Here is a 72,089-nt window from a genome sequence, read left to right as displayed (position 1 = left end):
GTGAACAGCACTATTAGGAACAAGCTGAGCTAAGTGATGGCTGAAACTGGATTGTTGTGGCCAGAAGCTTTGCCCCTAGTATTGTACAGCATCAGAACCACTCCCAGGTCCCCCCTTAACCTATCACCCTTGAGATTCTTTTTGGCCGACAACCCCATGTAATGATAGGCCCCCAGGATGATTTGAAATGCAATAATGAAGTGACTGTGAAATATTTGGTTGGGATGAGCCAGCAGCTGAGAAATCAAAATAGAAATCTAAAGCTGGTGATTCCTGACCTACCGAACAGTAATTGTCATGACATTGAACCTGGGGATTATGTAATGATTCAAAATTTTCTACGCTCAGGTTGCCTCATTGACAGGTGGGAAGGAACGTAATAAGTCTTACTAACCAGCACGACAGCATTAAAGGTTGCCGAAAGAGAGACTTGGGTCCATTTGTCCCACTGTAAAAAGGTCGCTGACCCGGAGAGAATCCGTGACAAAGAGCAGAGTGTAGAGAACATCGTATCACTGGAGTGTCTGTTCCGGGAAGGTTGAGACGGCACCTGAGCGCAGAGGACAAGACCAGAGGCGGTTGTCGCACCAGTTTCCCTTTTTCCATCTCCCACTACCCTCCTTCTCTTCTTCTCTCCCCCCCCCCCCTTCTTGTCTCCCTTCTCTTCCCTTAACAAGATGGACTTATCCCAAGAGACTGCGTTCCAGGTTTTCCTGTTAATCCTGTTGTTGACCAGGACAGTCTGTTTCGGTGAGAGTCCCAGAGAGGTCGAGAAGGGATCTGGAATGGGTTCTGATGGCGAGGATGGATTGGTAGAATCTCAAGAGCAACACCTCACCCGAGCAAAGGCGAGTATCAGAAAGCGCTCTCGTATTCAAAGACCTCGGAGGCACTGTGAAGGGTTATTGTCTGAGGAAAATTACATTTGTAAGATTTGTGAGAACATAGTCGAGGATGGGTGCATCCAGAGATGTCAGTCCAGCCTTAATATCGACATGGACCGTCATCCGTTGAGTGATTACCACTCACTAGTGGGTAAGGTCTTAAACCAGACAGAATGCTGGGTTTTCTCACAAGTACCTCAAGGACAGAGTAAGACAGGATTAGTACCATACCCTTTAGCAATAGATGAGGTACTCGAATTACGGGGTGGGAGACCGGTGGTCAAGAAATTCAATATTTCTAGGCCCCCTAGTTTAAAGCTCCACCAGTATCACGTAGACAGATCCTTAGTGTGTTTCAACATTTCCAATTAACGAAAACCGGGAAATTGGGAAGTGACCTGGAATAACCAGACAATGACCTTTTCACACAGAGCTGATAGGATACCCATAGACTCTGAGCTTGTACGCCAAATAGCCAACAGTGGAAGGTATTTCCGGTATACGTATACTCGAGGAAGCAAGACCATGTGGGTTGGAAAAATATCACCAGGGTACTGTGCTCATATCATCCAGCCAGATACTTGTACAGAGCAGATGGGAGAACTAGGGATTGGGTTTTTCACTTGGAAAGTTTGCAATATTTTAATGTCATATTCTGTCCCATGTTCTCCCCGATGATGCCTATTTCATATGTGGGAGGAAAGCATACAAGTGGCTTGCCCCGAGCTCAAAAGGATAGTGTTATATTGGTAGAGTGTTGCCAGAGGTCATGACCATAACCCATGATAAGATGAAAGATGTTCACCACAGTGCTCAGGCTCCTTATACTCACACTCATTATGAACACATCGTCAAGAGACACATCATAGATAGGACAGAGCACGTAGCCTCTGATTTGATCTACGAATCCACCGGGATTCAATTCCTTCTCGCATTAGACATCACCCGTACTGCCAGAGGAATTATAAATTATAGGTATATCCATGCGCTGGCGAACTTGATAGATAATATCACTGAGATGTATGATGACACCTTCAGGTATACAGGAAGGGAGTTACAAGCATACAAGAAGGAATTGATTAAGCACAGGATGGTCCTTAATTATGTCACAGCCGTGACGGGTGGGTACTGTGTCACTTTGGCAACTCAATACGGCGTGAAGTGCTGTACGTATATCACGAACAGCACTGACGACCCAACGGAGATTATCGATCAAAAGATGGATGATATTTTACAGTTAAAGTGGGAGTTGCGAAGGAGACACAATTCTTACCCTGACAGCTGTGGGTAATGAATTGACTGGCTGGGTCTCATGGTTGAACCCACGAAATTGGTTCTCAGGATTAGGAGAGTGGGCTCAAAATGTTATTATGAGTGTAGGGAAGTTTCTCCTTTGTATCCTGCGAGTCGTCATAATTATTGGCTTGATATTCAGGTGTGTTCGAATTCTAACGTGGCGCAAGCACGGCACAAATTGATGAGTTTAAGGACCGGGGGCTCTGTTACAGCCGCAGATTTAATTTACGACCCATCCATAGACAGTGTTGTGATAAGGATTGCAAATGAATTCCATGGCCTGTTTCTTTCACCCGTTTTTCCTTTGTCTCCCCCTCTGCCCAGATCCACCCATCTGGAAAAGACATCGACCCTACCCAAGAATGTTTATGAAAATGTTACGTGAATGTATTTTAGATGTGTCTTATCTTCATCTCTACAGCCTTCAGTTAATGGCACACATAGTCGACAGGTGATATCCACATATACTAGCACTCACATATGTTCCCCCTCCATGTATAATCAACTAAATGTGCACCCCATTTGTTGGAACAAGAAGCCGAAAAAAGCTCGGTAGTGTTTGTTGGCCCACTTACAGACCCTTAATACGGGATAAGAAGGATTTAATGTATACTTCACAATACCTCGAAGCTTATTTAGAACATATACGGCACAATGATACATGCCCCTCAGACATGGATTCATACATACATACTTTTTACTATCCCACTAGGTCATATCTTTCCTACCTACCACTCTCCCCAGATCATCAACTTCTGAAAATATTGCATTGATATTTTTTTGTTTAGTAATTAGATAGTGGCAGTTATTGGTGACTGCAAAAGGGTGGACTGTCAAAGTCGAAAAATATTTCAGCACACACATCAAGTACAAACCACAAACACATGCCCACTGCTCGTGCACTTGTTCTGCCGTGCGTGCACATATCCGCAATTTGGATATGGTCGCTCCCGCGGTCCTGCGCATGGTGTGGGTATTTACGGCAGAGTTTGTGTACGCATGGAGGGCTATCAAAACATTACATATTTAATCCAAATAGTGCACATTGTACACATAGTCCCCCTGCATCACATCAGAAAGTAACAGCTGTTTAAATGACTCCAGAACAAGGGGATTCACCTTTACAGAATAGGAGGGGACAGAGCAAGGTCATAAGGTGGTGTTTGGTATCCAGCTGTAGGGTATTTTAAGGGTAACATTCCGGAGTTGGTTTGCGGAAGATCGCATGTTCCAGTGGATAGTTAGGTGCAGAAGCAGAATATATGTTTAAACTGTATTTACTGTATATTATGTATGCGGCAGGAATCCAGAGGAGACCACCCACAAGAGCAGTTGGGAAAGACATCACCCACCTTTTCAAATCGACCTATGACCTCTCCTGTACTGTAAAAGTGCATTCCTGTGTCCAATGGACAAAGGGATTACAGTATCCATTGTATTGCTTTTGGAAGAATTGTATAAATAAAGCCTGCTGCAGCCTGGCCAGACACAAGACTCTCAACGCTATCTACCTGATTGCGGAGGACCGGGCCGGGTTGCGCAAGCGAATCTACTCACGTATGTACATTGACTGTAGCCATTTTACTCTGTTGTATTGTAGTGCATAATTTGTATTGTGAACCCCCTTTCAGAAATAATCCACTGTGGTGTCGGAACCCAGCGGTAAAATCACAATTGGTGTTGTGTCCTCATTTCCCTGCTAAGGTTTAAAGTGTATTCATTATCGCATTGCTTAGCTGTATAAGGTTTGTGTATTAATTGGGTGTGTACGCGCTGTGAGTACTTTGTATCGTCAGCGCGTCGTGTGTACGCAGAGTCCGTACATTGTACGGGACTCCTTACGCAAATAGCGTAAGAGGTACATAGAGTGCGTATTAAGTTTAGCGGCCGCAGCGGCTCATATGGTAAAGTGTGTTTAAGGTATAGATTTGTGTTTTAAGATAAAATCGACATTATCAGTTTCACATTGTCTTTATCTCTTCTTGACTTTATATGTTTTTTACCAATATTTCGCATAAATGTTGTTTTGTCTAGTGTGATATACCATCCACTTTTAAGGATATCAATAAACATTATATTTTAAATTCAAAGTGCACCCTAAACAGATCACTTTTTCTTTCCTTTTGTGCTTGTATCATACTTGATCTGTGGTCGCACCCCCATCATTGAATTTATCAATTGTATACCAATAAATATTTGGGATTCTCAAATACCACCCTTTCAGGTAAGGTATATATTATTCCAATTCCTGTGCAACAAAATTCCTTTCCCCGTACTTCCCAACTTTTGCTTACTTGGAGGATCTCAAGGAACATTTCAGTGAAAACCCCTTCCAAATCAGTTCAGTTCTGTAGTTCTTGAGTTTATTGTAAACATACATACAAACAAACAATGTTATATTTATAGAAGCTCTGCACCCCCAGATTACACGAGGAGCTGCTGCTGGCAGAAGCCCAGTAAGTTATCTCTGTAATGGCTTCCTGATGAGGAAAAAGGATTGATGTTTGTGTATGTGCATTTATATATGTGTGTTTATTAGAGGTGAGCGGGTTCAGTTCTCTGAGAACCGAACTCTGCCGAACTTCACGTCCCAAGCCCAGATATGAGTTCTGCTAGGGACTTCCTGCCAGACTCGGAAATCAGAATGAGGCAAAATGTCATCATCCCGCTATTGGATTCTCGCGGGGTTTGGATTCCATATAAGGAGCTGCACGTCAACACCATTTTCACTCCAGTCCTTGAGAGTGTAGTGAGAGGATGTGTCTCCTCAGTGTCTGTGCGGGTGTGGCGAATGGGGTGGCGACCTGCTCTTATGTGTCATTCCAGTGCTGTCTTGTGCTGCATCAGTCCAGTGGTGGTGTCTTGTGCTGCATCAGTCCAGTCACAGTGGTGGTGTACTTTGCTGCCATAAGTCCAGTGCTGCTGTATGAGTCCAGTGCAGTGGTGCTGTGTTATGCTGCATCAATCCAGTGGTGGTGTCCTGTACTGCCATAAGTCCAGTGTTGCTGCAGTAATTGTCCAGGGTTACTGGCATATAAGTTCAGCGGTATTGATTTGCTATATAAGTTCAGGGGTACTGCTGTATAAGTCCAGTCCAGTGGTGCTGCCATATAAGTTTAGGGGTACTGCCATATAAGTTCAGAGGTACTGCCGTATAAGTCCAGTGGTACTGCCATATAAGTTCAGGGCTACTGCCATATAAGTCCAGTCCAGTAGTACTGTCATATAAGTCCAGTGGTACTGCTATATAAGTCCAGATGTACTGCCGTATAAGTTCAGTGGTACTGCCGCATAAGTTCAGTGGTACTGCCATATAAATCCAGGAGTACTGCCGTATAAGTCCAGTCCAGTGGTGCAGCCATATAAGTTCAGGGGTACTGCTGTATAAGTCCAGGGGTACTTCCGTATAAGTCCAGTGCTACTGCCGTATAAGTCCCATCCAGTGGTACTGCCATATAAGTCCAGATGTACTGCCGTATATGTCCAGTGGTAATGCCGTATAAGTCCAGTGGTACTGCCATATAAGTCCAGTCCAGTGGTACTGCGTATAAGTCCAGTGGTACTGCCGTATAAGTCCAATGATACTGCCATATTAGTCCAGAGATACTGCTGTATGAGTCCAGTGGTACTGCCGTATAAGTCCAGAGATACTGCGTATAAGTCCAGTGGTACTGCCGTATAAATCCAGTGGTACTGCCATATAAATCCAGAGATAATGCCGTAAAAGTCCAGTTGTCCTGCCATTTAAGTCCAGTGGTACTGCCGTATAAGTACAGTCGTACTGCCGTATAAGTCCAGTCCAGTGGTACTCCCGTATAAGTCCATAGGTACTGCCGTATAAGTCCAGAGGTACTGCTGTATAAGTCCAGCGGTACTGCCGTATAAGTCCAGTGGTACTGCTCTATAAGTCCAGAGGTACTGCCGTGTAAGTCCAGTGGTACTGCCGTATAAGTCCAGTGGTGCTGTCCTGTGATATATATTATTTACTCCAAATAAAGGGGTTATTAATATTTAATCAAATTTTTTTTACAGGGTTTGCCCTGTGTAGGGGTACGCGCTCCTGTGCTGCATATTGTTGTATAACTCCAGAAAAATAATGGAGAACAAAAATTTAGAGGATAAAATAGGGAAACATCAAGAACCACTTCCTCCTAGTGCTGAAGCTGCTGCCACCAGTCATGACATAGATGATGAAATGCCATCAATGCCGTCTGTCAAGGTCGATGCCCAATATCATAGTAGAGTGCATGCAAAATCCAAAAAGTCAAAGTTCAGTAAAATTACCCAAAAAAAGAAATGTAAATCATCTGAGGAAAAACATAAACTTGCCAATATGCCATTTACGACACGGAGTGGAAAGGAACGGCTAAGGTCCTGGCCTATGTTCATGACTAGTAGTTCAGCTTCACATGGCGATGGAAGCCCTCATCCTCCCGCTAGAAAAATGAAAAGAGTTAAGCTGGCAAAAGAACAACAAATAACTGTGAATTCTGAGATGGTATCACAAATCCCCAAGGAGAGTCCAAGTGTGTCAGCGGTTACAATGCCTGACCTTACCAACACTGGACAGAAAGAGGTGGCTCCTTCCACCATTTGCACGCTCTCTGCAAGTGCTGGAAGGAGAACCCACAGTCCAGTTTCTGATATTCAAATTGAAGATGTTACTGTTGAAATACACCAGGATGTGGATATGGGTGTTGCTGGCGCTGAGGAGGATGTTGATGAGGAGGATTCTGATGGTTATATGGTTTGTTTAAACCAGGCCCCGGGGGAGACAGCTGTTGTCCGTGGGATGAATAAGCCCATTGTCATGCCTGGGCAAAATACCAAAAAAGCCACCTATTCAGTGTGGAATTATTTCGCAACAAATACAGACAACAGGTTTCAAGCCGTGTGTTGCCTATGTCAATCCTTAATAAGTAAGGGTAAGGACATTAACCACCTAGGAACATCCTCCCTTATACAGTATGTCACCTGCAGCGCATTCATCAGAAGTCATTGACAAGTTCAGAATCTTTGGGTAAGAGCGTAAGCAGTACACTGACACCTAAATCCCTTCTTCCTATTGTACCCAAGCTCCTGCAAGCCACACCACCAACTCCCTCAATGCCAATTTCCTCCTCAGTCAGGTAGGTCAGTAGTCCTGCAAGCCATGTCACTGGCATGACTGAAGAGTCCTCTCCTAACCGGGTTTCCTCCAGAGGATCCTTGAGTAGTATGCCTACTGCTGTTGCTGCTGTTGCTGCTGGGAGTCGATCATCATCCCAGAGGGGAAGTCGAATGACCACTTGTACTACTTCAACTAAGCAATTGACTGTCCAACAGTCCTTTGCAAGGTAGATGAAATATGACAGCAGTCATCCTGTTGCAAAGTGGATAGCTGAGGCCTTGACAACTATGTTGGTGTTAGACTTGCATCCGGTATACGCAATTGGTGTAGTGGAATTTAGACAATTGATGGAGGTAGTTTGTCCCTGTTACCAAATCCCATCTAGATTCCACTTCACTAGGAAAGTGATTACCGGACTGTACAGTGACATTAAGAAAAGTGTTCTCAGTGTCCTGAAAAATGCAGCTGTACCCACTGTCCACTTAACCACGGACATGTGGACAAGTGGAGGAGGGCAAACTAAGGACTACATGACTGTGACAGCCCACTGGGTAGATGTATTGCCTCCCGCAGCAATAACAGCAGTGGCACCAGTAGCAGCATCTCACAAATGCCAGCTTGTTCCTAAGCAGGCTACACAGTTTATCATCGTGTTCCATAAGAGGCACACAACTGACAACCTCTTATGGAAACTGAGGGACATCATCGCACTATGGCTTACCACACTTAGATTCTCCTGGGGATTTGTGATATCGGACAACACCACCAATATTGTGCGTGCATTACCTCTGGGAAAATTCCAGCACGTCCCATGTTTTGCACATACAATTAATTTGGTTGTGCATAATTTTTTGAAAAATGACAGGGGTGTGCAGGAGATGCTGTCGGTGGCTCAAAAAATTGCAGGCCACTTTCGACATTCAGACACTGCATGTCGAAGATTGGAGCTCCAGCAAACACTTCTGAACCTGCTCTGCCATCACCTGAAGCAAGAGGTGGTAAAGAGGTAGAATTCAACACACATGCTTCAGAGGATGGAGGAGCAACAAAAGGCCATTCAAGACTATACATCTACCTACGATATAGGTAAAGGAGGGGGAATGCACCTGACCCAAGTGCAGTGGAGAATGATTTCCATCTTGTGCAACTGGGGCTACGAGGAAAAGGATAAAATTTTCGAGCCCATCCGCTGGCTTTGATGCAGGGCAGTCAGGATCAAGTGTTGACATCTGGTCCGGACTGAAGGACCTGCCAACGATTACTGACATGTCTACTGTCACTGCATATGATGGGCATGTCAGACAGTCCGTATATATACTGGCTGGAAAAAGATGCAATTTGGAGGTCCTTGCACAAACTGGCTTTATTTTACCTAAGTTGCACCACCCCCCCCCCTCATGAGTGTACTCCAAAAGAGTGTTCAGTGCAGCCAGTAACCTTGTCAGCGATCGGCGTAGGAGGTTACTTCCACAAAATGTGGAGAAGATGATGTTCAACAAAATTAATTATAAATTCCTCCGGGAAGACCTTTTCCAGCAATTGCCTCCAGAAAGTACACAGGGACCTGTGATGGTGGATTCCAGTGGGGACAAATTAATACTCTGTGAGGAGGATGTACACATTGAAAGGGTTGAGGAAATGAAGGATGAGGACGACATCTTGCCTCTGTAGAGCCAGTTTGTGAAAAGAGAGATGAATTACTTCTTTTTTGGTGGGGTGGATTAATTGCTTCTTATTTTGTGTGGGTCCAAACAAACCAACCATTTCAGCTACAGTTACGTGGCATACGCTGTTGCTGAAAAAATTGGTTTGTTAAAGTGTGCATGTCCTGTTTATACAACGTAAGGGTGAGTGGTAGGGCCGATGGACAATTCCATCTTGCACCTCTTTTTATCCTTTGCATTACTGTATGTGCTCTTTGGGGCCTAGTTTTTTTAAACTGCCATCCTCTCTGACACTGCACTCCTAAATGGGCCAGGTATTTGTGCCGCACACTTGTGTAGCTTAGCAAAGTCATCCAGCTACCTTGGAGCAAACTTTTGCCCAAAAACAATATTGTGAGGTATGAGGTGTTCAGAATAGACTGGAAATGAGTGGAAATGAATGTTACTGAGGTTAGTAATACCGTAGGATCAAAACTACCCCCAAATTCTGTGATTATAGCTATTTTTGTGTTTTTAAAAAAAATCATCCAGATCCAAAACCAAAACCTGAAAGGGTGGTTTTGGCAAAACCAATCCAGATCCAAAACACGAGTGAGGATCCAGATCCAAAACCAAAACACAAAACATGAAAAGTGCCCGACGCACATCTCTAGCGTTTATGTGTAGTGTGTGTGTATGTGTATTAATGGATGTATATGTTTAGGCTTACCATACTATCCATTTAAACCAGAACATTCATGAATTACACAGGTTCTATGGCTAATTTAAACCAGGTGAAATGCAGACTTGAAGTCAGCCAGCCACATCACTTGTATAATTCATTAGTGTCCCAGTTTAAAGAGATATTATGGTAAGCCTATATACAGTATGGGTGGTGTGTGTATGTGTTTAGCCAATTAACATGATAGCAAGATGATTCATAGCCTATATTACTCAGAGTATCTCATTGAACATTTCAGTGAAAATCTGATCCAAATCATTACAGTAGTTCTCAAGTTTAACTCTTGCAGTGAAATTGGGTCCCTTGATGTGGGCTGCAAGCATAAATGCATTGTACAATTCATGAACTAATACCCCATTATCTATCCAGTTCTGTATTAAAGTATTAAGGTGATTTAAATTACTAAGTAGAGTGCTGGGTTCTCGGTATATATATATATATATATACATATATACATGTATATATATATATATATATATATATTAGAAATGAGCGAGTTCGGTTCGGAACTAGGAACATGGAACCGAAATCCCCCCCCCCCCCCCCCCCCCCGAACTTCATGTTCCTAGCCGGTAATCATGTCCGGCTCAGGACTTCCCGCCAGACACAGAAATCGGAACGAGACTAAACGTCATCATCCCGCTGTTGGATTATTGCTGGTTATGGATTCCATTTAAACAGCTGCAAGTCGCTGCCATTTTCCCTCCAGACTTGGAGAGTGAAGGAGACAGACCTCTGTCTCTCTCTGTGGGTGGTGGCATCGGGTGGGGTCAGTGTGTGCTCTCTAGGTGTGCTGTTCCTGTCACTGTGGTGTCCCTATGATGTTAGGGGTACTGTCTTGGCTATCACTGGTGTTTCATATGCTGTTAGGGGTGCTGCAGCTGTACATGGGTGTAGCTGTCCTGGCAGTCACTGTGTTGTACAGGGAGCAGGGCACTGTCCTCCTGTATGCAGTGAAAATATAGGGGTGTTGGCCCTGATTTGTATGCTGTCAACATTCAGGGGTTCACTGAAAATAAATGTACACTGGTCTTGTCTTATAGTCTGTAAAAATTCAGGGCTGCAGTGAAAATAAATGTACACTGGCCCTGTCTTGAATGCTGTAAAAATTCAGAGTGCAGTGAAAATAAATGTACACTGGCCCGGTCTTGTATGCTGTAAAGATTCAGGGGTGCTGTTGCTAAAATAAAGTAACACTGGCCCTGTCTTGTATGCTGTAAAATTTCCGGGTTTAGTGAAAATAAATATACACTGGCCCTGTGTTATATGCTGTAAAAAATCTGCGGTGCTGTTGTTAAAATAAATGTACACTGGCCCTTTCTAGTATGCTGTAAAAATTCAGGGGTGCAGTGAAAATAAATGTAAACTGGCCATGTCTTGTATGTTGTAAAAATTCAGGGGTGCTGTTGTTAAAATAAAAGTACACTGGTCATGTATTCTATAAAAATTATGGGGTGCTGTTGTTAAAATAAGAGTGTGTTATGCACACCAGTGCCTGCAGGAAAGTACTGGTGTCAGAACTGTTATGCACTCCAGTGCCTGCAGGAATGTACTGGTGTTTGAACTGTTATGCAAAACAAATGGACTCACAGACAGACTGGGGAATATGACATAACGTACACAGAAGGTGATAGGGTAACAACATACACACAAAGTGAACAGAGAAGCCCAGAGGCTAAGGAACTGGGTATCTCCCTTGTATTAGAAATGGTCAGATGGGAAAAGCAAGATGTTGTGTTTTAATACATAGAGAACCCGAAATGCTGTTGCTAAGGGCAACAGCAAAACCCTAAAGGGTTACCAACGGGTGTGGCAGTAAACTCCTTGGTCAGAGATGGAATGATAGATGCAAGGAGAGTCTCCACAATCCTAATTCTCACTTGCAGTGCACAGGTTCAGCTTACTGCCACTAAACTGACCCCTGACACCTAGCACAGTGAGACAGGATTAGACAGGCAAGTCTTAGAATACAGCCGCAAACTTGCTAAGTTCAGAGAGTAGTAACAGAACCCCAGCAAGCTAAACGACTGACTCCAGTCTTACTGCTAGGTCTGGATTGGCAGAGTGTAATACCAAATCCCCAGGCCTATTTGCAGTAAGCAACAAACAAATACAAAGCTACACAGTACTGGTTAACTTTCAGGAACTGACTAACCAACAAAGATTCAGCAGCATCTGCTTACCCTGAGAAGAGGCCTTATAAAGCAGGTGCTGTCCACGCCCCACTCAGACCTCACAGACAGTGAGCACAAAAACCAGCAACGGATCCCCTGCCGTGCACAGAGCCTATAACCACTGCACAGCAAAAGACCCGAACCGGAGTATCAGCTGCGCTCAGGTTACTCCGCTAGCACTTGTCTCCCGGTTGCCATGACGACGTGGCAGCACAGGGCAGGAGACCCTAACAGTACCCCCCCTCTGACGAGGGGTCAAAGAACCCCTACCACTGGGTTTATCGGGGAACTGCGAGAAGAAAGAGCGTATCAGTCTGGGGGCATGAAGATCACAACTGCGCACCCACGACCGCTCCTCCGGGCCATACCCCTTCCAGTGCACCAAAAATGACAGCCGACCCCGAACCACCTTGGAGTCAAGAATCCTTTCAACAACAAACTCCCTCTGGCCACGTATCAGAAGAGGGGAAGGTCTTCCACTGGAAGAAGGATTACTAATCGCCCGTTTTAAAAGGGAACAATGAAATGTTTTGTTGATACCCAAAGAACGGGGCAGATCTAACTGAAATGCCACCGGATTGATAACCCTGGTGATCTTATAAGGGCCGATGAACCGGGGGCCTAACTTATGAGATGGCTGTCTCAACTTCAAATTCTTGGTAGACAACCAGACGAAGTCTCCTAATTTGAAGCTGCAGGGTCTTTTCCGCTTATCAAAAACCCTTTTGGTCACTAATGACACAGACACAAGGGCTTTCTTCACTTTCCGCCAAATACCTCTAAGGACCGAAACCACAGAGGAACCACCAGGCGTGGAGTCCAGGGGGTCAAAAGAATTGGCCTTAGGATGATGCCCATACACACAAAGGAAGGGAGAGATCGCTGTAGCAGAGTGAGCCGCGTTGTTATAGGCAAACTCCGCCATGGACAGATGAGCAACCCAGTCAGTCTGACACTTGGAGACATAACACCTGAGGAACTGCTCCAAGGACTGGTTCACCCTTTCAGTCTGCCCATTAGACTGCGGATGGTAGCCTGACGACAAGCTGACAGAAATCTGGAGATCAGAACAAAATGCCCTCCAGAATTTGGCCACAAACTGGGATCCGCGGTCAGAGACCACATCAAGTGGCAACCCGTGGAGACGCACAACATGCAGTATAAATAATTCAGACAGGCGTCTGGCCGATGGCAGCCCAACCAGTGGAACGAAGTGCGCCATCTTCGAAAACCTGTCAACGACAACCCAGATGGCTGTCATCCCTGAGGATTTGGGTAAGTCCACCACAAAATCCATTGAAATGTGGGTCCATGGCTTAGATGGGATAGAGAGTGGATGTAATGGGCTAACAGGAACTCTCTAGGAGTCTTATTTCGGGCACAGATGTCACATGCCCGAACCCACTGATCCACATCCTTAGCCACCGAGGGCCACCACACCGCCCTAGATAGCAACTCCTGAGTTCTGGCAATACCCGGGTGACCTGCCGACTTCTTGGCATGGAATTCCAGGAACACTCGCTAAACCTAGGAGGCACAAACAAAAGACCTACCGGAAGGTCTGGAGGAGCCTGCTCCTGTGCTCTAAGGACTAATGATAAGAGGTCCTGGGTAATGCCCACTTTAATACATGATGGGGAAACAATGGGCAACGGCTCCTCTGTGGTCTCCTGGATTGGAGCAAAACTCAGCGAGAGCGCATCAGCCTTGATGTTTTTTGACCCAGGGCGATATGTTATCAAAAAATTAAAGCGAGCAAAAAACAAAGCCCATCGTGCCTGCCTGGCATTGAGACGCTTCGCTGACTCTAAATATGCCAGATTCTTATGGTCAGTGAGAATTGAGACCACAAACTTAGCCCCCTCAAGCCAGTGTCTCCCCTCCTCGAGTGCATCCTTAATAGCCAACAATTCCCGGTTACCCACGTCATAATTCATCTCGGCAAGCGAAAATTTACGGGAAAAGGAAGCACAGGGATGAAGGCGATTATCAGACACTCCCATCTGAGAAAGCACTGCCCCAATACCCATCTCAGAGGCATCCACCTCCACCACAAAAGGACGCTCTGGATCTGGGTGTCGCAGCACCTTGGCCGAAACAAATGCCCTTTTGAGACGGGCAAAAGCCGCTTTAGCCTCACAAGACAAGTGAGCAACATCCGCCCCTTTCTTAGTGAGTGCCACCAAGGGCGCCACTATAGACAAAAATCCAGCGATAAATCGTCTATAAAAATTTACAAAGCCCAGGTAAGGCTGAAGCGCCTTCAAACTAGTGGGCTGCACCCAATCCAGGACTGCCTGTACCTTGGAACCCTCCATTTGGAAACCTTCTGGGGAGATAATATATCCTAGAAATGCGATTTGCTGAACTTCAAATTCGCACTTCTCCAGCTTCGCCCCAAGCCGGTGGTCTCTGAGTTTCTGGAGGACTAAGCGTATATGCTTCCGATGTTCCTCCAGGGAATGGGAGAAGATTAGGATGTCATCTAAGTATACAACTAAGAATCTATCCAAATATTCCCTGAGCACATCATTCATGAAATCCTGGACGACTGCTGGGGAATTACAGAGCCCAAAAGGCATCACCAAATATTCATAATGCCCTGAGTGGGTATTAAAGGCAGTCTTCCATTCATCCCCCTCTCTTATTCGGATTAGATTGTACGCACCGCGTAGGTCAATCTTAGAAAAAATGGTGGCAGTACGAAGCTGGTCAAACAAGACCGAAATGAGAGGCAGTGGGTATGAGTTTTTAATCGTGATACGGTTCAATTCCCTGAAGTCGATGCAGGGTCGCAACGAACCGTCCTTTTTACCCACGAAGAAGAACCCCGACCCAACTGGAGACTGTGAAGGTCTGATAAATCCCTTAGCCAAGTTCTCCTGAATGTACTCTGCCATAGCCTGAGTCTCAGGACGTGACAGGGAGTACAACCTGCTCTAGGGAAGCTTAGCATTTGGCAACAAATCAATGGCACAGTCATAGGGGCGATGGGGAGGAAGTACCTCTGCAACTTTTTGGGAGAACACGTCCGCAAAATCTGCATAACACCCTGGCAATCCTGGCAAACTTAGCTGCGAGAGCCTGACTGGAAGGCTCAAGCAACTCCTGAAACAATCAGTACCCCAACTAAGAATCTCCCCAGAGACAGAGTCAAATTGAGGATTGTGGGCCCTTAACCAGGGTAACCCCAACACCAATGGGGCAAAAGTACAGACAGTTACATAAAAGGACAATTTTTCAGAGTGTGTGGCTCCAATAAACAAAGAAATCTGGCTAGTGCAAGAGGTAATTTTACCTTGGGATAATGGTTCCCCGTTTAACCCACAAATCTCAATTTCCGATGCCAAGGGTACTAAGGGAACAGAGTGTTTCAGGGCGAATTGGCGGTCCATAAAAACCCCGTCGGCCCCACTGTCCACAAAGGCCTCAGTCTTGACAGTTTGACCGAGGATCTTCAAGGTCACCGGAATGATAAAAGTCTTCTTGGGAAATTCTGACTTCTGGCCTGACAGGATATTTCCCATCACCCTCAGGCCCTGAAGTTTTCCGGCTTTTCTGGGCATGATACTACCACATGACCTTTATTCCCACAGTACAAACACAACCCCTGCTGTCTCCTCCGCGTCTTCTCACACTAGGAGAGGCGGGTAGCCCCAATCTGCATAGGCTCCTCTGAAAATTCCTCAGAGTCTGAGGTTCCCTTGGGAAGGAAGGAAATCTCAGTCTCCCTTTCAAGCCTACGCTCTCTCAGCAGTCTATCCACCCGGATGGATAACTGCATGAGCTGATCCAAGCTATCAGGCAAGGGATATTGTACCAGTTGGTCCTTTATCTGGTTAGAAAGACCTCTTCGGTACTGGTGTCTCAGGGCTGGGTCATTCCACTGGGTATCATGGGCCAACCTCCGAAACTCCGTACCTTAAACCTCAACTTGCCTTCGCCCTTGCTTAAGGATCGAAATCTGAGCCTCGGCTGAGGCCGTCTTGTCAGGGTCATCATACAACATGCCCAGTGCCGTAAAAAAAGCATCAACACTTTTAAGCGACGGACAGTCAGGCTGCAACCCATATGCCCAGACCTGTGGGTCTCCTTGTAGCAAGGAAATCACTATGCCCACCCGCTGAATCTCCGACCCAGAAGACTGAGGCCTAAGCCGGAAGTATAGCTTGCAGCTCTCCTTGAAACAAAAGAACTGCGAGCGATCTCCAGAAAAACAATCCGGGAGATTTACTTTCGGCTCCTTAACCCCTGCAGGTGCTGCTGCTGCGGGAGCTCCGCCAGCAGCCTGGGAGGTGTGCATTTTAATGGACATATCTTTAAATTGTCGAGTCAGGACCTGCACCTGATCGACCACCTGTTGCAACGTATTTTGAGGTGTATGCTCCATATTCCCACAAAATTTCAACAGGAGTATTAGGCTGCTGAATATGTTATGCACACCAGTGCCTGCAGGAAAGTACTGGTGTCAGAACTGTTATGCACTCCACTGCCTGCAGGAATGTACTGGTGTTTGAACTGTTATGCAAAACAAATGGACTCACAGACAGACTGGGGAATATGACATAACGTACACAGAAGGTAATAGGGTAACAAAATACACACAAAGTGAACAGAGAAGCCCAGAGGCTAAGGAACCGGGTATCTCCCTTGTATTAGAAATGCTCAGATGGGAAAAGCAAGATGTTGTGTTTTAATACGTAGAGAACCCGAAATGCTGTTGCTAAGGGCAACAGCAAAACCCTAAAGGGTTACCAACGGGTGTGGCAGTAAACTCCTTGGTCAGAGATGGAATGATAGACGCAAGGAGAGTCTCCACAATCCTAATTCTCACTTGCAGTGCACAGGTTCAGCTTACTGCCACTAAACTGACCCCTGACACCTAGCACAGTGAGACAGGATTAGACAGGCAAGTCTTAGAATACAGCCGCAAACTTGCTAAGTTCAGAGAGTAGTAACAGAACCCCAGCAAGCTAAACGACTGACTCCAGTCTTACTGCTAGGTCTGGATTGGCAGAGTGTAATACCAAATCCCCAGGCCTATTTGCAGTAAGCAACAAACAAATACAAAGCTACACAGTACTGGTTAACTTTCAGGAACTGACTAACCAACAAAGATTCAGCAGCATCTGCTTACCCTGAGAAGAGGCCTTATAAAGCAGGTGCTGTCCATGCCCCACTCAGACCTCACAGACTGTGAGCACAAAAACCAGCACCGGATCCCCTGCCGTGCACAGAGCCTATAACCACTGCACAGCAAAAGACCCGAACCGGAGTATCAGCTGCGCTCAGGTTACTCCGCTAGCACTTGTCTCCCGGTTGCCATGACGACGTGGCAGCACAGGGCAGGAGACCCTAACAGAGTGCCCTGGTCCTGTATGCTATAAAAATCTGGGGGTGCTGTTAAAATAAAAGTACACTCACTGTATTCTGTAAAAAGTCAGGGGTGCTGTCATTAAAGTAAAAGTTTACTGGTCCTGTATGCTGTAAAAATACATGGGTGCTGTTGTTAAAAAAAAAGTACACTGGTCTTGTATGCTGTAAAAATTCGGGGGTGCTGTTGTTAAAATAAAAGTACACAGGCCCTATATGCTCTAAAAATTCAGGGTTGCTGTTGTTATAATAAAAGAACACTGGTCCTGTATGCTGTAAAAATACTGGGGTGCTGTTGTTAAAATAAAAGTACACTGGTCCTGTATGCTGTAAAAATACAGGGGCGCTGTTAAAATAAAAGTACACTGGGCCTGTAAGCTGTAAAAATACATGGGTGCTGTTGTTAAAATAATAGTACACTGGTCCATGTACAGAGGTGCTGTTGTTATAATAAAATTACACTGCCCTTGTCCTGTATGCTATAAAGATACAGGGTTACTGTTGTTAAAATAAAAGTACACTGACCATGTGTTGTATGGTGTAAGAATACAGGGGTGCTGTTGTTAATATAAAATTACACTGGCTCTGTCTTGTATACTGTAAAAATTCAGGGGTGCTATTGTTAAAATAAAAGTGCACTGGTCCTATATGCTATAAAAATACAGGTGTGCAGTTGTTAAAATAAAAGTACACTCGTCCTGTATTCTGTAAAAATACAGGGGTGCTGTTGTTAAAATAAAAGTACACTGGTCCTGTAAGCTGTAAAAATACAGGGGTGCTGTTGTTAAAATAATAGTACACTGGTCCAAATACAGGGGTGCTGTTGTTATAATAAAATTACACTGACCTTGTCCTGTATGCTGTAAAGATACAGGGGTACTGTTGTTAAAATAAAAGTACACTGGCCATGTGCTGTATGGTGTAAGAATACAGGGGTGCTCTTGTTAAAATAAAGTATACTGGTCCTGTCTTGTAAAAATACAGTGGTGTTGCTGTTAAAATAAAATTCTTGTATGCTATAAAAATATGGGGGTGCTCTTTTTAAAATAAAAGTACACTGGCCCTGTCTTGTAAAAATACAGGGGTGCTGTTGTTAAAATAATGGTACACTGGCCCTGTGTTGTATGCTGTAAAATTACAAGAGTGCTGTGAAAATAAAGGGGCACTGTTCTGTGTGCTGTAATAATAAAGGGGTGCTGTCCGTTGAAATGGAGAACAAAAATTTGGAGGAAAAATAGTGGAAGATCCAGAACCACTTCCAGTTCCTAGTATTGGTGCTGAAGCTGCTACTGCCACCAGTCATGACATTACTGCCTCACAGCACTGAGGTCATGGGTTTGATTCCCAAAATGGCTCTAACTTTGTAGAGTTTGTATATTCTCCCAGTACTTGCGTGGGTTTTCTCCGGGTACTCCGGTTTCCTGCACAATTCAAAAATATACTGATAGGTTAATTGGATCCCAACCAAAATGAACCATAGTGTGAATGTGTGTGCATGTGATAGGGAATATAGATTGTAAGCTCCACTGGGGCAGGGACTGATGTGAATGGCCAAAAATTATCTCTGTAAAGCGCTGCTGAATATGTGTGTGCTTCATAAATTGCTGGTAATAATAATAATAACACCACTAATAAAGAAGCAAAAATTAATTAAAGAAACCAGAAAGTATCTGATAAGAAATGTAAAATTGACAATATGCCATTTACGACGCGAAGTGGCAAGGAAAGGCTAAAGCCTTAGCCTATGTTCATGACTGGTGGTTCAACTTCTCATGAAGATGGAAGCCTTTCTCTCTCTCGAAAATTTTTAAAAATAAAGTTTGTTAAAGCACAGGAAAAAACAACTGTGTGTTCAGAGATATCACAAATCCAAGTGTGAGTCGAAGTGTGCCCATGGTTGCGATGTCTAGGCCTGATCTTCACAAGACTTTATGGAATGAGGAGGCTTCTTCCACCATTTGCATGCCCACTGCAAGTGCTGGGAGGAGCACCGCCAGTCCAATTGCTGATATTGAGATTGAGGATGTCACTGTAGAAGTACACCAGGATGATATTGGTGTAGCTGGCGCTGAGGAGGAAGTTGACGATGAGGATTCTGATGGTGATGTGGTTTGTTTGAATAAGGCACCAGTGGAGACAGTTGTTGGCCATGAGATGAAAAAGCCCATTGTCATGCCTAGGCAAAATACCCCAAAAATCCATTTCTTCGGTGTGGAATTATTTCTCTGTGAGGATGAGGATGTAAACACTGAAGGGGGCGAGGAATCTGAAGATGAGGATGACATCTTGCCTCTGTAGAGCCAGTTTGTGCAAGGAGAGAATATTTGCTTCTTTTTTGGTGGGGTCCCAAACAAACCAATAATTTCAGCCACAGTTGTGTGGCAGACCCTGTCCTGTTAAAGTGTGCATGTCCTGTTTGTACAAATTAAAGCCTAGAGCAGAATATGAAACAAGCTTCAACCTCACAAACAGATTTGTGAAAACATAGCCGCAAAGGTGGAAATGGAAATTGCAATTTTGACGAAGTGTTTTCCAATGAGACCACATTTGTGGCTAAAGTCAGTCAGACTCAGAAGAGACATAATCATAATCCAGCACAACTGCCGGAGAGGTAAAAAATATATTTTCTGCAGAAGCATTAGAGAGAGGTTCTTCTCAATTATTTCATGTTAGGGACTCACTCAAATGAATGGCTCCAATTAGTCAACCTTAATTTTGATTATTAATGTTCCACATTTTGGGATTATTTATTTACAAGATGCACATTTGCTGTACAGGGTTCTTTTTCTTAGGGTTATCGCAAGACCTTGCGGTGTTAGAAGAACAGAGTTTCAGTGATCTTGCATTGCATCAGCTTTCCATTGCACTGCAGCACTAGATGGGCAAGGAGCTCCTGTGAGGCACAAACAGTTACTGAATAAGGCCCAGTATGGAGTCTCATGGTGGCTTACAGCCAGGAAGATGTCTGGCTTGCCAGGTTTAGGCATGCTGTGGGCACAGAGGTTAGCATTGTTTCCTCCCATAGTCCTACTTATACTATGAAATGAGTTTCAACTGTCGAGGGGTAACGTTATGCCAAATGACAAGTGAAACAAAATCCAATATCTTCACCAATATTCACTGCCATACCTCACTTACAATGTGAGTCATCAGATTATATGTATAAAGGTATCTTTTATCATAATTTGAAGCAGATTTCTTCTTATGAACACACCTAATTTACATGGAGACAGGTGTCTGAACACTCATAAAGGTATCTTTTAAACCATGGCTTAATCTTTCACAATCAATAAAGGATAACCAAGATCTCATTCAATTTGTTGATCCGTAATAAGTGTACCTAACACTCACGCTGAGAACTGCATGTATCCTCATGTAGAGGTTTCTTTCAAGGCTGATTCAATTATCTCAATCCAGGGATAATAAAAGAATGTACATTTATTCAAAGATACAACACAATAAAATAAAAAATGCTTGACTTGTCATACTTACCTTTTTTGGGACTTTTACAAGTTGGACACTTTTTGTTCCAAGACGGCACCTACTTCCTTCAGAACCTGACAGTTACGCTGAGTCAAGCCTTTTTTATTTTATTTTATTTTATTGTATCTTTGTCCACTTAGGGGTGATCTGTCTGTCCATCTACGGGTTCAGCCCCAGTGTAAAATTAAAATAATTAAAGCTACATAGCCTAAAATAGAATTATAAAAAATATATATATAATTTTTTTTTATTGTGCTGTACCCCAATATATTGTACAAAGTTTATTTTATTTTATGCTTATAATTACTCTGACACTGCCGGTCAGACCACAGTATATTGTTATTTTGTACTCATACATGTATTGTGCAACACTCTTGGTGATATTAAACCACAGTGTTTGTTTATTATTTCATACTCATACTCGTATTGTGCCACACTCTTGGTGATATTAAACCGCAGTGGTTGATTATTATTTCCTACTTATACAGGTGTTGTGCCACACTGAAGGTGGTACATTTTTTGCACAAATTGTGTGTGTTGTACCCCACTTCATTCGTATTTGTGAATAGATATGGAGGACGAACAATTGAGAGGAGAGCAGGAAGCACATAGTAGTGGTGCAGGTTCTGATAGCAGTCATGATGTTACAAGTCTGTCAATGTCATCTACTAAGGCTGATGCCCTGGGGTATAAAGGGCTTAAGTCAGGGCATGTAAAATCATTTAATTTAAGAGTGATAAAGAAAAAAAATCAAAAGGAAATTAAGCTGCGGAGGCAGTAAGACAACCTGCATTCAGAATCAGAACCATCAGACATTCTTGAAGAACGTTTAAGGGGTATCCACGTCAGCTATGTGTGAGCATGACATTTCTCACAATGTCCTCATGAAGAAGCCTCTTTCAACTTCTTCCACAATTTCTGCTCCATCTACACATGTGGGGAGTAGAACAAGTTAAGATGGTGACGATGAGAGGACATAATAGAAATTGAGGATTCATGTGTGGAAGTGGAATTGGATGAGGAGGATATGTATGTGCTACTACTATCTAACACTGAGGATGTTGTTGTTTGTGTAAATCAGCAACTAGGGGCTGCAGTTGTTGTCTGTGATAAAAAGAAAGCCATTGCATTGCCTGGGCAGAAGATCAAATAGCCACCTCATGGAGGTGGCATTATTTTTACCCCAATCCTGACAATGTTTGTAAAAGCATCTGCTCCATTAGTGAGGCCAAAGTTAATAGAGGTAGGAACTAGAGATGAGCGGGTTCAGATTCACTCAGTTCCTAAAGCCAGAATTATCGCAATTTCTTTTTTTCTGGATTGTTCTTATTGGCTAACCAAAACACGTGACGTCCGTGAGCCAATAAGGAGATTCGGGTAAATCTGAGTAAAACTGAACCCGCTCATCTCTAGTAGGAATGTTAGCCATTTAGCATACCTCCCAACATGACCCTCTCCAGAAGGGACACAATGCTCTGCTCCTGGGCTTCTCTCTTAATTTATGATTGCTATCATCTGTGGTGAAACACCTTTCTTATCCATTCACCTGTCCAGAACAGGTGGAAACAGTCATACATTAAGAGAAAAGTCCAGAAGTAGAGCTGGGTCATGTTGGGAGGTATGATTTAGGCACCTCCTACATGTTATGTAATTTGTGGTGAAGACATGAAATTAATTTTACAATATTATAATATAATTAACATCCTCATCATCAACATCCTCATAACTGATTGGAAGCAGTGCCGTAACTAGACATTTTAGCAATGTGTGCAAGAAACAGCATCAGTGCCCCCTCCATATAGAAAACAGGGCCAGGGGCCTGCCTTCATTGGGAAGGGGCATGGCCACAAAATAATACCAAATCATACTATGCTGTACTGAAGACCCCATTATTCAAATTACGCTGCACAGTAGCACCCCTTACACACATTACACCAGGTATAGCCCCTGTCACACATTATACCACGTAGAGCCCCTGTCACACATTACATCAGGTAGAGTTCCCTTTTACACATTACGGTAGGCAGAGCTCCCTATTACACTTTATGGCAGGAAGAGTCCTCTTTTACACATTATGGCAGCAGAGTCCTCCTTTCTACACATTAGGCAGCAGAGTCCCCTATTTACACAGTAAGCAGGCAGAGTACCCTTTTTACATGTTACGGCAGCAGAGTCCACCATTTTACAGATTAGGCAGAGTCCCACTTTAGCACATAATGGCAGCAGGGGCTGCTGCTGCTCCTCGATCTTCTCCACTCCTCAGTCACCACGTGCTGCCGCTGGGGCGGCTGCTGCTCCTGCTGCTCCTTGATCTTCCCTGCTTCTCGTTCTTCTTCCACCACCGCGTCCACTCCCAGAATGCGATGACGTTACACCCACACTGGCATTCTGGGAAGGTGGGGGAGGAAGAGGAGATAACAGAGAGGTGGTGGGAGTGTTAAGTAGGAGGCAGGGCTGCCTGACCGGTCATGCATATAATTAGCCACATTTCATGTTCACCGCTTCGGAACTGTCCTGCCTCTTACTATATTCAGTGCTGTGGCTCCCGGCTGACTCCTGGTTGACCCTGCAGTGCGGCGGGGGACTCTTCATCTCCAGCAAGAAGTGCTCCCTCTACAAGTGCGCTGTGTGCAAGGCACACTCTGCACACATCTAGTTATGGTCCTGCCTGCTGCCATAATGTATAATCAAGGGGGATCCTGCTGCCGTAATGTGTAATCAAGTGGGACCGTGCTTCCTTAATGTGTAAACAAGGGGGACCCTGCTGACGTAATGTGTAAACAAGGGGGATTCTGCTGCCTAATGTGTAAACAAGGAGGATCCTGCTGACTAATGTCTATACAAGGGGGATCTTGCTGCCTAATGTGTAAACAAGGGGGATCCTGCTGCCGTAAACCCGAAAGAGTGGTTTTAGCCAATCCAGATCCAAAACACGAATGGAGATCCAGATCAAAAACTAAAACACAAAACCCGAAAAGTGTCCGCCGCACATCTCCAATATATGTATACAGTTTGAGTATCCCATATCCAAATATTCCGAAATACGGAATATTCCGAAATACAGACTTTTTTGAGTGAGACTGAGATAGTGAAACATTTGTTCTTCTTCCACCACCGCGTCCACTCCCAGAATGCGATGACGTAACACCCACACTGGCATTCTGGGAAGGTGGGGGAGGAAGAGGAGATAACAGAGAGAGGTGGTGGGAGTGTTAAGTAGGAGGCAGGGCTGCCTGACCGGTCATGCATATAATTAGCCACATTTCATGTTCACCGCTTCGGAACTGTCCTGCCTCTTACTATATTCAGTGCTGTGGCTCCCGGCTGACTCCTGGTTGACCCTGCAGTGCGGCGGGGGACTCTTCATCTCCAGCAAGAAGTGCTCCCTCTACAAGTGCGCTGTGTGCAAGGCACACTCTGCACACATCTAGTTATGGTCCTGCCTGCTGCCATAATGTATAATCAAGGGGGATCCTGCTGCCGTAATGTGTAATCAAGTGGGACCGTGCTTCCTTAATGTGTAAACAAGGGGGATTCTGCTGCCTAATGTGTAAACAAGGAGGATCCTGCTGACTAATGTCTATACAAGGGGGATCTTGCTGCCTAATGTGTAAACAAGGGGGATCCTGCTGCCGTAAACCCGAAAGAGTGGTTTTAGCCAATCCAGATCCAAAACACGAATGGAGATCCAGATCAAAAACTAAAACACAAAACCCGAAAAGTGTCAGCCGCACATCTCCAATATATGTATACAGTTTGAGTATCCCATATCCAAATATTCCGAAATACGGAATATTCCGAAATACAGACTTTTTTCAGTGAGACTGAGATAGTGAAACATTTGTTTTTTGATGGCTCAATGTATACAAGCTTTGTTTAATACACAAAGTTATTAAAAATATTGTATTAAATGACCTTCAGGCTGTGTGTATAAGGTGTATATAAAACATAAATGAATTGTGTGAATGTACACACACTTTGTTTAATGCACAAAGTTATAAAAAATATTGTCTAAAATGACCTTCAGGCTGTGTGTATAAGGTGTATATGTAACATAAATGCATTCTGTGCTTATATTTAGGTCCCATCACCATGATATCTCATTATGGTATGCAATTATTCCAAAATACGGAAAAATCCGATATCCAAAATACCTCTGGTCCCAAGCATTTTGGATAAGGGATACTCAACCTGTATATATATATATTATAAATGAGTGGATCCAGTTCTCAGAAAACCAGACCCACCTGAACTTTGGGATACGAGTCCAGATCCAAGTCCAGTCTCCCATTGTGTGTGTGTGTGCATGTCTCTGTGTACGCGTTGGGGCCATGCGGCATCCGGAACTTCTTTCCAGCCACTCACAGTCCCTCGTCCAGTGCAGCAGCGGCGGGTCTCACTGGCGGTGTCTCTTATACAGGAGACGCCGGCTGAAGGAGCGCTCGGCGCTCCCTCTCCAGTTCACAGGCAGCGGTGGGTCTCACTGGCAGCATCTTATATACAGGAGGCACTGGCTGAAGGAGCGCTCGGCGCTCCCTCGTATTTCACAGGCAGCGGCTGGGCTCACAGGGGCCATCAGCAGAGACAGCAGCATTTACTGCGCATGACGGGCTGTGTGGAACACCAAATGGCGCGCTCCCCGTCCCTCACAGAGGTGGCGGCTGTAGCTAAGCACCGGCAGACAGCCTAAATTACACTTGTCCGCACGTAGGGGTGTGCTGCCAGATGGTGCGCATTCACTGCACTTGTGCTGTGGGAAAGGCACCATTGGCACACACCTAGTTACAGCCCTGGCTTAAATGTAACCATTGGTGTTTCTGTAATGCATGCAATGTGTGCAGTGCACACAGGCTCCTGGGTCCAGGGGTGCCCACATTGTACACACTGCACTTTAGGTATTTTACTTACCTGTCCGGAGTCCCACGTCGGAGCTGCAGTCGGGGAAAAAAATCACTGGAAAAATGGCTGCCACGCATGCGCAGTAGGGTTTTAGTCTCTGAAACATGGTGAGCCCCATTTTTCCAGAGACCTGTGCATGCACAGTAGACTCTGACACAATGCCAGAGCCTACTGCCCTGTGAAAATGAGGGGGTCCACCCAGAGTCTGCACATGGGCCTACTCCTCTGTTAAAAAGCCTCTGATTATTATCCTCCCTTTTTAGTGCCTAACACTCTCTCCACACAGCCCAACCGTAACCTTCCCCCCTCAAGACTGACAGTCTGATGCTGACCTGCATCCTATACCATAGAACTCGTTTGCGCACGTGTAGGATGGGTTCTGCACATGCGCAAATTTTAAAAATTCTGTACTTTTCCACCACACCTGAATGACCCCCAGCCTCTTCCCTTTCAATACAGTTACCATGCAGCTGAATCTCCAGTAAAATGGTGCTGTATCATGCTCAGTAGAGAATTCACAGAGAAGAGCCAACGCAATTTTTCCAGAGACAAGTAGGCACAGTAGGCTTTGGCACAATGTCACACGAGGGTAACCCAAATGGAGATTGCACACAGGCACCTTTCAGATCCATACTGCTGATGGCAGTTTTAAATAAAATAAAATTAATAAAGAACTTTAAAAAATGTGCACCACTCCCCCATTTCAAAGTATTCCTAGCACCAGTATTTGTGATTCAAAGTATTGCTAGTGCTTGTGATTGCTCAGTAGCCTGGGGTACCCAGAGAAAAGATTAAACCAGTACCACAGTACCATGCTATTACAGGCTGGTCCGTTCACATGATATAACAGAGAAAATAGCAACGTTTGGCCCTCTTCTCATAATATGACAGATCCCTAGTGTGCTCAGCATTGGTCTGTCTTCCCGAGGGGAATAGGCAGGGTCGGACTGGCCTACAGGGGAACAGGAGAAACCACTAGTAGGCCCCACTGCCTGTGGCCCCTCCTCCTCCTCTAGGGATCAGGTTCCAGACTCTATCCTAGTGCTCTTGAATTATGCATTATACTTATGTTACATTATACTTCACAAGAATATGGTTTATTATATACTTACCAAGGGGTACAGAACATGTACTCTGTAATGGGTAGCTAAACGTCTGTGGTGGCTCGCCATGCCCCAGTGGTGCCTGGCCACACTGGGAACCATGGGCGGCTAAAACAGCATTGCCCCAGTGGGCCCTTTATGTCCCAGTCCGGCACTGGGAATAGGGTCTACTAAACATTAGAGAGCCAATCCCATGAAAACTATTTCTGGTATTAATTGCTTCTCTGTTACTATCTAGTCTCTCTCTCTCTCTCTCTCTCTCTCTCTCTCTCTCTCTCTCTCTCTCGCTTTCTCTCTCTATATATACAAATAGAAATAGAAATGAAGAACAGCACTCCAAGAAATGGATTGCTTAAACTGTGGATTTCTTATCAATGTATTAATAAGCACATGTTGAATAAAGTATATATAGTTATATATATTTGATCAGATATCTATGTGTGATCCATTTGTTATCAGGAATGACCACAACAATAATGTGTCCCCCGGACTATTTTTTGACCTCTAACCCACAGATGAGTGTGTGAAATGTAATACAGTATCCCAATATCTAAATGATAAATATTATGCTTCATGGGAAAAAAGCCAACAACAGGTAGTTAGAATGCATTAAATGTATTAAGGACCTAATTCATAGTTTGTTGCAGCTCCTGCGCTGCACACGGATTCACGATTATCGGGTATTTGCGGTTGCGCAAGGTCCATTCTGCGCATGCGCAGAATTGGCATTGCAATCTCAACCCCACTTCCCCTTTGCCGCTGCTTGATTGACAGGCAGCAACACTATGAATGTGGGCAGGGGGCTGGAGAGGCCTGCATTAATATAAACCGGTGGTGGTGGTGGGGGTGCATGTCTCCCCTGTTTTATCGGGCGGGAGAGCCAGACTTCCTGATCTCTCTGCCCCTGTTTCCGTGGGTCAGCTGAGGAAGCTGGATCTTTCTCAGCTGCCCTTCTGCGTGGAACATCATTGGATCCCAGTGCTGGGATCGCAGCAACATGCAGGACACGTCTCTTCTGCTGCGACGTCTCCTGCATGCCCTTCCTGGAAATCAGATGAAATACAGTGCTGTTTGCTTGCAACATTGCATTTTCATCCGTCTCTGATTCAGGCCCAAAGTCAGAAACATCCACTGTGTTAATAATTCTAAAAATGAAGATAAACTTTTATCTTTGCAATTTTTATTTTTGTATTCTATATGCAAATTTTACTTTTAAATTAGCATGATTAATAAGTGCAACATGTTGTGTGAAGGGAAAAATTGATTCTACATGTGAAAACTAATTTCTGTATAACTATTTTTTTCCCATACACTAAAAGTAAATTAGAGAGTGTTAAACTTTGTACATACATTTTCTGGCTCTGAGAAGCCATGGAGAGGGCAGCAGGAATGTATAGAATTCTGTATACACAGCAGATTTCCTCTTGTGAGATCAGACAGATTTAAAAAAAAGACTCCAACATCCACAATATAAGTTAGGTTTTGGAAGTTACTGTACTTGCAGAGGGACCTATAGTAGCAGTTGGTTGAGAGTGAGACATGTTTGAACTAAAGAGTGTAACGGTTTGCTTGGTGGGATTTGTTACCTTTATCGTAGTTCTCTTCTATGTGAAATATTTGTGGAGGAGAAGGACGATGCCCCCTGGCCCATTCCCTCTGGGAAATATTTTCCAGCTTCTGTCTGAGGGTCCAGTGCCAAGTTTAATAAAGGTGAGACTATTGAGATGTTGGGGAGGAAGGGGTGAGGGGACAATTGCAACTGTGTCAGTATACATGGAACATATTGCTTAAAATGATTTTCTTTTTAATTGTGATTATAAATAAACTAGTATATTTATTCATTAATATACAATATATATGTAGCAATGTGTGCACTCCACATACAGTAACTCCATTGCTACAGTTTATTTTTCTTGTATATTTAATATGTATTTTTCATTTTAGATCAGTAAATTCATGAATATTTTATTGACTTCAATAAAAAATTGTTATAAAAAAAATACAAAATAAATGTACAGGTATAAAAAAGATAGTTTCAATGATCATTTGTTCAATTATGTGCACTTTTTTACCTTTATAAAAATTGAAAAAAATAAAAAATTCACACAATTTTTTTTTTTAAACATAAACTTTTCAGACCGGTTTGGAAACCACAAAACAGTGATATGAGTAGAAACTTACATTTTACCAAAGAGTATTACTTATCTCCCCACACTGGGATCCTCCAACAAGCCTGGACATGGGTAAACAATACCCACTACCCCTCTTAGCACCACAGTGTGCACCTCTGAATTCAGAGGCAGGATGAGTGAGAGAAGAGGAATTCTAATGAAGGACAAGAACAGTATAGACAAATGTATGTAAATACAGCTCTTACAGACCTGCAAAACAATCATATATTCCTGTTTGGAGCTGTTTTCAACCTGTAATAGGCCAAATGGAAAAATATGATGATGATGATGATGATGATGACTCATAAGCAAGGCTTGAATTTCTGCCAATGTGGAGTTGCATTCATCTTGAGATGTTAATGGCTCTACATATGTTTGCAGAAGTTAACTTTACTTCTGTCAGCATTCTCATTTCTTGGACTGGATGTAATGAAGTCTGAGTTGGCTGGAGGTGCGAGTTCCCGGCCCAACTCTGATTTTTTTTTTTTAAAGCAACAATCATTTACAAGGCATGGTTTTGCCTTGTACATGATTGCCGCTTTAAAAAAACATTTGAGTTTGATCAGGAACTCGCACTTCTGGCCAACTCGGAATCAAGTTTATGTCCAACTTTGAAGAAGCTCCTTAGCCTGCATTTAACAGATTACAAATGCGTTCACTCAGGGGTCTATTTACTAAGCCTTGGGTGGAGATAAAGTGGATGGAGATAAAGTAACAGCCAATCAGCTTCTAACTGCCATGTCACAGGCTGTGTTTGAAAAATGACAATCAGGAGCTGGTTGGTTGGGACTTTATCTCTGGCCACTTTATTTCCATCCAAGGCTTAGTAAATAGACCACTCAGCAACAAAATGGCAATCATTTTGCAGGGCAGTATTTTAGCATGTTGTGAAATGACCCTTAATGAGTGCAGTTCACTAGGGGTCAAAGGTTGTTGCTATTTTTTACAATCCCCATTTAGTCTTGGCTTGTTCAAATAAACAATATACAGTAAAGATAGAAATGTACTATTCTGAATATGTTTTATTACTTAATGGACATACTGTACTGTAGATTCAGCCCACCATAATCACTCTACTAAGGAGTTTGCAAAACATTAGAACTCATGTAGATGTGCCTGATATTCAACAGATGGCGAACAAGTTTCGACCAGTTTACACTGTACACTTTGGCTCAGACCCACTGTTATTGTTGTTGGATACCAAACTGTAAAAGAGGTATTGATTGACCTTGGAGATATTTTCCTGGGTAGAGGAACTATTCCTGTATTCGAACATGTTTATAACAAGAGTGGTAAGTGAAATCACAAACTACTACTAGATAATATAAAATGGTAACAGTCTTTTTGTTACTGATGTTGTACTTAGGGTTGATGCTACATTCTGGGGACTGCCCAAATTATAGTAGTGGAGGAGGCAACTAGCCTTGAAGACTATGCACAAGTATACAGGGAGAATTTTAGTCAATTTTTAACCAACCGATATAAAGAAATGATTTTACTTGGTATAAATACAAAATAATTATTTGAGTTGGTTGGAGGTGTGCCTGAAGGCAAAGTACAGTGTCCAGAGTAAGCCACTAGTGGCCTTGCCGAACCCTCTAACATGGAGACTCTGCAAATTATTCCTGTTATTCTCCATGTATTCAGAATTCTTTATCTCCTACTCCATTACTTTTTCTGGGAAAAAAGACTGGTAGCAAATAAAAGTAATCACCATTAACATTAAATAAGTTACTGTCTGTTGAATGTGGTCATTCTACATTTGTGTCTAGATGGTCTACTATATATGTTAAATATAGCCCGTTTGCCCACTAACTGCTACAGTGCTCAATATACTAGATCCAGAACTGGGTGCAATATACTGTATTTTGTACACATCATGTCAACACAGATTTTATGTCTGCATGATTATTGTGCCCAGTGCAGCCCTGACTTACTTACTATTCAGATGTTGACACTGTGAACATGTCAACATTCTGCAGATGTCAAGATGTTCAATGATGTCACATCAACATTGTTGACATAACTCTTGACATCCTTGAAAAAGTCTGTTAGACAAAATGCATTGGAGGGATTTGTGACCTCTCTACAGCTACCATATTCATTCATGTGACATCACACTAGGGACCGCCAACTGCCAACTGCCTCCTGCTAGCTTCTTCATACTGATTGTGCTACAGCCGGCTTGGAGTGAGAAAATATGCAAGTGATACAGGACCTAGGGGGTCATTCCGAGTTGTTCGCTCAGAAAATTTCTTTGCATCGCAGCGATTTCCCACTTAGTGCGCATGCGCAATGTTCGCACTGTGACTGCACCAAGTAAATTTGCTATGAAGTTAGGTATTTTACTCATGGCTTTTTCATCGCTCAGGCGATCGGAGTGAGATTGACAGGAAGTGGGTGTTACTGGGCGGAAACAGGCCGTTTTATGGGCGTGTAGGGAAAAACGCTACCGTTTCTGGGAAAAACGTGGGAGTGGCTGGAGAAACGGGGGAGTGTCTGGGCGAACGCTGGGTGTGTTTGTGACGACAAGCACTGAACTGATCGCACTGGCAGAGTAAGTCTCGAGCTACTCAGAAACTGCACAGAGATGTCATATCGCAATGTTGCAAATCTTTCGTTCGCAATTTTAAGAAGCTAAGATTCACTCCCAGTAGGCGGTGGCTTAGCGTGTGCAATGCTGCTAAAAACGCCTTGTGAGCGAACAACTCGGAATGACCCCCCTAGATCCATCCCAGAATCAGTGCAAACTTCAGCACAGTGCTGTGCTTCAGTCGGCAGGGAGAGATAAAGCACACAAGAGGCACCATGGCTGGACTCCTCAAGGTATGGTGATATGGTAAATGAACTCCACTATGGGCCTTATTCATATTTGTAAGCACATGCAGATGCAGTTTTTCAGCCTATGGACTTGCTGATCATCTCAAGTGAAGCAGTCTCCCAGAAAATTATAAAGATGCCCACCGGAGCCATTGCAAAGTCCTCAGCAACTGCGTGCACATACCCAGCATTGATACAGAAACAATGATCATCGTTTCCCGTCCCCTGAGTGAGTCTATGGCCACACAGACTGGCCATGGCAGCAGCTGAATAAAAACCTCGAAAAAATCCATGACACATCAGCATTTTTGCCGCCACTCCTCATTACTTCCACCAAACAGTTCCTTCCTGTCAATCACTCTGTGAATAAATCCACATTGTCAGCAACATTGCAATAATACCATGGTGCATGCGCAGGGTGATGGCAGTGCACGGGCAGTCTACAAATAATCGCTCAATTATGTGAATACCAGAATTGTGTACAAATATGAATCAGGCCATAATGGGCTGCACAGATGGTGTAATGGTTAGCATTACTGCCTCGGAGCATGTTATGGGTTCGATCCCCACCATGGCCCTAACTGTATGGAGTTTGTATTTTTTCCCCGTGCTTGCATGGGCTTCTTCCGGGCACTCCGGTTTCCTCCCACAATCCAGAAAGATGCTGCTAGGTTAATTAGCTCCCAACAAAATTAATTGATGATTATACAATAGCTGTTGAAAATGCTACTTACCATAAATACAAAAAAAAATAAAAAATTATCATTATATGATACACTGACCACACCACACTAACCACACCAATGATTTGGACCAAATATAGATTGTGCTTACTGTATGTTACAGTATGTTCCTTTATAGATTTTCATATATTTGTTGTTTAATAAAATTTGATTGTAAATTACAATTGTATACAATATTCAATAAATCTTTTATGTGTATGTGGCATAATTAAGCCTCTGATCGTGAAAATAACGCTAATAAAAATGTGAATTTCTAAAACTTGACAACACAGTGAAAACAAATAGCTTAAAATACTTATCCTCTATTAATGTACTGTACAATCAACTGATAAAATCAATTTCTAATTTAAAATTAAGAGAGAAAGTATACCAGTTGATAAATTATGTATACTACTATCCACTAGCATCTATATTTCTTTCTAGGACACTGTATGGATCTTTAAACAACTGCCACAGTACAATTTTATTTTTTTTAACTACCATGTTATTATTGTCCTTTTTTCCTATTTTGTCTATAGTTTACGTTGCACTTTATGTCCTATTAGGATTTTTTTTTTTTTGTATGCAAGAAAATTCTTGTTGTACCTCATAATTAAAGCTTAGTAAAATTATTATTATTATTATTATTATTATTATTAGAGATGAGCGGATTCGGTTCTCTAAGAACTGAACCCTATCGAACTTCATGTCACGAGCCCTGATCCGAGCCCGGCTCGGGACTTCCCGCCGGACTCAGAAACCGGAACAAGGCAAAATGTCATCATCCCACTATCGGATTCTCGCGTTTTTTGGATCCCATATAAGGAGCCGCGCATTGAGGCCATTTTCACTCCTGAATTGGAGAGTGTAGTGAGAGGATGTGTCTCCGTCCTCAGTGTCTGTGCGGGAAAGTGGGGTGGCGATTCCAGTGCTGTCTTGTGCTGCTCAGTTCAGTGTATTGTTTTATACTGCATCAGTCCAGTCACAGTACTGGTGTCCTCTGCTGCAATATGTCCAGTGTAGCTGCATAAGTCCAGTGCAGTGTTGCTGTGTTGTCAGGGCCGGTGCAAGGTTTCTCAACACCCTAGGCAAAACTTTAGCCTGCTCCCCCCCCCCCACCCCCATGCTTCCACACCGGTATGTGGTTGATGCCGTACATATAGGAGTCTGCAACTGTGGGGGAGTGGGGGATAGCGGGCAACATGTAGGAGTCTGCAATTGCTGAAGGGGTGGTAGGCAAAAACACGACTGAGACTGCAATCGCGGCGGTGGGGTGCACGAGTCTGCCATCCAGGGGAGGGGTGAGACGGAAACATCCCAGAATCTGCAGTCGCGCCGGGGCGTAGGGGGGAGGTAGTCGGACACCATGACCTAGTTTGTAATCGCAATTTGTGCAGGGGTGTGTGTGTTCTGCGGCCATCATGCCCATTTCCACAATCACGGGGGGGGGGGGCATCATGGCCGAGTCCGCAATACACGAGGAGGATGCGGGGCAGGCATCATGCCTGAGACTGCAATTTGTGGAGGGGTGTGGGTATCATGCCCGAGTGTCTGTAATTTGTGTGGGGAGGGGGGTTGTGTGGGCATCTAGGGGCAAACGCAGGATTTGTGTGTGGGGGGGTTCCATATAAATGGGATAGACATATTATATATATATATATATATATATATACACTGTATTTCTATATATATATATATATATATATATATATATATTTAATATACATCATGTATATAGTAGTCGGTAAACAAAGACGGCGGCACTCCGGTCTATCACATGTAAAAGGCAAAACCATACCTTGCAAATGATTGACTTAAATTGACTTATCCACACAGGAGTTTGTGAATTCATTGATAGACTGGAGTGTGGCCGTCTTTGTGTACCATTTGTCCCAGCAAATGCAGTCTACACCTTACACAAGAGCAACTTGAGTGCTGGATTTAAGCCTTTATTTTACATATATATATATTTATATATATATATATATATATATATATATATATACATACATACATACACACAGTTCACACACACTGCTACATGTAAGTGAGAGCACGGCAAGTAAGGTATAGCAGCACTTGCTGAGGGGGACCCCCCCCTCCTCCCTTAAACAGATTCCAAGTAATTTAATGTTCAGGACAGTATCTCAGCTGAGCTGAGCACAGCAGGCATACCCCCTCCTCCTAACCTTTTGTTCCAGAGCTGAGCTGAGGAGACGAGTGTACTCAGAAACTGCAGCATTTCCCTGAACCAGGAACCTCCGTGGCTATCCTCTGTCACAACCCTTGACTGAAGCCTGATGGCAGCGCTGTGGTGTGGCAGCAGCAGGAGTCAGCCCTGGCAGGTGGGGGTATCTGAGAGACGTGTGCCAGTGACATCAGTAATTTGTGCTGATAGATTGGCGCGTAGGGGAGGTTTCCAAGTACTTGGAAACCCCCCTGCGTACGCGTATGGTAACATGCCCGAAACCTGTGTCCACAGTCGTTGGGTGGGGAAGTGCGGCCATCATGCCGTAGTCTGCAATCGCGTGGTGGCTGGGGGCGCATCATGCCCGAGTCCAAAATACAATTGCGTTGGTGGGGGGGGGGGAGGGTGCAGGCAACATGCCTGAGTCCTCAAGTGAATATATGTAAGAAGTTATCACGGGAAGGGGGGGACGGGTTGGGGGGAAGGGGCAGCATGTATTGTAAAGACAGCATTTTATCATCATCAGCGTATGGTGCCGCCCTCTAGTGGCCAGCGCTCATAGGCAGCTGCCTAAAGCTGCCTAGTGGTAGCGCCGGCCCTGTGTGTTGTCCTGTACAGTACAGTGTTGGTGTCCCTGTGCTGCCTTATAAGCCCCGTGAAACTGCCATATATTTCCAGTGGTACTGCTGCCGTATAAGACCAGTGGTACTGCCGTATATGTCCAGTGGTACTGCTGTATATGTCCAGTAATATTGCTGTATAAGTCCAGTGATACTGCCGTATATGTCCAGTGGTACTGCCAAATAAGTCCAGTGGTACTGCCGTATATGTCTATTGATAATGCAGTATATGTCCAGTGGTACTGCCGTATATGTCTAGTGGTACTGCAGTATAAGTCCAGTGATACTGCAATATAAATCCAATCCAGTGGTACTGCCGTATAAGTCCAGTGGTACTGCCATATAATTCCAGTGATACTGACGTATATGACCAGTTGTACTGCTGTATAAGCCAGTGATACTGCTGTATAAGTCCAGTGGTACTGCCATATAATTCCAGTGATACTGCCGTATATGTCCAGTGGTACTGCCAAATAAGTCCAGTGGTACTGCCGTATATGTCTATTGATAATGCAGTATATGTCCAGTGGTACTGCCGTATATGTCTAGTGGTACTGCAGTATAAGTCCAGTGATACTGCCATATAAATCCAATCCAGTGGTACTGCAATATAAGTCCAGTGGTACTGCCATATAATTCCAGTGATACTGACGTATATGACCAGTTGTACTGCTGTATAAGCCAGTGATACTGCTGTATAAGTCCAGTGGTACTGCCATATAATTCCAGTGATACTGCCGTATATGTCCAGTGGTACTGACATATAAGTCCAGTGATACTGCCATATAAATCCAATCCAGTGGTACTGCCATCTAATTCCAGTGATACTGCTGTATAAGTCCAGTGGAACTGCTGTATAAGTCCAGTGGTGCTGCCATATAATTCCAGTGATACTGCCATACATGTCCAGTGGTACTGCCGAATAAGTCCAGTAGTACTGCAGTATAAATCCAGTCCAGTGGTACTGCCATATAAGTCCAGAGGTACTGCCGTATAAGTCCAGTGGTACTGCCATATAATTTCAGTGATACTGCCATATAATTTCAGTGATACTGCCATATAAGTCCAGTGATACTGCCGAATAAGTCCAGTGGTACTACCATATACGTCCATTGATACTGTTGTATAAGTCCATCGATACTGCCATATAAGTCCAGTGGTGCTGTCCTGTGCTGTATATTATTTACTCCAAATAAAGGGGTTATTAATATTTAATCCAAATAATTTTTACAGGGTTTGCCCTGTGTGGTTTAGGGGTATGCTCTTCTGTGCCGCATATTGTTGTATAACTCTGTCCAAATAAAAGGGTTATTAATATGCAAATCATTGTGTGTGTGTGTGTGTGTGTGTGGTAAAGGGGTACACTCTCCTGTGCCATTAAAATTGTGCATGTATTGCATCTGGGCAAATTCCAGCATGTCCCATGTTTTGCACATACAATTAATTTGGTGGTGCATAATGTTTTCAGAAATGACAGCGGCGTGCAGGAGATCCTGTCGGTGGCCCAAAAAATTGCGGGCCACTTTCGACATTCAGCCACTGCATGCCACTCCTAGATGGGCCAGGTGTTTGTGCCGCACACTTGTGTTGCTTAGCTTAGCCATCCAGCGACCTTGGTGCACCTCTTTTTCTTCTTTGCATCATGTGCTGTTTGGGGACTAGTTTTTTAAGTGCCATCCTGTCTGACACTGCAGTGCCACTCCTAGATGGGCCAGGTGTTTGTACTGCATACTTGTGTCCCTTAGCTTAGCCATCCAGCTACCTCGGTGCACCTCTTTTTCTTCTTTGCATCATGTGCTATTTGGGAACTAGTTTTTTTTAAATCTGCCATCCTGTCTGCCACTGCAGTGCCTCTCCTAGATGGGCCAGGTGTTTGTGATGCACACTTGTATCGCTTAGCTTAGTCATACAGCTACCTCATTGCACCTCTTTTACTTCTTTGCACGATGTGCTGTTTGGGGTCTAGTTTTTTTAAGTGCCAACCTGTCTGACACTGCAGTGCCACTCCTAGATGGGCCAGGTGATTGTGCCTCACATTTGTGTCGCTTAGCTTTGCCATCCATTTAACTTGGTGCACCTCTTTTTCTTCTTTGCATCATGTGCTGTTTGGGGACTAGTTTTTTTAAGTGTCATCCTGTCTGCAACTGCAGTGCCACTCCTAGATGGGCCAGATGTTTGTGCCGCACAATTGTGTTGCTTAACTTAGCCATCCAGCGACCTTGGTGCACCTCTTTTTCTTTTTTGCATCATGTGCTGTTTGGGGACTAGTTTTATTAAGTGCCATCATGTCTGACACTGCAGTCTCACTCCTAGATGGGCCAGGTGTTTGTGCCACATACTTGTGTTGCTTAGCTTAGCCATCCAGCTACCTCATTGCACCTATTTTTCTTCTTTGCATCATGTGCTGTTTGGGGCCTATTTTTTTAAATCTGCCATCCTGTCTGCCACTGCAGTGCCACTCCTAGATGGGCCAGGTGTTTGTGCCGCCCACTTGGGTCGCTTAGCTTAGTCATCCAGCGACCTCGGTGCAACCTTTTGGCCTAAAAAGAATGGTGTGAGGTGTTCAGAATAGACTGGAAATTAGTGGAAATGAATGTTATTGAGGTTAATAATACTGTACGATCAATATTATCTGCAAATTCTGTGATTTTAGCTGTTTTTGCGTTTTTTGCTAAAATCATCCAGATCTAAAACCAAAACCCAAAAGGGTGGTTTTGGCAAAACCAATCCAGATCAAAAACACGAGCGAGGATCCAGATCCAAAACCAAAACATAAAACATGAAAAGTGCTCGCCGCACATCTTTAATAATTATTATTATTATTATTTTAAGTATCAATTAAAATCTAAATTTCTGACAAATATTTCTTTAAATTAATTAACTATCTGAAAAAGGTTTTATTGCAATCTTCAAATTAACGGCCTACCACAACCTCAAAATCAATTTAGCTGAACCTAAATTAATTATCTTCTCCAAAACTAATCTGGACAGAAGATTATTGTTCATGAAGCAGAAATAATACCTATAGTGTAAACAATGTTTATAGTATACCTTTCACTCTTACCAGCTTGTTCTTGAATCATAATTTGTTATGGTTTTATGAATATTTTTGCATAGATAATTCCTCTTCTATCTAAAGGTAAAACTAAAATCTCCATTCATACTCTCCGCCCTTTCACAACTTCACTTGTTTAGTATTGTCCTTTATGGATCCCCATCTATGCATTTTCTCCAGTGAGTCCATCCTTATTATTATTATTATTATTATTATTATTATTATCCTTTATTTATATGGTGCCACAAGGGTTCCGCAGCGCCCAATTACAGAGTACATAAATACTCAAACAGGAAAATAGCAACTTACAGTTGATGACAGTATAGGACAAGTACAGGGTAAATAAACATAGTTACATCAGCAGATGACACTGGAATAAGTATCAGGTGGTAGAAGACTGCTGGATGTGGTACAGTTGAAGATTATTAAAGTAAGACAAAGGATAAGCACATGAGGGAAGAGGGCCCTGCTTGTGAGAGCTTACAATCTAAAGGGCAGGGGTAGACAGACAGGGGTGACACAGATGGGGTACATAGAGAATGTGGAACAGAGGGTTAGGAAGAGATATGGCTGGGTTTGGTGAAGAAGTGGGTCTTGAGAGCCCGTTTGAAGTTTTGTAGAGAGGTGAAGAGTCTGAGGGGGAGAGGTGGGGAATTCCAGAGAACTGGAGCAGCACGTGAAAAATCTTGGAGGTAGGAGTGGGAGGAAGTAATCCGTAGGCAGGAAAGTCATTGTGCATTAGCAGAGCAAAGAGGACGGGTGGAAGTGTAAAGGGAGATAAGATCAGAGATGTAGATGGGAGAGGAGTGGGTGAGGGATTTGTAAGCTAGTGTGAGAAGCTTGAAATGGATTCTGAAAGGGAAGAGGAGCAAGTGAAGGTCTAGTAAGAGAGGAGAGGTAGACCTAGTGCGTTTGGTGAAGAAAATGAGCCAGGCAGCAGCATTGAGGATAGATTGGAGTGGTGAGAGGTGTTTTTCAGGAATGCCAGTCAGGAGGAGATTACAGTAGTCCAGTCTGGAGATGACCAGTTAATGGATAAGAGTCTTAGTAGCATCTTGGGTCAGAAAGGGTCTGATCCTGGAAATATTTTTTTGGATTAAAACGGCAGGTTTGTGAGATGTGCTGAATGTGTGGTTTGAAGGAGAGAGAGGAGTCAAGGATTAGTCCAAGACAGCACACTTGGGGGCAAGAGGAGATAGTAGTGCCATCAATAGATAGTGAGATTGTAGGAGGTGAGGTTATGCGGGAGGGAGGGAAGATGATCAGCTCGGTCTTAGACATGTTAAGTTTAAGAAAGCCCTGGGACATCCAGGAAAAGGTAGCAGAGAGACAGTTGTAGATACGAGTGAGGAGAGCAGGGGAGAAGTCTGGAGAGGAAAGATAGATTTGGGTGTCATCAGCATAGAGATGATATTGGAAACCAAAAGAACTAATGAGCTTACCTAGTGAGGATGTATAGAGAGAGAAGAGAAGAGGACCAAGGACAGAACCTTGGGGTACACCTACAGTTAGTAGAAGTGAGGGGGAGGTGGAGTCATGAGAGGAGACAGAGAATGAATGGTCAGAGAGGTAGGAAGACAGCCAAGAGAGGCAGTGTCACGCAGACCAATGGAGTGAAGAATTTGCAGTAGGAGAGGATGGTCCAAAGTGTCAAAAGCAGCAGAGACATCAAGTAGAATAAGTAGAGAGTAGTGTCCCTTAGATTTAGCAGCATGGAGGTCATTGCATACTTTTGTAAGGGCAGTTTCAGTGGAGCGGAGAGGACGGAAGCCAGACTAAAATGGGTCAAGTAGTGAGTGTGAGGAAAGAAAGGAAGTAAGACGGTTGTAGACAATACACTCAAGGAGTTTGGAGGCAAAAGGGAGGAGAGAGATGGGTCGGTAGTTGGATAGAGTGTTTGGATCAAGGGTAGGTTTTTTAACAATAGGAGAGATGAGTGCATGCTTGAAGGAAGAGGGGACAGTGCCTGATGAGAGGGAGAGATTGAGAAGGTGGGAAAGATGGGAACAAGCAGAAGGAGAGAGGTAGCGGAGGAGGCGGGATGGGATAGGGTCAAGTGGGGAGGTGGTGAGGGGACAGGAACGAATGAGGGCCATGACTTCCTGTCCAGATGCATGGGAGAAAGATGTCAGAGTTGGTCGGAGGGTTGGGAGGGGTGGTAAGGGATGAGAGAAAGCTGGTTACTGATTGTCTGGTGTGATGTGATGTCCTTACGTATGGAGTCAATTTTGGATGTGAAGTAAGTGGCAAAGTCAAGAGCAGAGAGTGAGGAAGGGAGACAAGGTGGAGGTGGGCAGAGGAGTGAGTTGAGAGTGGCAAAGAGGCGTCGGGGGTTGGAAGACTGAGAGGAGATGAGGTTCTTGAAGTATGACTGTTTAGCAGGAGAAAGGGCAGCACTGAAGGATAAGAGCATAAGTTTGAAATGGAGAAAGTCTGCCTTAGAGTGTGATTTCCTCCAGTGTCGCTCAGAAGTATGTGAGAATTTTTGCAGATATCTGGTGCATTTGGTGTGCCAGGGTTGAGGTGTTAATTTGCGAGGGTGAATAGTGGTTGGTGGAGCAACAGAGTCAAGAGCAGAAGTAAGGGATGCATTGTATATGGAAGTGGCTTGTTCAGGGCATGAGAGAGAGAGAGAATAGGAGAGAGAAGTAAGTCAAATAGGGAGGAAAGGAATGTTACACTTAGTGATGGTAGCCTTGGGAGTTAGAGATGGGGAAGTCGCGAGAGATAGGCTAAAGGAGAGCAGGTGGTGGTCAGAGAGGGGAAATGGGGAATTGAAAAAATCAGAAATATCACAGCGGTGAGTGAAGACCAGATCCAGTGAGCTCCCATTCACATGGGAGGGTGAGAAGGTCCACTGGGAGAGACCGAGTGAAGAGGTGGGGTTAAGGAGTTTAGAGGTAGGGGATTGTGTGGGGATGTCAATAGCGATGTTGAAATTGTCTAGGATAATGGAGGGAATGTCAGAAGAGAGGAAGTGAGGAAGCCAGGATGCAAAGTTGTCGATGAATTTGGAAGCAACGCCAGGGGGGGGCGGTAAATGACAGCTACTCTAAGATGGACTGGTTGGAAGAGGCGTATAGTATGGACCTCAAATGTAGAGCATGTAAGGGATGGTTCTGGTGGTATGAGTTGGTAGGAGTAACTAGAAGGTAAAAGAACCCCAACACCATCCCCATGGCGACCCCCAGGTCGGGGTGTGTGTGTGAATGCAAGGCCCCCAGCATTGAGAGCAGCAGGAGAAGTAGTGTAAGAGGACGTAATCTACGTTTCACTAATGGCTAGTAGGTGTAGGGAGTTGGAAATGAAAAGGTCATGAGTGGGGACCAGTTTGTTACAAACAGATCTGGCATTCCAGAGGGCACAGGATAGGGGGTATGAGTTTGTGGGAGTGAATGAGATTATCGGGTTGCTGTAGCGATAAGGATAGATTAACTTTGAGGGCAGGGATGATGATAGAATGGTGATGGTGCGGGTGCCTGAGCTAGGAGGGGAAACTGCAGGAGGTGGGCAGGGAGGGAGGTCAGTGTTATGTGGATGGGGGTGTGGGGAGGTGACAGGGAAGGGAGGGATGGAGCAGGGCTGAGTTGTGGGGTAGCAGGACCATGGGGCAGACGTGAGTGAAAGTGGGGTAACAGGAAAGGAGCGGAAAGAATACAGAGAGATGGAGGGGAGACAGAGGAGGGGAGGGAGGAGGAGATGTAGGAGACTAGTGGGGAAGGATAAAGACACATGATTAGGTAGACACTGAGTGATGTGGGGAGTATAAGAAAGCCTTGACATAGTGTTTAGTAGGTAAATAGGTTGAGGGAAAGTGGAAGTAGGAGTGGAGGCTGTAAGGGATTCAGAGCCGAAGAATTGCAGAAATGCAGATGAGAAAAGCAGTGTAGGCTCAATGGGTGTAGATTTAGTATGAAATTAATCAGAGGTGTGCATAAAGTGGGTGTTGAAATGTATTTGGACCGTAAGAAATTAAGATTGTGAGGTTTAAGAAGCAATGATAATTGTTAGATTTTTTTAAGTGTTTGTAGGTAAGATTGCATTGGTGCAGCTGTGCATTAAAAACAAAATTACAAGAATACAGATACAAGCATTTGTTGGTGAAATGGATGGTTTGTGAAATGTCCAAGTAAGGTAGTTCTGTGCTATTTATTCAGATGCAACAATCAGGAAGTGAGTGATCTGAAGAGTAAGTAACTCACATTTATTATTAGTTCCGCTGGTTTCTTTGTTTTGTTAGATTGGGGTGCTTCTGTTTTCCTTCTTTTTCACTTCGAATGAACGCTGATGGAACGCTGCTCTTATGTGTCAATTTTATCACGCTTTGATAAAAATGCACGCTTCGAAAATAAATGCACAGCCAAACAGCTTTGCACAGCCTACACCATTGGATTTAAGTAGACACTCTCCCCATGCAGTCCTTACTTTCCACCTTTCTTACATCTTTATATTTACAAGGAATATCCTTGTATGTTGGTTTCTGTGCAATTTGCTCTCACTGGTCCCTCACAACTGGATCATTTTGTATTACTAGCCTTTAGATTAGTGCTCTAGTCTTGACTAACTTGTCTTCAAAATTAAATCCTATATCCTTGATTGCTTCTACCCTTGTGAAGCCCAATCATGACTACACGTGTACTGCCAAAAGGTATCAGCTCCTGCAGTTCTTCTGGTACCTAGCTGTCTTTAGCTACCTACCTATTTCAATGACTGACATGTTGCTGAAGCTAATATGTACATTGTGTTTTTATCAAGATGATGCCTATATTGTTTGTTTATGCTCTTTAAGGTGCTGATTCTGAGTCAGACATACTGTAGTCGTCCACATCTGTAACTCCATTCAAACATCACTACAAAGCCCTTACCTGATGTAAATCCATGTTTAGAAAGGTACAAGGACTGAGATGCCCACTGAGGTCCTGAAACACAGATTGGTGCATCTTTAAACACACCATTGGCTGCACCATTGATATTTTTGCCAGCCCTACAGCAGATACAGTTTCTCCATTAGTGTATGGCCTCCTATATGAGCACTTGAGCATTTTTGTAAGCAAACACCTTCTCTGTGTGAGAGCTAATCCACCTCCTTGTAACTGGCCAGGAACACTCACTACATTTGCAGTACACTTCTCCATGTGTGCCCCTGAAATGGCAACTGTACAGACACAATCGAGACGCATGCGTGGTGTGACTTTCATGCATGTGCAGCAGCAAAAAATAATTTCACTCTGTCTGGCATCAGCGTTGAATCCACCTTCGGATCAGGCCCTAATGTTTTGGGCAGAAGATTCATTTAAACTCTGACCTCTGTATTTGCTAATGAGCTTTGACCAGCAACCTGTACTTATATCAATATTCTGATATTTAGGGTTGACACTAATCAATGGAGAGGCCTGGAAGCAGCTGAGACAGTTCTCCTTCCTGACCCTTAAGGGTTTTGGCATGGGTAAAAAGAGCATAGAAGAACCCCTCCAGGAAGAAGCACAACAACTTGTGGAGTACTTCAGAAGCTCTAACAGTAAGTATACCATGTAGACCCCAAAGGCTATTGCTACAATATATTTGGGTATACATTTTGGATTGGCATAATAAAGGACAAAGAGATGGAATGGAATAAAAGAATAAAATCAATGTAAAAATGTAAACCCCAACAGTTCTCTATTATACTGTATATATAAACAGTTATTTGTATGAAATAACTGGTGCTTTACTGCACATGTAGATGTTATTCTAAAGAACAACAAAATCTGGTAACATACAGGAGCAAATGAACGAATATTGGAAAATGGAAAAATTGGTTAAATCAAATAGATTTAACCAACTTGCTGCACTACCATGTTTGTCAATTTTCCATCTATTTTTGTACCAACCAACCAACCAACCAACCAACCAACCAACCAACCAACCAACCAACCAACCAAACAACCAACCATTTCTGATTGACTTGTTTGTTTTGGTGCAAACTAAAAACCTACAGTAAATACAGTATTTTTTTTTGTAAATTCTGTTTATTAGATTTTGAATAGATAAATATTACATACAATCCAGAATAAGATATCAATATCACAAAGTGACTAGCGGAAATACCCCAGAAGGTCCCACACAATGAGATAGGTCCATCAGGACTTCAACTGCTACATACATTGGGCCAACAGTGGGGTCATTAATAAAGTATACCTTTACATAAGTGATATCTAAAATACATCCTGAACAAATAAACAGGGAAGTGGGGGAAACCAAAACACAGACAAGGGGAAGATAGGGAGGGAAGAAATAGGAAGGTATGAGAGAGAGGGCAAGCATCACAGATTGTCAACAAACATAAGTGGTAAAACGACAGCTGAGAGTGGTTTATGTGGAGGTGAGGGAGATATTTTTATGGAGAGAGTACTCGGTACGGTCAAATAGTGTAAATATGGAGTTTTGGGTCGCTGGATCGAGAGAGAGTATGAACAAGACCCATTTCTTATGGAATGTGACCGCTCCAGTGATGACATTAGACAAAGCAGATCTCCTGTTGAAATACATGAGTTGCAACATCTTTTGGTGTACTTCGGAGAGTGATGGGGAGGTGCGCGCTAACCAATGTGTTAGAATTATTTTCTTTGCAACTGTAACTATAACTGTCAGTAACGGGGTAAAGGCATATCTATTCAGGCCAAGATTCCAGCTCTTAAAGTCTGCCAGTAAGCAGGCAAGGGGGGTCGAGGATAGGTAAAAATTTGAAAATGTGCTTAATATAATTAAGAAGCTTGTACCAGAAGGTGTATATGCGGGCAATCCCACATGCAGTGAAGAAAGGAAGCGATAGCACAATGGCATTTAATACATTCAGCAGAGTTAGTCGGGTTGAAATGAGCATATTGTGCTGGTGAGATGTAGGCTCTGTGGAGTGTTCTAATATGAACCTCCTGTAAATAAGATGATTGGAGCTTCTTCAAGGCCTGAATAAAGTGATTAGTCATCTGGTCTGGTTGAATGGAATATTTCAGGTCTACATCCCAAGACCTTCTGACACCTTCCCATCATTTCTCCGAGCTACATGTAGTAAGGAGAGAGTATGATAAACTAATGTGATACCTTTTCTGTGCGCTGAGCACCATCAGAGGCTTCAATGGATCAGTGAGCGGAGAGGAGGTTCGTGAGGAGGTAGACCAGATAAGAGAAGAAAGGTAATGTCTCATTTGGAGGTACATAAAGAAATGGGTGTGTGGAAGCTCATAGGAGGCTACGAGGTCAGCAAACTGAGCAAAATTACCACCCGGGTCGAAGACCTTGGTAGAGTCGGACAGTCCCCTATCCCTCCAGAGCCGGAACAGGGCATTAGAAATAGAAGGTGGGAAAGCTGGGTTACCCCATAATGGAATAGAAGCAGCATATAACGGGTTCCTATTTAACCATTTGTTAACCCATCGCCATGACAGAAATATGTCCTTAAATAAAATATGTGTCTTTACCTGAGGGGGAAGGAGAGCAGGTGGTGTTAGGAACAAAGCGGCTGGGGAAAAGGGGTAAAAAAGGGCCTCATCGACACTTATATCTGTAAATGTAGTTTTGTCAGTTAACCAGTCAGTAACATATCGAAACATTATTGAGTGAGAATAAGAGGGGAGGTCTGGTAAACCCACGCCCCCCACTTTACGAAGGCCTATAAGTTTGTAAAGGGCAATTTTAGGTTTCTTCCCCATCCACAAAAAGTAATTCATCATCCTCCGCAAAGCCCCCAAATCATACCTATTCAATGAAACTGGTAGTTTTTGCATCACATAAAAGATTTTGTGGAATATTATACTTTGTATAGCAGCAATTCGGCCCAGAAGGGATATCGGGAAAAGTTTCCATCCTAGGAGTAGGACAGAGATCCTAGCAATGACAGGTGAAAAGTTTAGAGAGTAGAGTCGTGAAAGAGTAGATGGTATGTGAATCCCCAGATATTTAATGGAGGTGTTAGAGGAGCGAAATGGAAGGGAGGAGAGGAAAGGGGCTAAAGCAGTGTACGTGTTACCTAAACAATGTAGCTCCGTTTCAGAAATATTAATGCGGTAGCCCGCAATGGTGCCAAAAGAGTGGATCAATTCCAAAATAGCAGGGATAGAGCGCTTGGGGTCAGATACAAATAATAGCATGTCGCCAGCAAATAGTGACACCTTTAATTCCTTGTTACCAATTTTTATTCCGGTGAAAGTGGGGGAGGATCTGAGGGCAATGGCTAGGGGTTCTAGGGCCAGGGCAAATAAGAGAGGTGACAAGGGACATCCCTGCCTGGTGCCTTTTTTAATTTCGAAGGGAGCTGATAAAAGACCATTGCAGGAAATTTGCGGTTTAGCATTATAATAAAGGCATTTGATCAAGGAAATGAAATGAGGGGGGGAACCCAAATCTATCCAAGGTAAGGAATAGATGTTGCCAGTCCACATGATCAAATGCCTTCTCGGCATCTAGTGAAAGCAACAAGTTAGAGGCTAGGGGAGAGGCATCAGAAACAGAAATGGCAGAAAGAACTCGGCAAATGTTAATTTCGGAGTGGAGCCCAGATATAAAACCCGATTGATCCGGGTGGACCAAAAGGGGCATAAGAGGTTTCAGTCTATCAGCTAGTATTTTTGTAAGTAATTTGTAGTATAAATTTAATATAGATATAGGGTGGTAAGATTCTGGTAGTGACAGATCCCTGTCTGGCTTAGGCAAGAATTTGAGAGTAGCAGAATTAAAATGGGCTGGGGTTATAAGTGAGGACATCATAGAATTAAGGGCATTGACCAGGATCGGACTGACATGGGGAAGTAGGACCTTATAAAAGTCCCCACTAAAGCCATCAGGGCCCGGGGCCTTGTCAGACTTAGTATGGTGTATGGCCTTTTCCACTTCAGAGAGAGATATGGGTGCCATGAGCAATTCAGCATCACTAGGGGGCAATCAAGGAGGGTGGATGGATTCCCAAAATGAAGCATCAGTGTGAGAACCAGGCAAGGAAGACGGGGGTGAAGGAAGCGGGTCACAGTACAGACAACTATAAAATGCACCAAGGACATCAGCGAACTCTAAATCGGAGGTAGTAAACACGTCAGGGGCTTTGCGGAGAGGATGAATCACAGCGGATGAACGGATGCCTTTGAGGAGATTGGTGTGTAGTTTCCCGGTTTTGTTTCCGAACCTATGGAATTGGTAGTTGACCGAGAACATGTGGCGGTCACCCATAGATCCCATATATTCTTCAAAGTGTGTTTTGGATTGTAGATAAGATTGTCTATTGTTAGAGGACGGACATCTTTTATATTGTTGAAAACTAAGGGTAAGAGCTGACTGAAGTGATAAATATTTGGAGGTGTATTGCCATTTGGAATGTGCCACGAAGGAGATGATGTCACCTCTAAGAACCGTCTTTGCGGTCATCCAAAATAACATCGGATCTGAATCAAAGTGAGATCCGTTGAGTTGAACAAAATCCATCAAGGCCGACTCCAAACATAAGCAGAGATCAGGAGATTTGGCTAAGTATGAGGGAAACTTCCATAATCTAGGTGTGGGGGTAGAGGAGTCCAGAGTTAGGGTAGCCGTCACAACAGCGTGATCCAAGATGACAATCGGTGCTATAGAGGAGTCCGTTACAGAGGAGAATAGGGATCGAGAGATGAGCAGGTAATCTATACGTGAGAGGGTAGAGTGTGCGGCCGACATGCATGTATAGTCCCTGTCAGTAGGATGATGAGCCTGCCAAATATCAACTAATTGGAGGTGGTCTGAAAGTAAGGGAATTCCCAGTTTGGGTAAAGGGTGAGTGGAAGGGGGGGTGCCGGATTTATCTAGAAACAGGGATGATACCAGATTGAAATCCCCACCAATGATAATGGGCATATCTAAGTAAGGGGTGAACAGACCAACCAATTTTTGGAAGAAAGATTTTGAGTATGTTGTAGGGGCATATATGTTCCCAAGAATCAGTGGTTTACCCTTCACTGTCAGGGATGCGATAACATAACGGCCGCCCGGGTCGTGGACAGTCCGGGACACAGTATGGGGTATATGCCGCTTAATCAGAATCACCACCCCCCGGGCTCTGGAGGAATAAGGGCTGGAGGCTGCCACTGGCCAACCCAACATAGCTAGCTTGGTCACTTCCAAGGGGATCAGATGGGTTTCCTGTAATAAAGCAATGTCGACATTCTGCTTATTAAGATAAAGAGGTACCTTTCTCCTCTTAGCCGGTGAGTTGAATCCTCCCACGTTCCACGTCCCTATTTTTACTTCAGACATAGTGCAGCAGGTGAAACAGAAAGGCCATTCATCTCTCTAGGTGTACTCGACGTGATGGAATCAAAAAGGGGGAGGGGGGAGGAGAATAAGGCTTCTACACACAATACCCCCTAATGACAATGTGAAAAAACTTTTTTTGAGATTTTTGAAAATGTATTAAAATTTAAAAATTAATCATAGAAACATAGAATTTGACCACAGATAAGAACCACTTGGCCCATCTAGTCTGCCCCTTTTTTTTATCCTTTAGGCAATCTCAACCCTTTTTGAACCTTAATTCTTTGTAAGGATATTCATATGCCTATCACAAGCATGTTTAAATTGCTCTACAGTCTTAGCCACTACCACCTCTAATGGGAGGCTATTCCACTTATCCACTACCCTTTCTGTGAAGTAATTTTTCCTTAAATTTCCTCTGAACCTCCCCCCTCCAGTCTTAGTGTATGTCCTCGAGTTCTAATACTTCTCTTCCTTTGAAGAATGTTTCCCTCCTGAACTTTGTTAATACCATTGATATATTTGAAAGTTTCTATCATGTCTCCCCTTTCTCTTCTCTCCTCCAAACTACATATGTTAAGATCTTTTAGCCTTTCCGGGTAAGTTTTGTGATGTAGACCATGCACCATTTTAGTTGCCCTTCTTTGTACACTCGCTAATGTATTTATATCCTTCTGGAGATATGGTCTCCAGAATTTGACACAGTATTCCAGATGGGGCCGTGCCAATGACCTATACAGTGGCATTATCACTTATTTTTTCCTGCTACTGATTCCACTCCCTATGCAATCAAGCATCTGACTTGCCTTTCTCATTGCTTTGTTGCATTGCTTTCCTGCCTTCAAGTCACTTGAAATAGTGACCCCTAAATCCCTTTCTTCCTCAGTAGTTTCCATTATAGTACCCTTGATACTATATTTAGCCTTTGGGTTTTTGAGACCCAAGTGTATGACTTTGCATTTTTAAGCATTAAACTGTAGTTGCTATGTTCTTGACCATCTCTCAAGCCTACATAGGTCATCAATCATTTGTTTTACCCCTCCTGGTGTGTCTACCCTGTTGCATATCTTTGTATCATCTGCAAAAAGGCATACCTTCCCTTCAATACCATTTGCAATGTCATCAACAAAGATATTAAAGAGAACTGGACCAAGTAGAGATCCATGGGGTACTCCACTGGTAACAGTTCCCTCTATCGATTGCACTCCATTTACTACAACTGTCTGTTTCCTATCCTGCAACCAGGTTCTTATCCATTTAACCATTTTATAATCCACCTTGATGCTTTCAAGTTTATTTAGCAGTCTGTGATGTGGGACAGTGTCAAATGCCTTACTGAAGTCTAGATATTCTACATCTACAGCTCCCACTTGATCTATTATTTTCATCACAGAGTCAAAAAAGTCAATAAGATTTGTTTGGCATGATCTCCCACCAGTAAATCCAGGCTGCTTTGGATCCTGTAAGTTGTTTGATTTAAGATATTCCACAACTTTCTTTTAATAGTTTTTCCATTACTTTCCCTACTACTGATGTAAGGCTTACTGCTCTGTAGTTACTTGCTTCTTCCTTGCTTGCTTTCACTTTTGTGCAGTGGAACTACATTTGCTCTTTTCCAGTCCCCTGGAATGGCACCTGTATTTAGTAACTGGTTAAATAATCTGTTAAAGGTGTAACCAGCACATCTTTTAGCTCTATGAGTATCCTTGGGTGTATTCCATCTGGTCCCATTTATCCACTTTTAGTTTTGAAAGTTCTGTTAGGTCCTTCTCCTCTGTAAATGTACTTTCATCTACCTTATTTTTATGAATGTCCTTGCAACTTAACTGTGGCCTCATCCTTTCTTCTGTAGTAAATACTGAGCAAAAATAATTATTTAGGTGATCTGCTATTGCCTTGTCTCCCTCCACCAAATGCTCACTCTCTGTCTTAAGTCCTATTATTCCTCCATTTGATTTTCTCCTTTCACTCATATACTTAAAAAAGGTTTTGCCCCCTTTATCTACTGACTGGTAGAGATGAGCGGGTTCGGTTTCTTTGAATCCGAACCCGCACGAACTTCACTTTTTTTTTCACGGGTCCGAGCGACTCGGATCTTCCCGCCTTGCTCGGTTAACCCGAGCGCGCCCGAACGTCATCATGACGCTGTCGGATTCTCGCGAGACTCGGATTCTATATAAGGAGCCGCGCGTCGCCGCCATTTTCACACGTGCATTGAGATTGATAGGGAGAGGACGTGGCTGGCGTCCTCTCCATTAGAATAGATTAGAAGAGAGAGAGAGAGAGAGATTGTGCAGACAGAGTTTACCACAGTGAACAGTGCAGTTGTTGTTAAGTTAACTTTTATTTAATATATCCGTTCTCTGCTATATCCGTTCTCTGCCTGAAAAAAACGATACACAGCAGTCACACAGTGTGACTCAGTCTGTGTGCACTCAGCTCAGCCCAGTGTGCTGCACATCAATGTATAAAAGCTTATAATAATTGTGGGGGAGACTGGGGAGCACTGCAGGTTGTTATAGCAGGAGCCAGGAGTACATAATATTATATTAATTTAAAATTAAACAGTGCACACTTTTGCTGCAGGAGTGCCACTGCCAGTGTGACTAGTGGTGACCAGTGCCTGACCACCAGTATAGTAGTATATTGTTGTATACTATCTCTTTATCAACAAGTCTATATTAGCAGCAGACACAGTACAGTGCGGTAGTTCACGGCTGTGGCTACCTCTGTGTCGGCAGTCGGCACTCGGCAGGCAGTCCGTCCATCCATAATTGTATAATTATATACCACCTAACCGTGGTATTTTTTTTTCTTTCTTTATACCGTCGTCATAGTCATACTAGTTGTTACGAGTATACTACTATCTCTTTATCAACCAGTGTACAGTGCGGTAGTTCACGGCTGTGGCTACCTCTGTGTCGGCAGTCGGCAGGCAGTCCGTCCATCCATAATTGTATTATAATATATACCACCTAACCGTGGTTTTTTTTTCATTCTTTATACCGTCATAGTGTCATACTAGTTGTTACGAGTATACTACTATCTCTTTATCAACCAGTGTACAGTGCGGTAGTTCACGGCTGTGGCTACCTCTGTGTCGGCAGTCGGCAGGCAGTCCGTCCATCCATAATTGTATTATAATATATACCACCTAACCGTGGTTTTTTTTTCATTCTTTATACCGTCATAGTCAGTCATACTAGTTGTTACGAGTATACTACTATCTCTTTATCAACCAGTGTACAGTGCGGTAGTTCACGGCTGTGGCTACCTCTGTGTCGGCACTCGGCAGGCAGTCCGTCCATCCATAATTGTATTATAATATATACCACCTAACCATGTTTTTTTTTTCATTCTTTATACCGTCATAGTGTCATACTAGTTGTTACGAGTATACTACTATCTCTTTATCAACCAGTGTACAGTGCGGTAGTTCATGGCTGTGGCTACCTCTGTGTCGGCAGTCGGCAGGCAGTCCGTCCATCCATAATTGTATTATAATATATACCACCTAACCGTGGTTTTTTTTTCATTCTTTATACCGTCATAGTGTCATACTAGTTGTTACGAGTATACTACTATCTCTTTATCAACCAGTGTACAGTGCGGTAGTTCACGGCTGTGGCTACCTCTGTGTCGGAACTCGGCAGGCAGTCCGTCCATCCATAATTGTATTATTATAATATATACCACCTAACCGTGGTTTTTTTTTCATTCTTTATACCGTCATAGTGTCATACTAGTTGTTACGAGTATACTACTATCTCTTTATCAACCAGTGTACAGTGCGGTAGTTCACGGCTGTGGCTACCTCTGTGTCGGCAGTCGGCAGGCAGTCCGTCCATCCATAATTGTATTATAATATATACCACCTAACCGTGGTTTTTTTTTCATTCTTTATACCGTCATAGTGTCATACTAGTTGTTACGAGTATACTACTATCTCTTTATCAACCAGTGTACAGTGCGGTAGTTCACGGCTGTGGCTACCTCTGTGTCGGCAGTCGGCAGGCAGTCCGTCCATCCATAATTGTATTATAATATATACCACCTAACCGTGGTTTTTTTTTCATTCTTTATACCGTCATAGTGTCATACTAGTTGTTACGAGTATACTACTATCTCTTTATCAACCAGTGTACAGTGCGGTAGTTCACGGCTGTGGCTACCTCTGTGTCGGCAGTCGGCAGGCAGTCCGTCCATCCATAATTGTATTATAATATATACCACCTAACCGTGGTTTTTTTTTCATTCTTTATACCGTCATAGTGTCATACTAGTTGTTACGAGTATACTACTATCTCTTTATCAACCAGTGTACAGTGCGGTAGTTCACGGCTGTGGCTACCTCTGTGTCGGAACTCGGCAGGCAGTCCGTCCATCCATAATTGTATTATTATAATATATACCACCTAACCGTGGTTTTTTTTTCATTCTTTATACCGTCATAGTGTCATACTAGTTGTTACGAGTATACTACTATCTCTTTATCAACCAGTGTACAGTGCGGTAGTTCACGGCTGTGGCTACCTCTGTGTCGGCAGTCGGCAGGCAGTCCGTCCATCCATAATTGTATTATAATATATACCACCTAACCGTGGTTTTTTTTTCATTCTTTATACCGTCATAGTCAGTCATACTAGTTGTTACGAGTATACTACTATCTCTTTATCAACCAGTGTACAGTGCGGTAGTTCACGGCTGTGGCTACCTCTGTGCCGGCACTCGGCAGGCAGTCCGTCCAACCATAATTGTATTATAATATATACCACCTAACCGTGGTTTTTTTTTCATTCTTTATACCGTCGTCATACTAGTTGTTACGAGTATACTACTATCTCTTTATCAACCAGTGTACAGTGCGGTAGTTCACGGCTGTGGCTACCTCTGTGTCGGCACTCGGCAGGCAGTCCGTCCATCCATAATTGTATTATATACCACCTAACCGTGGTTTTTTTATACCACCTAACCGTGGCAGTCCGTCCATAATTGTATACTAGTATCCAATCCATCCATCTCCATTGTTTACCTGAGGTGCCTTTTAGTTCTGCCTATAAAATATGGAGAACAAAAAAGTTGAGGTTCCAAAATTAGGGAAAGATCAAGATCCACTTCCACCTCGTGCTGAAGCTGCTGCCACTAGTCATGGCCGAGACGATGAAATGCCAGCAACGTCGTCTGCCAAGGCCGATGCCCAATGTCATAGTACAGAGCATGTCAAATCCAAAACACCAAATATCAGAAAAAAAAGGACTCCAAAACCTAAAATAAAATTGTCGGAGGAGAAGCGTAAACTTGCCAATATGCCATTTACCACACGGAGTGGCAAGGAACGGCTGAGGCCCTGGCCTATGTTCATGGCTAGTGGTTCAGCTTCACATGAGGATGGAAGCACTCAGCCTCTCGCTAGAAAACTGAAAAGACTCAAGCTGGCAAAAGCACCGCAAAGAACTGTGCGTTCTTTGAAATCCCAAATCCACAAGGAGAGTCCAATTGTGTCGTTTGCGATGCCTGACCTTCCCAACACTGGACGTGAAGAGCATGCGCCTTCCACTATTTGCATGCCCCCTGCAAGTGCTGGAAGGAGCACCCGCAGTCCAGTTCCTGATAGTCAGATTGAAGATGTCAGTGTTGAAGTACACCAGGATGAGGAGGATATGGGTGTTGCTGGCGCTGGGGAGGAAATTGACCAGGAGGATTCTGATGGTGAGGTGGTTTGTTTAAGTCAGGCACCCGGGGAGACACCTGTTGTCCGTGGGAGGAATATGGCCGTTGACATGCCAGGTGAAAATACCAAAAAAATCAGCTCTTCGGTGTGGAGGTATTTCACCAGAAATGCGGACAACAGGTGTCAAGCCGTGTGTTCCCTTGGTCAAGCTGTAATAAGTAGGGGTAAGGACGTTAACCACCTCGGAACATCCTCCCTTATACGTCACCTGCAGCGCATTCATAATAAGTCAGTGACAAGTTCAAAAACTTTGGGTGACAGCGGAAGCAGTCCACTGACCAGTAAATCCCTTCCTCTTGTAACCAAGCTCACGCAAACCACCCCACCAACTCCCTCAGTGTCAATTTCCTCCTTCCCCAGGAATGCCAATAGTCCTGCAGGCCATGTCACTGGCAAGTCTGACGAGTCCTCTCCTGCCTGGGATTCCTCCGATGCATCCTTGCGTGTAACGCCTACTGCTGCTGGCGCTGCTGTTGTTGCCGCTGGGAGTCGATGGTCATCCCAGAGGGGAAGTCGTAAGCCCACTTGTACTACTTCCAGTAAGCAATTGACTGTTCAACAGTCCTTTGCGAGGAAGATGAAATATCACAGCAGTCATCCTACTGCAAAGCGGATAACTGAGTCCTTGACAACTATGTTGGTGTTAGACGTGCGTCCGGTATCCGCCGTTAGTTCACAGGGAACTAGACAATTTATTGAGGCAGTGTGCCCCCGTTACCAAATACCATCTAGGTTCCACTTCTCTAGGCAGGCGATACCGAGAATGTACACGGACGTCAGAAAAAGACTCACCAGTGTCCTAAAAAATGCAGTTGTACCCAATGTCCACTTAACCACGGACATGTGGACAAGTGGAGCAGGGCAGGGTCAGGACTATATGACTGTGACAGCCCACTGGGTAGATGTATGGACTCCCGCCGCAAGAACAGCAGCGGCGGCACCAGTAGCAGCATCTCGCAAACGCCAACTCTTTCCTAGGCAGGCTATGCTTTGTATCACCGCTTTCCAGAATACGCACACAGCTGAAAACCTCTTACGGCAACTGAGGAAGATCATCGCGGAATAGCTTACCCCAATTGGACTCTCCTGTGGATTTGTGGCATCGGACAACGCCAGCAATATTGTGTGTGCATTAAATATGGGCAAATTCCAGCACGTCCCATGTTTTGCACATACCTTGAATTTGGTGGTGCAGAATTTTTTAAAAAACGACAGGGGCGTGCAAGAGATGCTGTCGGTGGCCAGAAAAATTGCGGGACACTTTCGGCATTCAGGCACCACGTACAGAAGACTGGAGCACCACCAAAAACTACTGAACCTGCCCTGCCATCATCTGAAGCAAGAAGTGGTAACGAGGTGGAATTCAACCCTCTATATGCTTCAGAGGTTGGAGGAGCAGCAAAAGGCCATTCAAGCCTATACAATTGAGCACGATATAGGAGATGGAATGCACCTGTCTCAAGTGCAGTGGAGAATGATTTCAACGTTGTGCAAGGTTCTGATGCCCTTTGAACTTGCCACACGTGAAGTCAGTTCAGACACTGCCAGCCTGAGTCAGGTCATTCCCCTCATCAGGCTTTTGCAGAAGAAGCTGGAGGCATTGAAGAAGGAGCTAACACGGAGCGATTCCGCTAGGCATGTGGGACTTGTGGATGCAGCCCTTAATTCGCTTAACAAGGATTCACGGGTGGTCAATCTGTTGAAATCAGAGCACTACATTTTGGCCACCGTGCTCGATCCTAGATTTAAAGCCTACCTTGGATCTCTCTTTCCGGCAGACACAGGTCTGCTGGGGTTGAAAGACCTGCTGGTGACAAAATTGTCAAGTCAAGCGGAACGCGACCTGTCAACATCTCCTCCTTCACATTCTCCCGCAACTGGGGGTGCGAGGAAAAGGCTCAGAATTCCGAGCCCACCCGCTGGCGGTGATGCAGGGCAGTCTGGAGCGACTGCTGATGCTGACATCTGGTCCGGACTGAAGGACCTGACAACGATTACGGACATGTCGTCTACTGTCACTGCATATGATTCTCTCAACATTGATAGAATGGTGGAGGATTATATGAGTGACCGCATCCAAGTAGGCACGTCACACAGTCCGAACTTATACTGGCAGGAAAAAGAGGCAATTTGGAGGCCCTTGCACAAACTGGCTTTATTCTACCTAAGTTGCCCTCCCACAAGTGTGTACTCCGAAAGAGTGTTTAGTGCCGCCGCTCACCTTGTCAGCAATCGGCGTACGAGGTTACATCCAGAAAATGTGGAGAAGATGATGTTCATTAAAATGAATTATAATCAATTCCTCCGCGGAGACATTGACCAGCAGCAATTGCCTCCACAAAGTACACAGGGAGCTGAGATGGTGGATTCCAGTGGGGACGAATTGATAATCTGTGAGGAGGGGGATGTACACGGTGATATATCGGAGGGTGAAGATGAGGTGGACATCTTGCCTCTGTAGAGCCAGTTTGTGCAAGGAGAGATTAATTGCTTCTTTTTTGGGGGGGTCCAAACCAACCCGTCATATCAGTCACAGTCGTGTGGCAGACCCTGTCACTGAAATGATGGGTTGGTTAAAGTGTGCATGTCCTGTTTTGTTTATACAACATAAGGGTGGGTGGGAGGGCCCAAGGATAATTCCATCTTGCACCTCTTTTTTCTTTTCTTTTTCTTTGCATCATGTGCTGATTGGGGAGGGTTTTTTGGAAGGGACATCCTGCGTGACACTGCAGTGCCACTCCTAGATGGGCCCGGTGTTTGTGTCGGCCACTAGGGTCGCTAATCTTACTCACACAGCTACCTCATTGCGCCTCTTTTTTTCTTTGCGTCATGTGCTGTTTGGGGAGGGTTTTTTGGAAGGGACATCCTGCGTGACACTGCAGTGCCACTCCTAGATGTGCCCGGTGTTTGTGTCGGCCACTAGGGTCGCTAATCTTACTCACACAGTCAGCTACCTCATTGCGCCTCTTTTTTTCTTTGCGTCATGTGCTGTTTGGGGAGGGTTTTTTGGAAGGGCCATCCTGCGTGACACTGCAGTGCCACTCCTAGATGGGCCCGGTGTTTGTGTCGGCCACTAGGGTCGCTAATCTTACTCACACAGCTACCTCATTGCGCCTCTTTTTTTCTTTGCGTCATGTGCTGTTTGGGGAGGGTTTTTTGGAAGGGACATCCTGCGTGACACTGCAGTGCCACTCCTAGATGGGCCCGGTGTTTGTGTCGGCCACTAGGGTCGCTTATCTTACTCACACAGCGACCTCGGTGCAAATTTTAGGACTAAAAATAATATTGTGAGGTGTGAGGTATTCAGAATAGACTGAAAATGAGTGTAAATTATGGTTTTTGAGGTTAATAATACTTTGGGATCAAAATGACCCCCAAATTCTATGATTTAAGCTGTTTTTTAGTGTTTTTGGAAAAAAACACCCGAATCCAAAACACACCCGAATCCGACAAAAATAATTCGGTGAGGTTTTGCCAAAACGCGTTCGAACCCAAAACACGGCCGCGGAACCGAACCCAAAACCAAAACACAAAACCCGAAAAATTTCAGGCGCTCATCTCTACTGACTGGGCCATTTTCTCCTCTGCTTCTGCCTTTGCACGTCTGATCACTTTCTTAGAATCCTTCCATCTGTGAAGATACACCTCTTTGTCGTTATTATTTTGAGTCTGTTTGTATTTCCTAAAAGCCATAATTTTTGCTTTCACACTAGTTGAAACTTCTTTTGTGAACCACACTGGCTTCCTTTTCCTGTTACTTTTCCTAACCTTTTTGATACAAAGGTCTATTGCACTTCGTATTGCACTTTTCAGTTTTTCCCACCTCTCCTGCACTCCTTCCAAGTTCCTCCAGTCTACCAGTGAATCACTTAAACATCTCCCCATTTTTGCAAAGTCAGCATTTCTAAAATCCAATACTTTGTTTTTGTGTGACAGGAGTTGTATTCTGTCTTTATACTGAACCATACTGCTTGATGATCACTGGATCCCAGGTGCTCACCCACATATATGTTGGATATCCTATCACCATTTGTAAGAATTAAATCTAATATTGAGTCTTTGCGAGTGGTTCCCTCACCAATTGCTTGAGAGATGCTCCCTGTAAGGAATGTAGAAATTTGCCACTTGTAGCTGAACTTGCAAAAGACCCCGCCCAATTTACATCAGGTAAATTAAAGTCTCCCATGATTATGACTTCTCCCTTTAAAGTCATTTTAGTGATGTCCAACAATAGGTTCCTGTCCAAATCCTGCCCCTGGCCTGGTGAAAATCAAATGAACATAAGTATTCACAGCCTTTGACATGAAGCTCAAAATTTAGCTCAGGTGCATCGTGTTTCCACTGAACATACTTGAGATGTTCCTACAGCTTAATTGGAGACCACCTGTGGTAAATTCAATTGATTGGACATGATTTGGAAAGACACAACCCTGTCTATATAAGGTCTCCCGCTTGACAGTGCATTTCTAAGAGACAGGATTGTCTCGAGGCACAATCTGGGGAAGGGTACAGATAAATATCTGCTGCTTTGAAGGTCCCAATGAGCACAGTGACCTCCATCATCCGTAAATGGAAGAAGTTCGGAACCACCAGGACTCTTCCTAGAGCTAGCCGGCAGCCTAAACTGAGTGATCAGTAGAGAAGGGACCTTGGGGTAATTCAGACTGGATCACTGCAGCAGCAGTAATCACAGTATGAATTACTGTGTGGGGTGCCCATGCGAAGCAGCTGTACTACGCATGCGCACCCTGGGAAGCCAGTGAGATGCTATCAGCATCTCACTGGCTGCGATCGCCTCTGCCTGATTGACAGGCAAAGGCAGTCGCAGGGCAGGAGGGAGCGTGCCAACGGCTTTAGAACAACATTTTTGGGGCACGGTCTGGACAACGGAGGCGTGTCTGGATCATTGAGGTGGCGGGCTGCGGCTGCTGTATGATATCACACGCAGCCGCTGCGACCCGAAACATGGCCAGTAGCTCCCTGCCAGGGTGCAGGAGCTGCGCTAGCATCAGGTGCAAATGCATTGTCGCCATATGATGCTTTTGTACATGTGCGGGGGGGGGGGGGGGGCAGAGCCTGACATGAGGGGCGGATTAACCCTATGCTGGGCATCCCCCACATGTCAGAGTAACTGATCGAAGATGTGATAAATTTAGCACATCTTCAATCAACTCTGAATTACCACCCTAGTCAAGGAGGTGACCAAGATCCCGATGGTCACTCTTTCAAAGATACAGCATTCTTCTGTGTGAGAGAGGAGAACCTTCTGGAAGAATGACTGTCTCTGCAGCAATCCACCAATCAGGCCTGTATGGTAGAGTGGCCAGACAGAAGCCACTCCTTTGTAAAAAGCACATGGCAGCCTGCCTGGAGTTTGCCAGAATGCACCTAAATGACTCTCAGACTATGAGAAACAAAATTCTCTGGTCTAATATGACAAATATTAAACTCTTTGGTGTAAATGCCAGGCATCATGTTTGTAGGAAACCCGGCAGTGCTCATCACCAGGCCAAAACCATCCCTACAGTAAAGCTTGGTGGTGGCAGAATCATGCTGTGGGGATGTTTTTCAGCGGCAGGTACTCGGAGACTAGTCAGTATAGAGGGGAATATGAATGCAGCAATGTGCAGAGGGGATGCAGTCAATTTACCTACAATCAAAATCCCAACAGTCAAAACACTGACATAAAAATGTCACACTGTCAAAATACCGACATTAAAAATGTCGACAGGTCAAAAAATTGACATGAGTTTTTCATTATATTTTCATTGAAACCGACTTATTCATACTTCACCATCCCAGTGAATGCGGAGGGAGAATATAATAGTGTCCGAAGCATGGTGAGCGCAGCAAGCCATGCAAGGGGATGCAGTACACCTATACCGTATCCATGTTGACCTATGTCGACATACACATCAATTATTTTAAGTGTTGACTTTTTGACTTGTCAACGTTTTAAACGTCGGCATTTTGGTCGTGTCGACATTTTAAATGTCGGTATTTGACCATGTCTGTATTTTCACCTTGACGGTATTTTGACCATCGTTCAATAGTTGTTGGTATTTTGACTGTCATTATTTTGATTGTAGGTAAATCATACAGATCCCAAGCAGAGACATCACGGATGAAAACCTGATCCTGTAACTCTTGTCCTCATACTGGGGTGATGGTTCATCTTTCAGCAGGACAGTGACCCTAAACACACAGCCAAGATATCAAAGGAGTGGCTTCAGGACGACTCTGTGAATTTCCATGAGTGGCCCAGCTAAAGCACAGACTTGAAACTGAATGAACATCTCTGAAGAGATCTGTAAATAGCTATGCAACGATGCTTCCCATCCAACCTGATGAAGTTTGAGAGGTGCTACAAAGAGGAATGGGCGAAACTGCCCAAAGATAAGTGTGCCAAGCTTGTGGCATCATATTCAATAATCACAGCTAGACCTGATTACTATGGGCACAATATGTGCGATAACGGGGATCACTTCAGAAAGGATATTGGGCATGATGTATCATTTAAATACCGCCATTGTGTCTCAGTCTGAATTCTTACATCCTCTGAGTACTAGCTCTTCAATCTGCTCTTAGCGGCTCAAGCCTGTAGAATCTCCATAGCCTAAAACATGTCAGATGTAGCTAGATTACTATTCTTTAACAGAGCCATGATGACATGTATAACAGTCATCCACACAGTGGTAAACTTCCTCTGTACAGTTCTGAATAAGATTTGGTTACACCAGAGGATTCAATCTGCAGAAGTGTTCCATGCAGTCTGCAAGCAGATGGGTTTGTGAAGTAAATTGGTAACAAAAGCATACACAAGCAATCAGTAGTATTTTGTTAGAGTAGGGTGTTTATAGTAAAACACACTGCACCCTTGGAAGATTTCCATAACTAAGTTCATCTAGGCTGCAGAGGGTAGCCATGAATTTTTGGTTTCAGATAGAACGGCCATTTAGGACCACCAGTTGAAAAGTAAGGTATTTTGATGTGCACATCAAGAGAGCTTTGTAAATGGCCATCAGTCAATGCAACATTGCTTAGATACATTTGAGAATTCCCCATCATGAACAAATTATTTTCTTATATTAAAAGTCCCATTTCATGTAGAAGCATGTCATGTTACCAAAGGAAATGTTTTGCTGTTATTTCAATGGTGAGGTATATTATATGGATTGTAATTAGTTTCTGATTAAATGTTCTAAGTAATGGCACAGTACTTAAAAAAACATTAATTAAGTTTTACTAAATTGTTACCAGTGTCAGTAGTAACTATACTTTAATTCATAGAAAGGGTAAACTGTACTCTACTTTTGTTATTTATAAACTGTAATGTTAAGTTTTGTCTCCATGTGCTGTCCTTTGTACAGTGAGTACAATCTGAGTAATATACATAATACAGTATTTTCTACTGTATATTTATACCAGAACATTAGATGATATTTTGAAATTTTCAAAAGTCATTGACTAAATGTTATTAAGAACAGCTAAGGCAATTCAATCAGTATAGTTTTACTAAACAGGACAAGTTTAGGACTTCCTGCTCTGCCTCTGAGATGTTAGGCTGCACTCTGGAGCTGCTCTGCTGCCACCAGCTCTAAATAGCATTTCAAGGCTGTTTTACAGCCTCCATTATGGCCCCGGGACCCCCCGAAACACCACCCAGAGATCCTACCTCACATGGAGAGATATTTTTCTCCCTTGATGCCTGGAAAAAATAACAAACAGAAGTCCCAGCAAGGTGGGCAGAAATCCAAGATGGCACCAGACACTGCAAGCACTGCTATTGAGGCTGAATCTGCTCCTTTCTCCTCACCAGACACCTCAGGTGAGCAGAAACACCACTAGTTATTCCCCAAATAGAGATATTCCTTCCCCAGACACACCAGTTACATATGGGGATATGATAGTAGCAATCAGAAAGGCTATAGGTCCCTTGCTACAACAACAGCCAGCATTACAGAGCAGTTGAACCAACTAGCACAGAAAGTGAAAGTAAATAAACAGAGAGTGGGAGAGTTATTCTCCGATATGGCAGCACTCAAGGTGATCCGAGTTAAACAGGACTGCATTCATTCTCAAATATTAAAAAAATTAGATGACCTTGAGAACAGATCGCAGAGACAGAATTTGAGGGTGGTGGGGCTCCCCAAAACTCTTAAAGGGCCGGCATTGCTGAACTTTTTCAAAAATTCACTTCCCATCTTATTTCGAATTACAGACTCCTGCTCAGACCTCGTAATATAACAATCACACAGAGTGGGACCGCTACGCACCCACGCTGGAGCAAGATCATATGTAGTTCTTTTTACATGCCTGAACTTCCTGCATAAGGAGGCGTTCTGGAGCGAATAGAGAAAATGTTGTGAACTTGTTTGGGAAGGGAACAACATATTTCTGTTCCAAGATTACTCGGCAGAATTGACTAATGCATGCAAAGATTTCGCACTGCTGTGCTCGCATCTGGTTAAATGTAGAGATGAGCGGGTTCGGTTCTCAAAGAACCGAACCCTACCGAACTTCACGTCTCAAGCCCGGATCCGAGTCAGGCTTGGGTTTTCCTGCCTGACTCGAAACCCGAACGCGGCAAAATGTCATCATCCCGCTGTCGGGTTCTCACGGGATTTGGATTCCATATAAGGAGCCATGCGTCACGGCCATTTTCACTCCAGTCTCGGAGAGTGTATAGAGGACGTGTCCTCAGTGTTCATTGTCTGTGTGGGGGCGGGAAAGTGGGGTGGCAAGTGTTGTGCTGCTCAGTCCAGTGTAGTCACTCAGTGTATTGTGCTGCATCAGTCCAGCCAGTCATAGTGTTGGTGTTTTCTGCTGCCATATATCCAGTGTAGCTGTATAAAGTGGTGCTGTGTTGTTCAGACCAGTCCAGTGTAGTCAGTGTATTGTGCTGCATCAGTCCAGCCAGTCACAGTGTTGGTGTTCTCTGCTGCCATATATCCAGTGTAGCTGTATAAAGTGGTTCTGTGTTGTGTTGTGTAGAACAGTCCAGTGTAGTCAGTGTATTGTGCTGCATCAGTCCAGCCAGTCACAGTGTTGGTGTTCTCTGCTGTCATTTATCCAGTGAAGCTGTTTAAAGTGGTGCTGTGTTGTGCAGACCAGTGGTAGTGTCCTGTCCATCATTCATTCCAGTGAGGAGGCAGTCACAGTGGAATACGCTGCTGCTTACGACAATGTGAAGAGTGTCCGCAGTGCGGGATGAATCACCTAGTATTGATATAATAGCTCCAAATAAAAGGGTTATTATACAAATTAATTTTACAGGTTTTGCCGTGTGTGTGTGTGTGTGGTTTAGGGGTACGCTATCCTGTTCCACCAATATTGTGCGTGTATCACATCTGGGCAAATTCCAGCACGTACCATGTTGTTTGTGCCGCACACTTGTGTCGCTTAGCTTAGTGATACAGCTACCTCATTGCACCTCTTTTTCTTCTTTGCATGATGTGCTATTTGTGGACTAGTTTATTTAAATCTGCCATCTTCTTTGCAACTGCAGTGCCACTACTTAATGTGCAAGGTGTTTGTACCGCACACTTGTGTCACTTAGCTTAGTCATACAGCTACCTCATTGCACATCTTTTACTTCTTTGCATGATGTGCTGTTTGGGGCCTAATTTTTTTTTGTGCCATCCTGCCTGCAACTACTATCACTTCTAGATGGGCCAGGTGTTTATGCCGCACACTTATGTCGCTTAGATTGGCCATCCAGCTACCTCTTTGCACCTCTTTTTCTTCTTTGCATTATGTGCTATTTGGGGACTAGTTTTTGAATAGTGCCATCTTGTCTGCAACTGCAGTGTCACTCCTAGATGGGTCAGGTGTTTGTGACACACACTTGTGTCACTTACAGATGTGTCCACTATTACCTTTCTGAAAAAAGTATCATGGCCTGCCGTTCATGGCACGAGATAAGCTTTCCTTTCAAGATATACACGGCAAGCCATGTGTATCTCGTCTGAAATATAGTGCAGTACCACTTTTCAGACAGCAGGTGGCATTTTCAGAAACTGAGTAAGCAGAAAGTCTGATAGAGAGATTCTAGAGGGAGTAGTTCTGACCTGATCCTAGTAGCATTTTATGTGCAAATGGGCAAAACCATGGGGGTCAATCCGAAATGATCGCATGCTAGTTTTTTTTCGCAGCGGTGCGATCAGGTCGAAACTGCACATGCATATGCACCGCAATGCGCATGCGCGTCGTACGGGTACAAAGCGGATCGTTGCTTAGCGATGGATTTAATGAAGAATCGATTCGCACAGCAGATCGCAAGGACATTGACAGGAAGAGGGCATTTGTGGGTGGCAACTGAACGTTTTCTGGGAGTGTTTGGAAAACGCAGGCGTGTCCAAGCGTTTGCAGGGCGGGTGTCTGACGTCAATTCCGGACACGAACAGCCTAAAGTGATTGCCCCGAATTTACGTCAGATACCCACCCTGCAAATGCATGGACACACCTGCGTTTTTCCAAACACTCCCAGAAAACGGTCAGTTGACATCCACAAATGTTTTCTTCCAGTTAATCTCCTTGCGATTGTCTGTGCGAATGGATTCTTCATTAAATCCATTGCTCAGCAACGATCCAGTTTGTACCCGTGCGACATGCCTGCGTATTGCGGTGCACACGCATGCGCAGTTATGACCTGATCGCAGCGCAGTGAAAAAACCTAGCGTGCGATCAGGTCTGCATGACCCCCATGGTTTTGCCCATCTGCTAACAAAATTGCGGCTATGGGGGGTCATTCTGAGTTGATCGTAGCCCTGCAAAATTTTGCAGGGCTACAATCTGGAACAGAGACAATCGGGGGGATGCCCAGCACAGGGCTAGTCCGCCCCGCAGGTCAGTTCCGCCCCCCCCCCCCCCCCCCCCCCGCAGAAGTGCAAAAGCATTGCACAGCGGCGATTCTTTTGTACTTCAGGAGTAGCTCCCGGCCAGCGCAGCTTTAGCGTGCTGTCCGGGAGCTACTCATCGCTACACGGCCCGCAGCGGCTGGTCAGCAGCAGCGATCGGGTTAGAATGACCCCCATGAACCATATGTGCAGGCCAATTTATCCATCATGCACACGGGAATATCAGCTGTAGCAGCTAATTGTGAAGTATTAATATTTTTCCAATACATCTCATACTAACTTCCAACATGTACCTTGCTCAATGTTGCCAATATGTTTGAAAAAAGCTTTTCCCTTATGATTGATAATGTGCTGATGAAGAGTTCATACAAACTCCACACAGAGATTCGATATGGAAATTATGATACTAACTAAAAGGCACTATTGATACTTGTCATTTGTTGCAATTGATTGGTGGTTAAGGTGTGAGTAGAGAGAATTTTTGGTATTTCAATACCGCATATATTTCACTGGGATCCGGTCTGAAGATCGACAGTGTCTGCCATACAAGTGGGTGCTTCATCTGTCTGCCACAAATCGGTCCAGTGCTGAGGGTGTGTTGCCATAATAGGTCACTGGGTGCTCTGTCTGCCATACAAGTGGGTGCTGCACCTGTCTGCCACAAATCAGTCCAGTGCTTGGGCTGTGCTCCATAATAAGTCACTGGGTGCTCTGTCTGCCATACAAGCGGGTGAAGAAACATGAGACCCAGGGCCTGATCAGCCATAAGGCTGCAGCCTGGATGGCTGAGTCCTGGGGCTGGGGGGGGGGGGGGGCGCAGCAGTGGCACAATAGATGCTTAGGCTCTACCTACTACTGGAAGCTGCAGACAGCATGGAAGACGGCCCTTCTAGGAGACAGATGCCAGGGGTATTACTAGACCATTACCCAGCGCTACCCAGAATTAGCATGTAACCTCCTGGTACTAAGCATGTAACCCCTATGGCAACAAGCATATGTAACCCCTGGCAATGAGCATATAACCCCTGGCAACGAGCAAGTGACCGGGTCCGACTTCTGGTCAGCAGAATCACAGATGCTGGTGGCTTCTCCTCCCACCTCTAGCCACCAACAGCACCGTGGGCAGCAACATGGACATCCATATTTGCAGGGCATATTATCCATCAGGCACACGGGAATATCAGCAGCAGCAACTAATTGTGAAGTATTAATATATCTCCAATACATGTGGGGGTGCCAGTAGTGTCCTCGGTGCAGAGGTGCAGGTGGTGTAATCAGTGCAGGAGGGCTGGCAGTATCCCCAGTGCAGGAGTGTCAGTAGTGCTGGAGATGTCCTCCTTGCACTTGGTTGGTGGTTCCCAGGACACTTCTGGCACTTCCGCACTGCCAGCACCCCATAACTACTGCAAGGAGGACACCTCCCACACTGCCGACACTGCCGGCACTCCTGAACTCCTGCACTAAGGACACCTCCAGTACTCCCGCACTGCCAACACTGCCGGCACCCCTGCACTGAGGACACTGCCCGCACAGCGAGCACCCCTGAACTCCTGCACTAAGGACACCTCCCACACTGCCAACACTGCTGGCATCCCTGCACCGAGGACACGTCTGGCACTCCAACACTGCCAACACCTCTGAACTCCTGCACTAAGGACACCTCTCGTACTCCCGCACTGCAGACACTGCCAGGACCCCTGAACTCCTGCACTAAGGACACCTCTCGTACTCCCGCACTGTGAACACTGCCGGCACCCCTGCACTGAGGACACCGCTGGCACTGCCTGCACTGCCAGCACCCCTGAACTCCTGCAATGAGGACACCACCTGCACTGCCGACACTGCCGGCACCCCTGAACTCCTGCACTGAGGACACCTCCCACACTGTCAACACTGCTGGCACCCCTGCACCAAGGACACTTATGGCACTCCCACACTGTAGACACCCCTGAACTCCTGCACTAAGTACACCTCCCAAACTCCCGCCATGCCGACATTGCCGGCACCCCTGCACTGAGGACACTGCCGGCACTGCCCACACAGCCAGCACCCCTGAACTCCTGCAAAGAGGGCACCTCCTGCACTGCCAACACTGCTGGCATCCCTTCACTGAGGACACGTCTGGCACTCCAACACTGCCGACACCCCTGAACTCCTGCACTATGGACAACTCCAATACTCCTGCACTGTCGACACTGCCGGCACCCCTAAACTCCTACATTAAGGACACCTCCAGTACTCCTGCACTGTCAACACTGCCAACAGCCCTACACTGAGGACACCGCCGGCACTGCCCGCACTGCCAGCATCCCTGAACACCTGCAAGGAGGACACCTCCTGCACTGCCGACACTGCCGGAACCCCTGAACTCCTCCTGCACTGAGGACACCTCCCACACTGTCAACACTGCTGGAACCCCTGCACCGAGGATACTTCTTGCACTCCCACACTGCCGACATCCCTGAACTCCTGCACTAAGGACATCTCAAGTACTCCCACATTGCCGACACTGCCAGGACCCCTGAATTACTGCACTAAGGACACCTCCAGTACTCCCGCACTGTCAACACTGCCGGCACCCCTACACTGAGGACACCGCCGGCACTGCCTGCACCTGTGAACTCCTGCAAGGTGGACACCACCTGCACTGCCGACACTGCCGGCACCCCTGAACTCCTGCACTGAGGACACCTCCCACACTGTCAACACTGCTGACACCCCTGCACCAAGGACACTTATGGCACTCCCACGCTGCCGACACCCCTGAACTCCTGCACTAAGGACACCTCCAGTACTCCCGCACTGCCGACACTGCCGGCAACCCTGCACTGAGGACACCACCAGCACTGCCAGCACCCCATAACTCCTGCAAGAAGGACACATCCTGCACTGCCGACACTGCCAGCACCCCTGAACTCCTGCACTGAGGACACCACCCTCACTGCCAACACTGATGGCACCCCTGCACCGAGGACACTTCTGGCACTCCCACACTGTCGACGCCCCTGAAATCCTGCACTAAAGACACCTCCAGTACTCCTGTACTGCCGACACTGCCAGCACCCCTGCACTGAGGACACGGCCGGTACTGCCCGCACAGCCAGCACCCATGAACTCCTGCAAAGAGGACACCTCCTGCACTGCCGACACTGTCGGCACCCCTGAACTCCTGCACTGAGGACACCTCCCACACTGCCAACACTGCTGGCATCCCTTAACTGAGGACACGTCTGGCACTCCAACACTGCCGACACCTCTGAACTCCTGCACTATGGACAATACCAGTACTCCTGCACTGCCAACACTGCCGGCACCCCTGAACTCCTGCACTAAGGACACCTCCAGTACTCCTGCACTGTCAACACTGCCAACAGCCCTACACTGAGGACACCTCCTGCACTGCCGACACTGCCGGAACCCCTGAACTCCTCCTGCACTGAGGACACCTCCCACACTGTCAACACTGCTGGAACCCCTGCACCGAGGACACCTCTGGCACTCCCACACTGCCGACACACCCCTGAACTGCTGCACTAAGGACATCTCCAGTACCCCCACATTGCCGACACTGCCAGGACCCCTGAACTCCTGCACTAAACACACCTCCATTACTCCCGCACTGCCAACACTGCCGGCACCCCTGCACTGAGGACACCGCCGGCACTGCCCGCACTGCCAGCACCCCTGAACTCCTGCAAGAAGGACACCTCCTGCACTGCTGACACTGCCGGCACCCCTGCACTGGGGATACTGCCAGCACTCCTGCACTGAGGACAACTCAGCAGGAGGCGTCCTGCTATGGAAAACCATTCACTCCCACTGACATCGCTGGACAGGGGGAAAATCTCTCAGTGTGTATGCGCTGAGTGATTTTCTGTCCAGCAATATCTGTGATCATACAGGCTCAGCAAGATCACTCAGCACACAGAGCTGCACCAGCGATGTGTGCTGAGCGATCTGTCACTGCCCGTGTTCGCAATAGAGAAAACATGGGCGATGACTAGATCTTTCAAGCAAGCAGGGACGCGCATCACTATCGCTATAGTCCATACACAAATAGCGATTTGTGCTGAATTTCTAAGTGACTCAGTCAAATCACTTAGAAAAGCAGCCCAAATCGCTATGTGAGTGTGATCGTATGCAGGTCGTTCTGATTAACAGTATGGCCAGCTTTAGAGTCCAATTCCTAATTGTGTAGGTGTGAAAATCTCAGTGTGAGAGGCCTTTGAAATAGATTCCTTGGGGCATAGAGATACAGCACAGGAACATGAATTATGGGTGGGGGAAGGGCTGCTGTCCTGGAATTTGAAATGAACAGTGAACTTTTAGAAATTCAGAGCTTCAGTTTATTAATGCAAAAATTGGAGTTATTTGTTACTCAGAGCACAGAGGTGAATGAAGTCTAAAGTGACATTAAAGAATTAGTTAATTAAAACCTAATAGTGCTACAAAGTAACGGAATATATTATAAGACTTGCAATGATAAAATAATTCCAAATAAAGGTCCTCATTCTGAGTTGTTCGCTCGCTAAGCCGCCACCTACTGGGAGTGAATCTTAGCATAGTAAAATTGCAACCGACTGATTTGCAATATTGCGAATAGACCTCTCTTAGCAGTTTCTGAATAGCTCCACACTTACTCGGCATCTGCGATCAGTTCAGTGCTTGTCGTTCCTGGTTTGATGTCACAAACACACCCAGCATTCGCCCAGACACTCCTCCGTTTCTCCGGCCACTCCCGCGTTTTTCCCAGAAACGGTAGCGTTTTTTCGCACACGGCCATAAAACGACCAGTTTCCGCCCAGAAACACCCACTTCCTGTCAATCACATTACGATCACCAGAATGTAGAAAAAACCTTGTAATGCCGTGAGTAAATTACCTAACTGCATAGCAAATTTACTTGGCGCTAATCGCTCCATTGCGAGAAAAAAATTACGAGCGAACAATTCGGAATGACCACCAAAGAGTATAAATATACTGTAATGATGAAAATGAATGCAATCACTTGGATGCTTTGTACAATCCATACACAGTTACAGTATACAGTGTTGCAGAGGTGACTACTTTTTTTAAAAACAATTTTCAAGATTGCATAACAAATGTAATACTAGGGTGAAGTACATGTTACAGATAAAATATAACAAATTTAATTTAAGCAGGTAGTCTAATTTTGGTATTTCAAGCATTTGCAGAAAGGAGGAGTACGATACGTAAAGGGCCCTTTATGCAAATTATATATAGTATTCGTTTGCGTACTGTCTTTTTTGATGTGTCTACATATGGCCTGTCAACCAATATTGGTCGACCTAATGACTGTTGACCTTCTTATTGTCGACAATTTGACCCATTCCAATTACATGCAGCTGGCTTGTCCATTTCTTTCTATAATCACTGGCAGCACAGAAAATAAATGGTCTACATAATTATTACAGGTCAGGGGGTTGGCAGTGTGGGAGTGCCAGAAGTGTCCTTGGTGCAGGGGAGCCAGCAGTGTTGACAGTGTGGGAGGTGTCTTCAGTGCAGGAGTGCTAGCAATAGGTGTGCCGGCAGGGCGGGGGTGTCAGCAGTGCGGGTGGTGTCCTCATTGCAGTAGTTCATGGGTGCTGGCAGTGTGGTAGTGCTGGAAGTGTTCTCTGTGCAGGTGTGCTGGCAGTGTCGGCAGTGCGCGAGGTGTCCTCATTGCAGGAGTTCAGAGCTGCCGGCAGTGTGGGAGTGCCGGAAGTGTCCTCGGTGCAGAAGTTCCAGCAGTGCGAGAGGTGTCCTCAGTCCATGAGTGCTAGCAATAGGTGTGCCGGCAGGCCGGGGGTGTCGGAAGTGCGGGAGGTGTCCTCATTTTAGGAGTGCCGGCAGTGCGGGCGGTGTCCTCATTGCAGGAGTTCAGGGGTGCCGGCAGTGTGGGAGTGCCGGAACTGTCCTCTGTGCAGGGGTGCCGGCAGTGTCGGCAGTTCAGGAGGTGTCCTTAGTGCTGGAATTATGGCAGTATCCCCAGTGCAGGAGTGTCAGCAGTGCAGGCAGTGCCGGTGGTGTCCTCAGTGCAGGGGTGCCGGCAGTGTCGGCAGTGTGGGAGTACTTGAGGTGTCCTTAGTGCAGGAGTTCAGGGGGTGTCGGCAGTTTGGGAGTGCCAGAAGTGTCCTCGTGCAGGGGTTCCAGCAGTGTTGGCAGTGTGGGAGGTGTCCTCAGTGCATGAGTTCATGGGTGCTGGCAGTGTCGGCAGTGTGGGAGTGCCGGAAGTGTCCTTGGTGCAGGGGTGCAAGCAGTGCGGGAGGTGTCCTCAGTCTAGGAGTGCTGGCAGTATCCCCAGTGCAGGTGTGCCGGCAGTGTCGGCAGTGCGGGAGGTGTCCTCATTGCAGGAGTTCAGGGGAGCCGGCAATGTGGGGGTGCCGGAAGTGTCCTCAGTGCAGAAGTGCCGGCAGTGCGGGAGGTGTCCTCAGTTCATGAGTGCTAGCAATAGGTGTGCCGGCAGGGCAGGGTTGTCGGCAGTGTAAAAGGTGTCCTCGTTGCAGGAGTGCCGGCAGTGCGGGCGGTGTCCTCTTTGAAGGTGTTCAGGGGTGCCGGCAGTGTGGGAGTGCCAGAAGTGTCCTCTGTGCAGGGGTGCCAGGAGTGTCGGCAGTGCAGGAGGTGTCCTCAGTGCAGGAATGATGACAGTATACCCAGTGCAGGAGTGTCGGCAGTGCGGGAAGTGCGGGTGGTGTCCTCAGTGCAGGGGTGCCGGCAGTGTCGGCAGTGCAGGAGTACTGGAGGTGTCCTTAGTGCAGGAGTTCAGGGGTGTCGGCGGTGTGGGGGTTCCAGAAGTGAGAGGTGTCTTCAGTGCAGGAGTGCTGGCAGTATCCCCAGCGCAGGGGTGCCAGCAGTGTCAGCAGTCAGGGGTGCCAGCAGTGTGGGAGTGCCAGAAGTGTCCTAGGTGCAAAAGTGCCGGCAGTGTCGGCAGTGCATGAGGTGTCCTCAGCGCAGGTGTGCTGGCAG

At 45.0% G+C, this 72,089-nt stretch overlaps 1 protein-coding gene across 1 annotated transcript; it reads left to right on the top strand.

The window, feature by feature from the left end:
- The first annotated feature begins 29,011 nt into the window (after window positions 1–29,011).
- Window positions 29,012–61,028, top strand: LOC134949880 (cytochrome P450 2C5-like). Its single transcript, XM_063938579.1, has 4 exons — window positions 29,012–29,063; window positions 30,009–30,170; window positions 43,652–43,801; window positions 60,355–61,028. Exons 1-4 carry the CDS (start codon window positions 29,012–29,014, stop codon window positions 60,399–60,401), a joined length of 411 nt encoding a protein of 136 aa, XP_063794649.1. The 3' UTR covers window positions 60,402–61,028.
- The last annotated feature ends 11,061 nt before the right edge of the window (window positions 61,029–72,089 follow it).

The sequence above is a fragment of the Pseudophryne corroboree genome, chromosome 8 (assembly GCF_028390025.1).
Source record: "Pseudophryne corroboree isolate aPseCor3 chromosome 8, aPseCor3.hap2, whole genome shotgun sequence".
In the NCBI taxonomy this organism is placed as follows: domain Eukaryota; kingdom Metazoa; phylum Chordata; class Amphibia; order Anura; family Myobatrachidae; genus Pseudophryne; species Pseudophryne corroboree.
The sequence above is the reverse complement of the archived record's forward strand: the minus strand, read 5'-3'. Positions and strand labels throughout refer to the sequence as shown.

Excerpts from the sequence above, each read along its gene's own strand:
- LOC134949880 (XM_063938579.1), top strand. The coding sequence starts at position 29,012 with ATGAGTGAGAGAAGAGGAATTCTAATGAAGGACAAGAACAGTATAGAC. Across the intron at positions 29,064-30,008 it reads CAAGAACAGTATAGACAAAT|ATGGCGAACAAGTTTCGACC; the intron begins GTATGTAAATAC and ends GATATTCAACAG. Across the intron at positions 43,802-60,354 it reads GTACTTCAGAAGCTCTAACA|GTAAATCATACAGATCCCAA; the intron begins GTAAGTATACCA and ends TTTTGATTGTAG.